Source organism: Hakea prostrata, chromosome 8 (assembly GCF_041222555.1).
Source record: "Hakea prostrata isolate BN-2017 chromosome 8, UWA_Hpros_2, whole genome shotgun sequence".
In the NCBI taxonomy this organism is placed as follows: Eukaryota; Viridiplantae; Streptophyta; class Magnoliopsida; order Proteales; family Proteaceae; genus Hakea; species Hakea prostrata.
The window spans coordinates 42,098,541-42,168,734 of record NC_142607.1 but is presented as its reverse complement, the minus strand read 5'-3'; the positions used below and the strand labels follow the sequence as shown (position 1 = coordinate 42,168,734).

Genomic DNA, 70,194 nt, shown 5'->3' with positions numbered 1-70,194 from the left:
ATACAACGTTCCCAAATATACGGCAACCCAACTTTCCCATCCCAAGTTTTTTCAAAACCCTATAAAATGTGTGAGACTTTATGGAAAAGTAAAATGTGGGACCCACAATTAATACTTTTTCCACACTTTTATTTTCTTTCCTTTTCCCTCACCCCACTAAACATGGGGCCCACATTCTTTTTCTTTCCCACCCCCTATTTGCAAAAGCAATTCAAAAATCCAAATATCGAATGAAGGTGGGCTACCCAAGCCCTGTAGAGCCAAAGCTGACAGTGATTAAAATGTAACATAAAATACCCCAAAAAAAAAAGAAGACAAAATCATATAAACACTAATAAAGATAGCTATTAAATCATAGAAGAGGAAACTTAATTGGATTACATGTAACCAAATCTTTGATAAAAGGAAAATAACAATCTCAACTATTATACAGAGAGTTAGGTGGATACAATGCAAATCAAAAATTTAGATTCACCTCAAATGTTTAGATATAATACCCAAGAAACTAATAAAGCGGAATTATATAAGCATCTCAGCACACTTTACATTTTAAAAGAAAATCAAAGACTAAATTAAGAAGATAACAACCATTAATTAGGGATTGGAATCTCTCAGATGGATGAATTCTAACGGGAGGAGAGTACAGTAATTTCAGGTAGGAGGTATCTAATTGAAACATGTACGATGGAATACCTATCTAGAGGAGAACGAAACCAGATTTCAGTGATGGAAAAATGAACAAAAATGGCATACCCCTCACTGCGAACCATGGCTGGGGCCGAGCGAGTGGGGTCATCGCAGTAATCAAGGTTGGTTTTTTTTTTTTTTGGGGCGTTTTTTAAAGATTTTTTCCTTTTGAGAAGGGGGGGGGGGAGTCGCCTCGAATCGACATTAATGAACAATCAATAGATAGCAAAGAATTCTCTGCGGAGAAGAACAATAGGATAATTCAGTTCGAGAGAGCTCACAAGTTTTAGCGTAATAAACCAGGAAATCAAAGGAAGCTATCCGTTATGTTAATTATCAAAACATCCAAAGTCAAACCGACCATGGTTTGGTCCGACCAGAGCATAATTCGATGAATTGGACAAGTATAATTGTCTAGCGGTCCAACCATAACGGTTGTATACGAAGGCTAATTTATCAAGGGCGACCAGAGTTCTGTCCGTAATCAATTACCGAACAAGATAAGATGAAAGATTCTCTGAATAAGAATCTGGAACGAACTCATCAGCAAGAGTCCGAATTGGACTCACTCATCAATAAAAATCCGAGCAAGACTCAATCAATAAAGGATAGGTAAAACTCCTAGAATTTATATAAACGGATGAAAGGATTGGAGAAAGGTAAGCAAATAGTGAATACTTCATTCCTTTTCGTTCTTTTGGTTAGCTCCCTTGCTAACTTGTTCGTTGGAGACATACCTTGACCCACTTGGTCGAGCACTCTTTTTTGCAGGTGATTCGCTTGTGCAGTCGGACAGGATTTTGCAATGACACTTCACATTCTCAATTTACATTTTAGAGGTTCTCTTTGCACAGTTTCTTTGATTGAGAAGGAAAATCTAAATATAAGTGAAAGCCCTTAATTTGAAATTTCATTAAGAAAACCCAATAAAAATGCCAAAGAATTGGAAGAATGGGCGCAGAAAAATCTAGATATACACGAAAGCCCTTAATTTGAGATTACATTAAGAAAATCCAATAGAAATGCCTAAGAATTGGAACAATGGGCAAAGAGAAGAACCTCTGTCAGCAAAAGCTAGAGGCACCCCCGCCTACAATGTTTCATGATCAAAGAGAAAAGACTACCACCATAATCCGAAGAATTAGTCATTTAAGATATGTAAAGGAAATACATTCATAAGGTTTTCATAAAGTGTCGTGCGGAAAAAGGGGGGGGGAAAAAGGGGGGGGGAAATCTTGAAAGTGAAATTTACTCCTAAACCAAGGAGGGTGGGCGGGGGGGAAGGGGTCCTTGAACAGCTGCTCCTCCCGTTACCCCCTGAGGGATTGGGGGGAAAGTAGGGCCCACTCTTTTCCTTCTCTGTGTTTTTCCCCCCCTTGCCCGCAGTGTTTTCTTGAAACGAAAAGGAAATTGTAAAGAAGGCGAGTTCTTCATAGCAGCAGATTTGAGGTTGGGTTCAGGCTGTTTGTAATGTGTAATGGCACAATGCTTTAGGAGGGTTTTTTTTTGAGGTTGTTGGGGGTGTGTTCTATCGTTCTGTCCAAAATCCCTTTCCCTAGAGCACTTGGGGTGTGTGTTGTTTTGAACGGATGCACTCTATGTGGAGGGATAGATTTCTTTGGAGGAAGGCTATGTTGGTCTAGCAAAAGATTTGCAATTACTGAATTAGATTTTGATTTTGATAGTATAAAATAGTATGATTGGGTTTTGTGAATGACTACATGTCTATTCAAGGGGTATTAGTATGATTAGATTATGTGAATCGGTACATGTCTATTCAATGGTATTAGTATGATTGAGTTTTGTGAATGGTACATGTCTATTCAGGGGGGGGTTATTTTGGCTAGCCAAAATATATACCACGACTAATTCAAGTTTTCTTTTTGTATAGTAGTATGATTTAAATATGATTAGTTGGGGCATGTTAAAGCATTTTTTGGTTTCTCTTAAAGTAGTACAACTCAAACGCAATGTGAGGGAATTCGTTATTTGAGATTATCTTTGATTCTAAATATGAGATTTGACTTGTACTATTACATGCTACTGTTTGGAGTCGTTTACATTCTCGTAATGCTATGAGATTATAGTTTATGACTATTTATATATAGCTTACAGGTGTCTTGGTGGAGTTAGAATGAATGTTGTCTTGGTGGAGTTAAAATAAATGTGGGATTTGATCTAGGATTGTGGTTTAATTAACCATTACCTTATGAACCTTAGAATGAACATATAGAATATGAAACATCTCTAGGTGGTCTAGATGAAACATGGTTAAGCATCCCGTCACGTCATTACCCTAGCGATGCGGGTATTGAAGCCGAGTGATTAGTGACAGCAGTGTGGGGTTAGTGGGCTTGCAAAACCAGTAACCAACCCGTGAGAGGACACAAACACATTACGGGGCCATTCATTGGTAGGGTTGCATATAATAGACTTGGGCTTATGAGCACCCAAGATTGCGAGAGACATGAGGGGACACGAGAAACGAGAGCTCAGGTCCATTATATGTGGAGGACCAATAGGGTTAAGAGGAGGCGTAGTTTGAGTTGATTAGGGCCATATGATACACTGACTCTAGATAGAGAATGATACTAAATCGAGTTGGTTGGTACCATAAGGGAGGTATCTGAACCTAAAATGATGTGACTGAATAACTAAATAGATAACTTGCATTGGATTAAGGTTATCCCTGACAATGGTCAATACTTAGACCAATGGTGTGTTGATAGAATAGTGACCTAAATCCCATCCAAGGTGTGAAATGCTTTTACTCCCTTACTTGGGATCTTAAGACTAGCAACCAAGCCTTGAGAGATCAAAGTACGAAACCTACCTAGAAGAAGCTGGTGTTATATTTTAATGCATGTCTACCTAGAGGGAGACCTACATCAGTTAACGTATAGGAGCATTATTACATTGCATTACATAATCATGACAATACATACCATGTTAGCATGAGACTATTATTATTCATGTTTGAATGAAAGATGTATATCTATATGAATTATTTGTTGAGTTCTTCAAAGCTCATCCATTTGTGGCTTGTTATTTTTAGATGTCATTACAGGTGAAGAAGAGATCCCAAGCTCAAGTTTGGAGATATTTTCCATTGACTATACAATTGAGGAAATAATGGGAACTGATTGTGGCTCGTGGTACGATCCAAGTACCGGCGTGGAGTACTATTATGGCCCCCCTGATCAACAATGATAGGAGCCTAACATGCCGTTGGGACTACGAGCTAGATATGACCCAAAGATACAAGTGTACAAGCGCTTAGAGAAAAATGCAAAACATTAAAAAAAAAAGTAGATTTTTGTCCTAGTTTATGCCTTTTAGTTCATTTTCCTTTTTGAGAATTATTTTTATTAGATAGACTTCACTTTCGCTTATGAATTTTGAGATCCTTGTATTATTTTAATATTTATTCTTTTAATATTAAACATTTGATTTTTTTTTCTTGTTCATAATTATGTTATCATGTGGTTGGTGTGTGATGTGATTAAAACTTGATCTTATGATTGTGGATCACTCATTCAACTATTCAAGTGAATGGATACCTGCTAAGTGGATGTGAGTGACTTCTGTATCTTTGACCAAATAAACAAAAACATTTAATTTTCTTTGGTACAAAGGGTGAAGTCTCCCATATATAAAATGGTAACCCTTTTGTTATACAGAGCCACCAATCCACCCACCAAAAAAAAAAAAAAAAAAAAAAAAAAAAAAAAAAAAGAAAGAAAGAAGAGAGGGACAACGAAAGAGAAAAGGCTAAAAATTTATGATTGATATAGCCATGAATAATTCAACAAATGAATGATTTGAAACTTACAAAGTTGTTGCATTAATCGTCTATCCAACTCAATCTCATTGAAATGACTTGTATTATTCAAGATCTTTAAAAAAAAAAAAAAACTTGTATTATTCAAGATATTTTCCACCTATTTTTTTTTGTTAGATATTTTGCACAAAGTTTAAGTTTCACTGGGACAAAGGGCAAAGTGCCGCTAACGCAGAGTTATTCTAGTGGTTTAAACCAACACCTCTTAGTGAAGAGGTTGTGAGTTCGATTCTCGCTAAGGCATATTAATATGTCCATCCCTAGCTTAATAAAGTCCCTTTGTACCAAAAAACAAAGAAGAAGAAAAAAAAGGCAAAATGCCCCATATATAAGATGGTAACCATTTCGTTATACAAGACACTAATTCCATAATTGAAAACAAATTAAAAAAAGTTTAAAAATTTTATTAGTATAGCAAGAAAATGATAGACATCCCAAAAGACTCACAAAGAATCGTTCCAAAAGAAAAGAAGAGGGAGATACTATCACTACAATCACTCTACCTCGAAGTGTAACACGTGGAATTTGGGACGGTGATTTTTGTGAATATTTCAAAAAAAAAAAAAAACATATCAATGTCAAATTATGAGACAATTATATGCAGGAGAATGGTTACATGTATAAAATACATTGCTCTTACAATTTCATACATTTACATTGTTGTCATATCCCATGAGAGCATGTACAAATATTACAGAATTTGGATACATGTTCTTTTATTATATTATATATTTCCTGCTAGCCCATGATTCAAAGTTCATGATCCATGCCTGTATCCATTCTCCTCTGTGAACTTCACATTGAAGTCTAGTACAGAACGATAATAATACATAAACAAAATAACAAAAAAGTCCAAATTAAGAAAGAAAGAGAGATGTAAAGCTCAAAACACCCTTGGCTTGGCAACAATGGTGGAATGCTTCAATATGTGTAAGCTAAATTGGCCTCCCTTCTCCGTGGTATCAAGCTTGGACTGACCCGGTGGGGGCAAGAGCTCAAAGTTTTGAACCAACCGGCCTAAGGTGATTCCAAGGATGGGTAAGGCCAGAATGATTCCGGGGCAGCTCCTTCGCCCGACTCCGAATGGGAGGTACCGGAAATCATTGCCGCTGGCCTCAACCTTGGCTTCCTCCTCCAAGAACCTCTCGGGTCTGAATTCTTCTGGGTTCTTCCATTTAGCCGGGTTGTTAGCAAGCCACCATGCGTTGACAAGGATCTTGCTCTCGGCAGGAATTTCATAGCTACCAAGCTTGGCATCATGGAGGTTCATGTGTGGGACCAGCAATGGAATCGCCATTCGCAGTCGAAGAGTTTCCTTGATCACGGCCTGAAGGTAGGGAAGCTTTTGGGTATCGGGTTCGGTTATCTGTACACCGGGTCCAAGCTCTGTGTCAAGCTCGTTTCGGAGTTTTTCCTGGATCTCCGGGTGGTTCACTAGCTCGGCTATTCCCCACTCGATGGACCACAATGTGGTCTCAATTGCTGCATAGTGTAACGAAAATTTACGAATTTAAAATTAAAATTAAAAAAAAATATACATATACAAAAATCGAACACTAGACAAGCGGTCCAATGCAAGGCTATGAATAAGCATTGCCTGCACGTGAGCACCTAATGGTAACGCAATTAAGCAACTTTAGAAGAAAAAAATAAAATAAAGGGGCCCCACCAAATCAATTCAAGCCACTAATTTTTTTCTATCCAGGCTGTCAACGGAGGCAGACTTAAAAGCTGCGCATTAAATGCACAATACCTGCTGCCAACGGTTCATTATTTTGAGATTTTGATAATGAATGTTGAGGGTATACTGTAGCATTGAAATTGAACCGATGATTATCAAACAAAAAATCTATTTAATGGATAGTGATAAATGGTGGACATGATGTACACGTGTCAACAAAATGATGGAGGTGACTTGTTGTCGATTGCCAACTACCATAAGGAGTTACACCAACCACAACAAGGCACGCGGACTTAAGAATGGAGTGAAGGGACAACCAAACAAATTGGCTTCTACATAAATGAATATATAATAGTTTTTTTTACGTCTTAATCTTCTTAGTGTACTACCTTAATGACTAATTATATAGATTTAAAACTATATATTAATACAATGTATTATATGATCTGAGGAACACTTTGATCCATTCAAAGTTTGAAATTTTGATATATTCACCTATATTCACCTTTATATAATAAGAATTGATCAAATAAAAAGTTTAAAATAAAAGTCCATTTGATAATCAAAAATATTTTATTAAGAAAATAATTACAAACATTTTTTTTAGTTGTTCCTTAAAATTTATTCTTAAAAATAAAAACATTATTAGCAAGAATTATTGTATTTTAGAATGTCAAATTCGTTAATACTTCTCTCTCACCCTTTTGCTTAAATCTATTCTATCGAACTTTTGCTTGAAATATAAGGTGCAATAGCCAATAACAACTGTTCTAGTGATTGGAAAACGGGCATTAAATTTCCCTTTCATATTTTGTTTTTTTTTTTTAATGGTGAAAATTTATCTTATAAAATTTTTTTTGGGGACAATGACATATGTTTTTTTTCCCTAAGAAGACAAGGCATATGTTTAGTATTAAATGAATTGAGGTACGGCCTCAATTCATTTAACACTAAATTATCCATTTCACAGGGCTAAAATGGTCAAAACCAGTTCAGGTTCACACCAAGTCACTAACTAAATCTTTCGGCTAAACCTAATAAATCTGCCAGAATAATATTAACGATGTTTCGTGAGCTTACCTGCAACATTGATGTTCTCAACGATGTAAAGAACGTTATCTTCGTTAATTTCTCCCTTCTTCTGCGCATCAAGGATATGATCAATGGCGCATTTTAGCCCTTCGTTATCAGTTGATTTTGTGCTTGCAAGTTTCCTGTAAATTCACAGATTAAAAAAAAATCAAATTAGCAAATAATCTAAAGAAAAAATGGAGAGAAAGACGGAGCAGATTACGCAAATAAATAAAAAACTTACTTCCTTTCGTCAAGAAAATGATCCTTAAAAAGCTGCAACCTCCGTTCTTTGACCTCTTTGCAAATCTTCAGATAACCTCTCAAGAAAGGCCTTAAAATAGGGATAAAATCACCGTAATTATACTCAAAGCTCTGAGCTAATCTACTTCTCTCACCGTTTAAAGTCTTGAGACGAACAAATAACGGATCATCTTCACTCTCAAATCTCCGATCAAACATGATACGATACATATTGTTGTACATCATAAGTTGCAGACGCTTCCTCAGAACAATCCCAGTGGTTGATGCTTCCGGCATCTTCTTCACATCTTCCACAACTCTAGCAGCTTCTTCTTCCCATCCGAACCGGTACTGTTGAACCACTTTGTTTGTAAAGAAGGGAACGGTCATGATTCTTCGCATCTTCCTCCAGTGTTCGCCATAGACGGTGAAGACCATGTCTTGGCCTTTACCGGTGAAGATATCGAAAACGACGTTTCGGGTTCGTGAACCGAATTCGACACCCTGTGTGTGAAGAACTTCTTTGGCGTGATCAGGAGAGGAGACGACGACGAGGTTGCGTTGGCCCATGCGGAGGAGGAAGATGTCGCCGAACCGGCGGGTTAAGTCGGTTAGGTTACGGTGGTTCAAGTCATCGCCAACTTGAAGCCAGTTGCCGAAGATCGGAACTGGAAGTGGACCGGGTGGGAGTTTGAACCGTTTGCCACGGAATTTGGAAATGGTGATGGCGAGAACGACAGCACAGAAGAGGGCTAAGAGAGTTTTCTCAAGGAGTTGGAGATCCATGGCTGCGGAGGTGAGGAGTGAAGAAGAGGGTGGTTTGGTTTTATAGGGGAGAGAAGGAAGTGAAATGGGTGTTAGATTTGACAGATTCGTTAGGTGCGTTATGTGGCTGTGGGTGGGAGAGAGATGTGAGATGGGGGATGACGTTAACGGAGTTTAAGAGAGAGAGATCTAGAGGCCGTGCAGGTGGGTGGAGACTTTGAGAAACGGAGGTAGGTGAGGAGGTGCGATATGGTGGTGGTTGATAAAGAAGGCATGTGAAAATCAGTTTTAAATAGAGATTACTATTCGAAGCCAAGCAGTGGTGAGATCCTTTCCTGGGCATTCATTTTGATGCCAATCATGTGGGCTCGCATGTTTTCTCGAAAATCTAAAATCGTAAAAGAGAAATATATGGTAAAATAATCTTGCACATCTTCTTCCTAAATATGTGGTGGGAGAAAATATATGGCAGAACACGATTAGAGAAGTAAAATTTTTACCACATTTTATGTCCATAAAAGGATAAAAATGAGACAGGGAAATACGATTAGAGAAGTAAAATTTTTACCACATTTTATGTCCATAAAAGGATAAAAATGAGACATGGATTTTCCCTGGTTCACTTGTGTCCAGCATTAGGTTTTTTACTATATTCAATGTTCTTGTTAAATTGTATTGGGTCGGGTCAAAACCTGTACTCAGGTAGAGAGGGTAAGGCGGTAGAAATAAGCCTATAAATTGTGGATCATTGTAAAACCCTTAAACAATCGCCTTGAGTACTCTTTAGTACTTGGGTGTTTTGCTCTCCGGTTGATCTCCAACTCTTGCAACCTTAATCAACATGTAGAGGGTTCTTACCTCGCTCATGGACATCTTCCAACTCGACCTTTCTCGAACTAGATATTCATCTGCTGAAACCATCCGGGTTCCGACTGGATCTTATTTATGTTCTAGTTAAAGTAGGTTCTTCACCAACTTCATCTAGATCCATGAATTATGCGGCCGAAACATGGGCTTCAATTTGGATGGCCCACAGCTTCTTCCGACTAGAACTTCGAGTAATTGGACTTGAAATTTGGGTTTCGATTTTTTGAATTATAGGGGTTATTACACCCTTCGCCTCCTCAATCACTTACATTGTGCTAACCACCCTCGTAAGGGTGAATTCCCCTTATACGACGACGCCCTAAGGGGGGGGGGCGCTAAGGCTTCCCCTACATTACTTTTTATGTTTTGTCCTCGAACTATGAGATCAATCCTTGGATGATCCTTCCTAATAGTTGGAGAATCCTAGCAGCTTTTATAGCCCATTGCCACTGTTTGAGGTATGTGGCTGACACAAGCCTCTTCTGTGGTACCCATACCCTTATCGACTAAAGCGGTTGGTACTACTTCTGCAAGAAAGTGATCCAATGCCACTTTGCTCTGGTTCTCATCAAGGACTTTCTTCCCACAAATGATACCAAATGTTGTGCCCAAAGTATCCTGGTTGATCCCCTTGGTTGGCTTAATGACTTAAGCACATAGAGAAAAGTGAGTGTGGCCAACTTGAGGGTCAGTCAACTAACTTAATGGTCAAACTATTTTTTTTAATTGTTAAATATATAATTTAAATATAAGACGGGGCTATGCCCTAGTCTCTAGGGGATTTGAACTCTTTACCCCATACTTGGAGGTATCGGTTTTTTGCCAACTGAGCAACCCCTCAAGTTTTCAATTGTAGTTCAAGTATTCTTTCTTCTCCAATAAAAGAAAAATCTTTCCGTCAATGCTGCCATGATGCCAAGATTAAAATCCTTTTTTTTTGGTAAAGTGTGGATTTTTTTTGATAGGAGGTAGAGCATGGATTGGACTCTAGTTTTATTACTATTGGGGAGCTCCACATGGGTAGACTTGTAAACGGATCGGATTCGGCTCGGATACACCAGTATCCAAATCCGAATCCGAATAGCAAATCTGCTATCTGAATCCGAATCCGAATCCGAATCCGAATCTGGAAAAAATTTTAAGAAGGCATCCGAATTCGAATCCGAAACTTTATCGGATATCTGATAATAATCCGATCCAATAAACTATCCGATTATTGATTGATAATTGTCACTTTTTTATATTTTATATTATAAATTTCTACTTTCCGATTACCGAATACCCGCTATCCGAATTCGATTACCGGTGTCTGAATCCGATTATCATCTATTTTTTTTTTTTAAATGTTAAATACTTTATTCTATCCGGATAATCTTTTTATCCGGATATTATCCGATCCGATAAACAATTATCCGAATCCGAATCCGGTTGTTTAGCCGACGGATGCGGATATTTTCTAGTAAGAAAAATTCTGGATACGAATACCCTTAATGCATACGAATGCGAATACGGAAGCAAATTTCGACTATCCATTTATAGGTCTACACATGGTTTCTTGCCTATAAATGAATACGTATAAAACTCAAAATTGTTTATTATCAAAATTTGTTTGAAAGTGACTATGAATCTCAGAATTTTCCTAACTAAATTTTAGAGGAAGGTAAAGATCTAGATTACAGTTTTCCACAGCTCGCATCTAACACTAGTTTGATAGTTATCTAAACCTACCAAAAAATATCAAAGTACTTGTAAAACTATTATAATATGTCGCCTTAAGAAAGGAAAGATATTAGTCTACAAAATGTCATCAATTTTGAACCATTCGTGCGTGGTTGGTGAACTTGAGTCCTCTATCCCCACTTAATCTCATTGCATTTGTCATTCTTTTTATTTGATTATTCCAAGTTGATTCACCAAACAAAATCTAAAAGCAATGTTATCATTGTAAGTTTTTATATGGCACCCACAGGTCAATCATAGCTAACTGTGGGCAAAACCCACAAACTCCAAAGTGAAGGATGTCCACTAAAACATACCTAACCCCCCTCCCCCTCAGAGTTCGGATCAACTCCCCCGAGGGGGAGCACAGAGTGCTCCCTGACGGGTTCCCGACCACACATAACAGTGGGGCCTACGGTGAAAAACACTTTTTGGAAAAAATAAAATAAAAGTTTAAAATTTAATCTGTGGACCCCACTGTTTTGTGTGGTTGAGAACCCGTCGGAGAGCACTCTGTGCTACCCCGATGGGGTGAGGATCCGGATTCTCCCCCTCACCTTAAAAAAAAGAAAAAACCCAAACTAACTGATAAGGAAGCTTTACCCATAACCCATTGGTAAGGCTTTGTGTTAAGGGACCCTTGCTTTAGGTTTTTCTGCTGTGTTCATGGAGATTGAATTCATCAGAGGTATGACATTTTGTTCTTTGCATCAACCTTTGTGATTGTATAGTTTTCTTCTTTGTTGGGTTATAGATTCTTTTAACAATGTTCCAGTATCTTTGGACTGGGCATCTCTCAATGACATTAAGGATATTCAAAGTATTTGATTTGTCATTCTATCAGTTCTGTTGCTTTTAGATGGATAGGTAGATCCTCTAATGTTTCTGTATATTTCTTAATAACTAAAGGATACCTGAAACTCAAGTTCAGAAAAACCTGATGAGTTGTGAAATTACATATGCTTTTGCTTAATAAACTCACATTTCCTGACAAAGAAAAAAACCTCCTTGTTTGTTTACTAGTTTTATAATTAAGTTGGATATGCAGGGAATGATCCATACATAAAAAGAAATAAATTTTATATATAAAAAAAGAAAAAGATTGTTAGTTGGTCGCGTGGTCCTTGTAAATATAGGAGAGAACATTAAAGTTATTATCATTTGCTTGTAAAACCAAAAGTTGGATCATGTTGATGTCTTGAATGAGCTTATCAATCCTTGTACTAGGTCCCTTTTTATTCATTGATGATGATGTTAACGTGTTGTTTTTTTCCTCTTACAAGTAATTGATAATGTGTTATCAAGTAAATATAATCTTGGTTTTTCAAGAGAGTTCGAATCTCCTTAGGATTATGAACAAAGCCTCATCATATATTTAAATAATTATAAAATAATCTCGTAAAGATGTAATCGATGATTCAAAGAGTGCCTAAGCTGAATTGGATGAATCTCAACTCACCAAAAAAAAAAAAAATATTGACAAAATAATGATTATAAGAAAAATATACATAAATTAAAGAATGACATAGACCCTGCTGAGACTGACTCGTGAAGTTAGAAAACGTACAATCTTTTGGGAAGAAGCAATGGACATGACCTCTTGAGACATAGGTGGAGTATACAATTTGAATTCTACCAAAACAAAAAAGAGAGTATACAATTTGAATTCTACCAAAACAAAAAAGAGAGTATACAATTTGAATTCTAAAAAAAAAAAAATATACAATTTGAATCCTACCCAAAAAAAAAAAGAGTATACAATTTGAATGCTAGCAAATAAATTATAGGTCGCAGGAGATGACTCAGAAGTTTAAACATTTTCTTTCTCTATGGTAAGAAAATCTCAAATATAATTTAATAATAAATTTGGTTGGAGAAAAGGTTGAATTGGTAGTACCTTATAAATACCATTAGGTTATCACATATGGTGGCTTTAAAGTGGTTACAATTTTCATTGTTGGAGGTGAAAGTAAAGAAAATAATAACATTAGGTTATCACATACGTCATTTACCAAAAAAAAAAAAGTTATCACATACGTCATACGGTGACTTTAAAGTGATTTTATGAAGTGAGGATAAAAATAACATTTCAGATTGACAAGTTAATAAATAAGAAAGTTGAAGTGCCTAGGTATTTATAAGATTTTAATTTTGCTATTTCGAATAAAGGGGGTTCATCCAAACAAAATAATAAATAAATAAATAATAAAATAAATATATGTACTTTTCATATGGACTCCCTGAGGTTTGGTCTATGTCATTTTTAATCCAAAAAAATTGAGATTTTCCATATGCCTTCTTTGTACTATAGAAAAAATTAATTTAAGGACAAATTATCGTTTCTATGACCAATTTGTCCTTATTCTTTTTTTTAGGCAAATTTCATTTGGACCCCTGAGGTTTAGTTTTTGTCATTTTTAGTCCAAAAAATCATAGACTTTGCATTTGCCTCCTCTATACTATAGAAAATGTCAATTTAAGGATAAATTATTACTTTTATGACCAATTTGCCCTTTTTTTTAAAATTTAAATTTTTTACATGCATTAAACCTAACATGAAACTTGTGACTCCCTTTTTAGTCCAAAAATAAGGTTTAAGCTAAGGGGTACTTGAGTGATTTTAACATATAAATGTATTTTGGTCATATTTTAAAATTTATTTGAATTTTATGACATTTCTATAATTTTTGAACTAAAAGGGGAGTCACGAGTTTCATAGCAGAGTATGATGTATATGTAAAAAATTTAAATTAAAAAAAGATTAAGTGCAAATTGGTTATAAAAGTAATAATTTGCCTTTAAATTGACATTTTCTATAATATATGGTAAGGGTGTCAATCAGTACAAGTTTGGTAATTCAATACGGTACTAACTTTGAATATCGAAAAACCGGGATCCGATCGTACTAAATTTAAACGATCTTTGGTATTTACAAAAACGGTTCGGTACGGTTTCGGTATTTACAAAAACGGTTCGGTATGATTTCGGTATTAAATCAATACGGAAAAATGGTTTAAATACGGTATCTAGTGCGATACAATTTTGGTACGAATGAACTTATGCCGCTTTTGTAATTAATTCATTAAAATCCTAATGAAATTGTGATCAACCAATCGATATAATTTGAAATTAACATACATAAAACAAATAAATATAATTAATAGAGACAAAACAAGTAAATCTAAGAAAAGGAGTGAATGATGAAACGAAAAATTGAAATAGCGAATTAGGGATAGGGAAAAGGTTAAGTATTTTAAGTGTAAAATTACAATTTATATATCTTAATTTGATACGGTACCAATTCGGTATGGTTTCGGTACGTACCGATGGTATGAATACCTAAAATAAATTCGGTTTCGATATGGTACGTACCGAATTTTGAACGGTACGGTACGGTGCGGTTTTAGATGACACGGTTCGGTACGGTTAAACAGTTTTGGTACGCAATTGACATCCTTAACATAGGGGAGTCAAATACAAAGTCTCAGTATTTTTGGACTAAAAATGACATAAACCAAATCTCAGGGGGTCCAAATCAAATTTACCTTTAAAAAAAAAAAAAAGTGCAAATTGGTCATAGAAACGATAATTTGTCCTTAAATTGATTTTTTCTATAGTACAAGGGAGGCATATGTAAAGTCTTAGTTTTTTTGGACTAAAAATGACATTGACCAAACCTCAGGGGTCCATATGAAAATTACCCAATAAAATAAAGCAAAACAATAATGAGCACTTATCTCTAACTTTAAAGGTTCAAATCGCACTTCTTACAAAATAATTGAGGTTTTTTTTTCTTTTTTTTTTTAAAAAGAGAACAATAACGACCACTTAACTATGTGGACCAGTAGGAATTTATTGATAGAAATCTTCTAACCAAACAACTACCACATAAGAGTGAAGGGAAAACCTATGAACCTTGTTTCAAACCTCCAGGTTACGCCAAGAGTGAATCTAGTTTCCCGCGGCTCCCCGGGGGCCCCGGTGCCCCCCCCCCCCCCGCCCGCCGCCTTTGTTCCGGCCCCCTCCGGTGTCCCCGGTCTCCCTTCCTCCCTCTTTGTTTTTCCGTTTCCCCGTGCCCTCCCCCTTTCCCCGCCCTCCCTCCTTGGGCTTCCCGTCCTCCTCTAGTTAACCACTTTTGGTTCTTCCTCTTTTGGGGGGGTGGAATGTTAAAGGTGAACCAAACCAGGCCACTCTCGCATAAGAGCATGACAAAAGTATACGGTCAATCGTCTCCTTCTCCGCTCCACATCTGAGACATCTCCACATCCAGGATCTACCTGGATCTTCCTTTTTATCAAAGCTTCGACTATAGCAACACCATTAGAGACACGCCACTAGAAGGTAATCCTATAAATTTTGTTCTCCAGAGCTAATAGGAATTTATTGAAGCTTGTTATCTTTTCTCAAGATATGTTTTTTATTTGATGAATTTTTTTTCTTCTTTTTCCTTAGGTTGAGTTTGTTTGCAAAAGGTGGGGTGGAAAAAAAAAACAAAACATGTGGGTCCCATGTGTAGTGGGGTGAGGGAGAAGGAAAGGAAAAGAAAGGATTTTGTGAAAAAATGATAGGGGTGGATCCCACTTTTTACTTTTTCCAACTTTTCCACAAAGTCCCACCAAATATGTGGGGTTTTAAAATGGCATGGGGTAGAAAAGTTGGGCTGCCATATTAGCAGACAAGGAAATTCCCACCCCAAACAATCAAACAATCTACCATTTTGGGATTTAAGGGAAAAGTAATAAATCTACACTCTTTTCAAGAATTTTCCCACCCTTTTTTTCCCACCCCCCTTTATTCCAGCAAACAAACGCAGCCTTATCCTTTTGGATTGAAGATGATAATAGTATTGCTTATATTTTAATTTTTTGGATATGAGGGTAGTGTTATTTATAAATAGGAGATGGAGATATTATATAGGGTAAATATCGCTTACCGCCCCTCTTAGTTGAACAAATAGCACTTACACTCTCTCTTAGTTGGATAATATCACTTATCTTACCTAGTAAATATATCAAACTCCTCCCTTCTGTTAACTTTTTCGGTTAAATTTGACTTTTACCGTTAAATATTTTTCTAAAATTTCAAACTACCCTTGGCTAAAAATTTTTTTTTTTGAAAACCTAAATTACCGTAATCACCCTAGCAATTAAAATACTAAATTATCCTCAATTAAAATAATTGTTAAAAACCAAAACTCCATACTTAATACCCAAATTATCTTTAATTATTAAAAATCCAACATACCCTTTAAAAAAAAATTATCAAACAATTATAAAAACCCAAAATAGTAGTACGTGTTTAATTCTATCAACTTACTTTTTTTTTTTAATTGCATTTGTAATTTCACTTGATAGTAGTATGTGTTTTTTTAGTTGTTTTATAATTTTTTTTTTAAAAAAAAGTATGTTGGGCTTTTAATATTTTAAGATAATTTAGATTTTAACTATGGTGTTTTGTTTTTAATAATTATTTTAATGGAGAGTAATTTAGTAGTTTAACTGTTAGGGTGATTACGGTAATTTAGGTTTTAAAATAAAAAATATTTTTAGCTAATGGTAGTTTAGGGTTTTATAAAATACTTAAGGGATAATTACTGTTGTCCCCTTGTATTTTGATTTTATTATTATTTTATCCCCTGTACTTTTAAAATTACTATTCCAACCTTTAACTTTGTCAACAATTACTAATGCCCCCCTACTGTTAAGTTCCATCAGTTTACTGATGATGTGGCATCTATATATTTTTCAAAATTTCAAAAATAACCCTGCAATTATCTTTTTACTTATTTGCTCTTTTTTTCAAGTTATAATACTACCCTTAATAGGAAAATATTAATTTTAATTTCACTTTTCTTTTTTAAAAAGAAACCACCAAATAAAGGAAATATGTGATTTTTTTTTCTCTAAAAATAAATCACCAAATAAAGAAAAGATGTAATTAAATAGAAACTAAAATATTAAGAAATATCAAATTTAATTCAAAGCTGAAAATTGAAAATCACCTAATATATGCTGACCATTATGTATGTTACCAAATTTTCTATCAATTAGATCTTATATGCTAATTTGTTTGTAAAACTTCCATCATTGTGATTATGAAAAATTTAAGTGGAATGTGAAAGTTTCAACAATCATAAGTATGTGGTCCTACTAAATCCAAAACTAATTCTAGAATATAAAATTTTAAGGATATAATTGACATGCAATATACTTTCTATAAAAGAGGGTAATGCCATATTTTTTACTTTTAAATTTTAAGGGCAAAATAGATATTTCATATTTGATGTTAACAGTCACTTAACACATTTATAAGTGAGGGGTGCAATAGTAATTTCACAAAGAAGGGGGCTTGATTAGTAATAAAACCAAAGTATAAAGGAGCAATAGTAATTATCCCAATATTTAACGGTAAAAGTTAAATTTAACCAATAAAGTTAATAGAGGGGAGGTGTTTGATATATTTGCTAGGTAAGAAAGGAGGTAAGTGATATTATCTAACTAAGAGGGGGTGTAAGTGTTATTTGTCCAACTAAAAAGGGTGATAAGTGATATTTACCCTATTATATATGCTATTAGTAAGAGTCAAACCCACGATCTTTTTACTATGAGATATATATATTTTTTTTGAGAACTGAAGTTTGCTCGGATTAGTTTATGTGCACATTAACTACATCCTTAGGAGGGATAACTGTTACGTATAATTTCAATATAAGGTGGAGCTTTGTCCTTGATCTCGAAGGAATTCGATCTCTTAACCTCCTGCTTGAAGGTGTTGGTACTTTATAGTATTTTTCGTATTTACTTTATAAATTGATAGAATCATATCTTGACAACCTCATGGTCTATTTTTGTCTCTCTCAACCATAAAACTTGTTTGAATTTATGGTTTCAACTTTTAGCTAAAAGGTCCACAACACCAAAGTTATCAACCAACATTGGGTCTTAGTTGGACCATCATCATCAACCTCTTGATTTTGCCTCATAAAAAATAATAAAATAAATATATATGATCTCACCTTTATATATGACCCTTGCGCTCCCAAAATTTGACTTAACTTGGTATTGTATATGCTATCAGCAAGAGTCAAACCCACAACCTTTTTACTAAGATATATATATATTTTCTTGAGAACTGAAGTTTGCTCGGATTAGTTTATGTGCATATTGACTACATCCTTAAGAGGGATAATTGTCATATATAATTTAAATATAAGGTAGAGCTTCGCCCTTGATCTCAAAGGCATTCGAACTCTTAACATCCTGCTTGAAGGTGTTGGTACTTGATAGTATTATTCGTATTTACTCATAAATTGATAGAATTTTTTTTTTTTTTAGAAGAAATTGATAGAATCATATCTTACAACCTCATGGTCTTTTTTTCCTCTCCCAACCACAAAAAGTTTGAATTTTTAGTTAAGAGGTCCACAGCTCGAAAGTTATCTACCAACGCTAGACTATCATCATCAACCTCTTGATTTTGCCTCGTAAATAATAATAAAAAAAGGGATAATTACTGTTACCCCCTTATACTTTGATTTTATTACTATTTTATCCCATGTACTTTTTAAAATTAGTATTCAAACCTTTAACTTTGTCAATAATTACTAATGCCCCCTACCGTTAAGCTCCGTCAGTTTACTAATGATGTGGCATCTATATAGTTTTTCAAAATCCCAAAAATAACCCTGCAATTATCTTTTTACTTATTTGCTCTTTTTTCAAGTTATAATACTACCCTTAATAGGAAAAAAATTAACTTTAATTTCACTTTTCTTCTTTAAAAAGAAACCACCAAATAAAGGAAAGATGTGATTTTTTTTTCTCTAAAAATAAATCACCAAATATAGAAAAGATATAATTAAATAGAAAATAAAATATTAAAAAATATCAAAGCTGAAAATTGAAAATCACCTAATATATGCTGACCATTATGTATGTTACCAATTTTTTTATCAATTAGATATTATATGCTAATTTGTTAGTAAAACTTCCATCATGGTGATTATGAAAAATTTAAGTGGAATGTGAAAGTTTCAACAATCATAAGTATGTGGTCCCACCAAATTCAAAACTAATTCTAAAATATAAGATTTAAAGACATTTCATATTTGATATTAACAGCCACTTAATACATTTAGAAGTAAGGGGGCAATAGTAATTTCACAAAGAAGGGGGTTTGATTAGTAATAAAACCAAAGTATAAGGGGGCAATAGTAATTATCCCTAAAAAAAATATATATGATCTCACTACTATATATGACCCTTGCTCCCGAAAGTTCACTTAACTTGATTAATCAAAGATTTCTTTTGACGCATTATTCTAAAACCAACCTTGGGCATATGATCACGTCTTTTACATAAAGATAGTAAAACTAAGCAGAAATACTTTAGATTTGGTTGATTTTGAATCATTTTTAAAATGTAAGATTGATTATCAATTTTTTTTAAAAATAACAAACACATTTTACATTCCTATGATAACATTTGAGGGAAGTTTAAGAATATGAACTCAAGTCGATAAAAAATTAAAAACCCAATAAAGATGACATTTTGTTTTTAAATTTATATTCCATTAATATATTTTTCCATAATCACCACAACCAAATAGTAATCTGGTTTTATATGGAACTGAAAAAACAAAACCATAAATCTTACTATAAATTTCACAATTAACGTCAGCGCTTATGTTGAATTTAGGCAAATTGATAAGAGATGTGGCTGGGCATGAAAGAAAAAAAAAATGCACCAAATCCTTATATATAATTGAGATTTTAAGTTCATTTGAGCCTATTTATGAGTATTTTGACTACATTATCAGGATAGTTTTTATATGTAATTTAAATATACATGAAAATTTTGCTTAGTCTTAAAAGAATTCGAATTCTTAACTTTATATGAAACGCTATTCTTTTAACAAGTGAACTCATTCTTTTTATTTTTTTTTCGTAGAATTCAACTCATCTAATTAATCCTTGGGGGGGGGGGGGGGGGGGGGGGGGGGGGGGGGGGGAAGGGGGGGGGGGGGGGGGGGTGGGGGGGCCCCTTTTTTTACCCCCTTCCCCCAATTTTCCTTGAGGGTAGACGTGTTTTAATGAAGTTGCTAAACAAATCGTTTCCTCACCTACCTCTCAAGGAAACTTGAGGTGAGACGAAATAGCAAACCAACCAGTTTGACTTGTCCACCAAATCTCACCAATCAAGCGAGAAAAGAAAGTATGGAATCTACTACCTCTTGAACCCTCGTGAAGACAGACCCACCACCACCTCCACCTTTGGTTCCCACACCATTTTGTAACTCTCTTTTTTGGGGTTAAAATGCAGTGTAAGAGGAAGTTCATGGGTAACTCTTTACTTCCATATACCAAATTGTAACTCTGCCATCAACATTTTTTTTGTACAAAATGCAGAGAGTCAAAGGGGAGGGGGGATCAACTGCCTTGGAGAGGTGAGAGATCAATTTCAGTCGAGCATGGGGTGTAGGCTTGAGTCCTGATCCTCTCCGCCTAGGTAGGCCGTTCTCTCATCCTCTCACGCTCATATGGGGATTGTCCATGGTACTCGGGTAAGTCTTGTGTTTAGCCTTATGTGAGTGTGGAAGAATGGGAAGACATCCTGCATGAGTGAAGAGGATCTCCACTCCACATTTGGATGAGAGCCTCGACGGTGTTTGCCCATCTTGGTAGTTGGTACAATAGTTAACTTGTGTGTTAGGGTGTTTTTGTTTCGTATGTGTATGTATGGTAGTGTTATACTAATTTGCTCTAGGTATCTATCAGGTAGAGATATGTACTCCCATGCTTCTTCATCACACAATAAATATGAAATACGTTTTTGAGTATTGACAAAATTAATTAGATGAGAGGCTTGTAGTGGGTCCCATGTAGGCCCCCATCCCAATTGGTGATTCGAACATGTACTTGGGCTCAGACCCAAACCAATGGCTAGACTGAGTTGGCCCCATACAATCATATGTCTCAAGAGTAAGCTGAGAGGCTTGACCCTAGGTCCATAGACATGCTTGGGAGGTTTTCTTGCCATGATGATGACACTTGAGTTTGGGGGCCTCGACCTTGAACCTCAAGAAGCGGTTCTGGGAGTGCAAAAGACTGGTGTTCTGGAACGTGCTCTGATGACCAAAACTTCACAAAGACCCTTACAATGGATCCATACACAAGAAGAGGGCTTATGAGGACAACTATCATCTTGGAGGTTCCCTTAGCTGAGCCTAGATCCTCAGCCCGTTGGGGGAGCACAGACTGCTCCCCGACAGCTTCCCAACCACACAAATACGTGGGGCCAACAGGTGAAAAAAAAAATTAAAAAAAATTCAAAATTTCACCTATGGGCCCCACATATTTGTGTGGTTGAAAAGCCGTCGGGGAGCAGTCTGTGCTCCCCTGACGGGGTGAGGATCCAAACGGGGTGAGGATCCAGACTCGCCTTAGCTTGCACAAGACATAAGGTACATTGACATGATAGCATATTCTTCTTAAGCGAGGCACCTGTCGACTTGTAGGCTGCACATGGCAAAGCCTATAATGTCAAGTTGTCACTGACGGCTATAGGGAGTTGAGATGTCAGGTAAAGCATCTCATCATCCAAATATGTCAACTTCAAAATTTATCAACTTCAAAGGAGATTCGAGACAATTGGATAATCCAATAAACCTAATCGATCTAGTTGCACCATAAATACCTCACACCTATCTCATTTACTCTCCCACCACTCTTTAGCTATTTTGCTTAGAGCACTAAAATCCCATCCTCATGTAATTTATAGTTGAATCTGATTTGATCATAGGAGGTGGTTACTTGACTAGCCTGGTTGGACCGCTCTTACTCTTCGAAGTGTTAATCAGAATTTATCCAACTAGTTAAGGTTCAACTGATGTTCATTTGGAAGGTCAAATTTGATCGCAACAGGTAGCATGTGTTGATTTAGGTCGAATACAATTCAATGGTATGGTTTTATATGGAATATTATTCTTGAATTATTATTAAATATTTCGTCACCTAATTCTATGGACTAAACATACTTGATAAACGAGTCTCTTACACTAAGTTTGTTCTTTGGATTCATATGGATTCCAACTTAACGCTGCAGGCATTTTATTTGTCTCTCTCCCGTGCAATCGTGATCTGGATGGTGAAAGAATTTTATAACCACAAACGGTGCGGGGGGGGGGGGGGGGGCCCCGGTGGTGGTCTAGTGGTCTCAAGCTCACTCCCAAGTGGTTTGGTAAACCTCATGTCCTAGGTTCGAATTCCCTCTGCTCCTCTATTTCTTGCATTTGACAGTTGTGTGCTCTTTGGCCTGGGCATGAGTCCTACCGACTTCTGTGGACTATATTAGGCCTCCGGTGGGGTTCCACCGTGCGGTGGGGCTTTCTTTGGTGGCCGGTAGTGCATAGGGCTAATGCTTGCATAGGTTGCACTCGATAAAAAGTCTGAACATTGCGTAGCGGGGGGCGCTAGGTTGTCGCTACTGCATCCCCTCTTTTGTTTACCAGAAAAAAAGAAGAAAGAATGTTAAACGGGTATTAGTGATGTATCATGTAACACTTGGGTCCAGATTAAAACATTACATGGGCCTTATCGGTGATGAGTGTTAGGCCTGTAGTCTAGGCCTGTAATATAGCATAGAAGTCTTACCCAATATGCTAGGCCCAACCAATTTCTACCTTATAAGAAAATTATTGTACACCAAGCGTCTGTGACAATGTTTCATCCCATGAGCCTAACTACGAGTCTGGATCTCCTCTCCGTCAGGGGAGAACAATGAGCTTCCCTAATACATCCCCCACCATGCAACATTGGTGGGGCCTACGTGTCAATATTAATATCCTAAATCATAGATGGAAACCTTGGGTGTGGATCATCTCCCCCGATCTGTGCTCTCGACGGCATTGCAACCTTAAATTATGTGGGACCCACAAGTGAAAAATAATAAAATATTTTAAAAAATAACCCCATCACCCTAATCCTGCCCCCTTGTAATTCATGATCAACATGCATTAAGAGGGAGACGATCTGAACTCGAAAATCCTAATGGATCCCATGTGGGTCCCACTACTTGTGGTGGTGAGGAAACGTCATGGGAGCACATTGATTTCTCGTGACGGGACGTGATCTGGACTCCCTCCCTATCTACTACTCCTCCATTTTGAGATCCCATACCATGAAGTCCCGTGACCAATCAATCCTTATGGGCCTATCGAAAATGCCGTTAATGGGCTCAAACAAATTTGGGCCCCAATCAAACTATGCGAGATTGGTCTCCGTATCCGGTAATGAGATGGTTCCTACTCTAGCCAAACAGACTTCAACGCGTGACAACGTCTTTAACGTTGACAAAGTACAGTTTTGCCCTTCCTCAAGCTTCTTATAATAAAATCGAAATTGTGAATAATTGAAGAGATAAGAAAATAAAAGAATTTTTTGTTTTTGTTTTTTCGATTTTTCGTTTTCACTGTCCCACACTTACTCGCTCGCCTCCATGCTCTCCTCAGGCTAAACTGCCTAAACCGTGTCTCATCCCTGAGAGAGTTTATCTCCTTACGAAGAATAAGAAGCCTGGAAAGACGCTGAGAGTGAGACGAAGAGAAGAAAATGTCTTATGTTCCACCTCACCTGAGGGCAACCTCTGCAACTCGTAGCTCCATAGCTTCAAAAACTGCATCTGAAACCCTAGGTTATGATCAGAAACATTCTTCTTCAAGTCCTCATTACTCTCTCCTTCAGTCCAAAAACTCTTCTTCTTCTATCTCCGGCTCATCAAATGCGACTCGTCGGACCTCCAGTTGTCTCCCACCTTCCAGAGCTCTTCCCGTGCCTGAACCTGTTTTTCAGCAGTGGAAGCCTTCAGAGCGCGTTTTTCGTCTCAAGGCTGAACAGGTAGATCACTTCATTTGTTTCTACTTTTCTTTTTAATGTCCTTTGGAATATGCCTAGGAATAATAGCTGTAGATTTAGGCCAACCACCGTTGTCTGGCGTTTTTTTTACTGTGTTACAGCTTTCAGCATCTATTGTTGGTTTTTGGTTGCATTTGGTGGTTGATGCTGTAAACATTTTCGACATTTTTCATGACAGAATTGAATTCTTGGCTTGTTTCTGAGTATTTTTCATCTGGTTCTTTTGCTTCTCCTTTGAAAAATTACTCCTCCAGCTGATGCATACTTCCATTGAGTTTCATTCGTGTTACGTGTTTTTCTTAATTTTGCTTCTCGCAGACTCGCAGTGTAGATTATAATTCGAACCTAAATATTCTTATCTTGGATGTGCTTACTATATAAGTGCTCTAAAATTTTGTCCTGTATCCATCACGCACGTGTTATTTTGGACAGTGTCCCTGCAAATGTTCCCTTCTTGAAGATAATTAGATGGAGATAACCAATTTGGTTTCTTACTGACAGTGGTTCTGGTTGTCTACGGGGCAATATTTGGTATATATTTTAAACTGATCTTCACATGTAATGATTGAGAAAATCTCACCGTAATGTGTTTAAATGTAGCTGCAATGAGTGGAAGTTTGTCCATCCTTAGAAAGTTGGGAGGATTTATTGAGTGGTGTGGCATTTGACAAATCCGCACCCTAACTCTGCAGGGCAAGTATTTTAATTTGGCCTATTTCTGACATGGAGGAGGGTCTGCTAGTTGTTGATCCACATGATGGATTATAGATAATAGTGTTTATGTTATTATATATATAAAAATATTATTTTCTTTCATTGTTCTGAGTGGAAGTTAAACTCCTATGAAACTAGCGTAGGAAAGGCATCTTCATAGTAATGGTAGATCTCAGCAATCTCATTGCGGTAATGGTAAATCTCAGCAATTTCATAGAGGATGAAGACACTGGTGCAAGGAATGTGGCTTATACTTTGAAATATCATGTTGTAAAATCCAATAGTTTCTGTTGCTCTCTTTCCTATTTAGGTGATCTAACTGCATCAGAAAGTTGTGAAGTAAAGAAGTACGATGGGAGATAGTAACGAACTTAGAAATAGAATAACCAATTGTAGATTTCTGAATACAACTGTGAATAACTTTGTGAAGAGAACTGGCAAGTCATTGTAGGAAGTATTCCTATAGAGGGGGGCTGATGGAGTCCTGGGTGGTATCAAATTATTAGTGGTACTGTTGAAACCAACTTGGGATGTGCTTGTACACCTGCAGCGACATTTATTGAGAAGTAGTAGCAGATTCGGCAAGAGGAACTGTTGTAGGAATGGGCGAAGAAGCAAAAGGATCATGACACCAGCACTAACAAACTGCTTTTATGACTAAATCATAACGCCGATAACTATTTTGGGTGCTAGCATAATGAAGAAACACATTTGGTAGCATGCAATAGATTATTAAAATGAAAAACCACAGATTGTCAAACGCAGCAGATGGCATATGATCTATCAAATAACAAGCAGTTTAATATCACTCTAGTAAAAGTTTTTCATTTTTTGGTAAAACAACTATGCTAAAACTTGGAACATGCATATAAATCATTCAAGAGCATACAGCTTTTGGTTAATGTTGTTTCTACCACTTAATGTATACAACTAGTTTGATGCATAATGCCATCTTCAGAACAATTCAGATTTAACATGGGGTATACCAAAGCATTACCATAACCAATTTTTTTACTTGATGCATCAAATAAAGATCTTATTTCATGATTTAAGTGATTAAAATCATCTAATATGAGCCTCCTGCCCAGATTAACCATACAACAACAACAACAACAACAACAACAACAACAACAACAACAACAACAACAACAACATGGATTCTTACCTTCCTATCAGCTTTGTTTGAGGCCATACTAGATACAAGGCCTAAGCTATGCATATCCTTTCTCACCACTTCTCTTAAGGTTAACTTAGGTCTGCCCAAGCTCTTCTAGTTCCTTCAATCTGGATTATATCGCTTCTCTATATAGGGGCATTTACAGGCCTATGTTTGAACATAGCTGTGCCGCCTCAAACGGTTTTCTCATGGCTTATCATTTATCGGAGCTACTCCTAGACCAGCCCTTTTATAACCATTCCTTATTTTGTCCTTCGTAGTTTTTTTGCTCATCCATCTCAACGTCCTCATTTCTGCATCCTAGATCACCCCTATTACTAGATCTATATTTATTTAAGATTAGTCTCTTTTATGTTAGATGTTTTTATTTAAACCAAATGCATAGCTACTTATCGTGGCCTTTGACCTCTCTAAGCAATAGCGTCAACACTTAGGACTCACATTAGCATTAAGTCAGCCTTATTTCACTCCTTGACGGATAGGAAAGAGAACTTGTGAAAGAATGCAAGAGGCTTCATCGGAATGAACTTGTATTACACTAAAGCTTCCTTATAATGCTTGAATGTTCACTTGCTTGATGTCTTGGCCACATGAGGTCATCTCTATTTATGGGCAACTCAACCGATGATGGGATTAGGATTTTGCCTACTGTCTTCCTTTCTAGCAATGGGAGTAGAACTTCCCTACCTCTTTTTGGGAGGTTTCATGCTGCATGGAGAACTCTATAAGTCTTGTCCTTAGCTGTTTACATTTTACAAGTTTCTTTAGAAGCATTAAGCTTTTCTAGAACTTCCTTGCTTATAGAGGTTCTAGGATATGTTTGAATTTTCTTTTAAGTGTAGAGAGTTCTAGTTCATGGACTTGGTCTTAAACATTGGTTTAAGTCTGGGGGAGGCTACACTCCTAGACCTTTGTTGTGCTGGCTGTGACATATTGCTCTATTGCCGTTTCAGTTGGGACACTTCGATTCCATGTTGGCGCTATCGGATGCTCTATCTTTTGAGCTTGACTTTCACATTAGCACGTACGGATGTGCAGAGCATTAAGTTGAATTGTTTACTCTCTATTTAATCAATATGCTATGGAATGCTATTTAATATTTGCTATTTACTTGTTCACCCCAAAAAAGTTGCTATTTAGTTGGCATGAAAACGAAACATGTAATTTCTCATGGTATAATTAGTGAATTTGACATGTTACCCACCCAAAACCAGATTGAAGAGGTTCGCTTGCGATTGAATGTTGATGTTACTGTTCCTTCGGATTCTCATCCTGCACCAGCTCCAATTGAGTCATTTACAGATATGGTATGAGTTTCTATGGATTTGAAATTGAGATTAATTTGAGATTTTGTTTGTCGTTTAGGTAAAATTTGTATACTAAGTACTAACAGATATTTTCTAGTGCTTGCATCCAAGTATCATGAAAGATATTGCTTTTCACGAGTATACAAGGCCAACTTCCATTCAGGCTCAAGCAATGCCTGTTGCTCTTAGTGGAAGGGATCTCCTGGGTTGTGCTGAGACTGGTAGTGGCAAGACTGCTGCTTTCACTATTCCCATGATTCAGGTTGTTTTAGTTATTAATTTGTTCCATGCCATATGAATTTATTATGCTACATGAATTGTTTTTGGTTGTTTCATATTGAAACCATGAATTGAGTGTCTACTGCATGACTAGTGGTTTTTTTTAATATTCACTTATCAACATGCAGCATTGTTTGGCTCAACCCCCTATTCGTCATGGTGATGGTCCTCTGGCCTTAGTCTTGGCACCAACAAGAGAGCTAGCTCAGCAGATAGCGAAAGAGGTGAGGGAGCTTAACTTTAGGGCTTGTTTGGTTACTTGACTCTGGAGATTTCAAAAATCAAGAGATTTCAAATCTATAGATTTCAAATTTATGGAGTCATGATTCATAAAATTAACTGTTTGGTTAGCCTAAATCTTTGGAATGAAATATGTAGATTCATTCTGAAAAAACATCTATGGAGTCATGGTTCAGATGTTTAGCGCTTTTATAATTGGGATGAAATCTCTGAATTTCACCTCATACCCATAAATCTACAGATTCACATTTTTAGTGTAAAAAGGTGAATCCCTAGATTTCATGAATCTAGGGATTCACACAACCAAACGGGTATAAATCTCCCATTTGTGAATCTAGAGATTTCAAATCTCTGGATTCATGTAACCAAACATGCCCTTAATTAGTCTAGAGTACTGATGATATGACTGTTTAGTTGCGCCTGGATGATGGTGTTGAAATACATTGCTAGATGATGTCATTTGGTTCAGAAACCTGTTCTAATAGTGTTACACTTCCAGATTGTGCCACTTGGATTTCCATGATGATGATCATGACAAGTCTGGCTTGGAGCCTTGAATTTTCTCTGACAGAATTTTTCCATGGTCTAAATTATTACCCGATTTGGGGAGCCACCTTCAAAGACTCAAGATATATTATGTTTTCCTGTCTTATTGTTGAAGAATAATTTTTGGTTCTTTTCAGGTTAAGGCTTTTAGTAGATCTCTTGAATCATTCAGAACTGCTATTGTCGTGGGTGGAACAAACATAGCAGAGCAGGTACCTAATGGTAGCTAAGGCAGTCCTTTCTTTTATGGCTATGACAATTGTTTGTAATTTAAGAATGCAAGAAAATAGGCGCAGGGCACAGTATGATCTGTAGTTACATGCAGTCTTAGGGAGGTGAGTGATTAAGTTGTCACTCTCAAAAAAGCAAAGTGCAGTTATAAGGGAAGTGTCTCTAAAATACTCTAAACTAGCAAAAGTTGTAAAATAAATTCTAAAATCTATCAGTATGATGCAACGAATTAGGAATACTAAAATTGACTAAGATAAATTTCAATTAAAGGAATCAATTGCAATTAAGACCCACCATCAAGTTAGATGAAATGCATGATTAGCATATGAAAATTTGCATGTATTATGTCCTAGGTCTATCAGAGATGCTGCAAAAGAGCTAAAATATCCTGTGAGTAGTGCATTTTCAGGGATACAAATTATAAAGTATAAACTATAAAAATTATAGTCATAATGGTCTAACAATGACTAAAGCAGCAATTATGCATATTGTCCAATGGGATGACATGCATAATATGGTGGCCAACCATTTTGAGTCCTTTAAACTTATGTCAATTAAAACATAGACATGTTAATTCTTCTTTTTATTCTTCCCCCATGGTTTCATGCATTTCCAAGAGAATGTATTTAGTTAGCCATGGTGGCAAGGGGATAATAAAAAAGAAAAAAGAAAATAATCATGAAATAAACTAAAATCAAAGAGTAGGAAGGATGCAATGTGATAAGATCCTTATAATATCTTGGAAAATTAATACAAAGTTGCAAGAATTAACAAGATAGACTCTGGTTTCTATGGTGCCAGTCACCCCCACACCTCACAGCGGTGTCCCTCAGCCTAAGGCTGCCTAAGAAAGCTCTCATAAAATATCCCTCCTTTTCCTCCTAACATCTTACCCCTATTTATAACCCCTAATCAACCCTAATTATCTTTCTCTCTCCTCAATGTAGCCTATCTATGATCCCGGGGCTCTATCATTCCGGCCCCTCGAAATCACCTTGTCCTCAGGTGATGGATTATAACTTGGTCGTTACATGTTTGCCACGCACTTGCTGTTCCACATTCTGCACACCACCTCCTTGGAATCCAATAGATGCAATAACCACATAACTCCAAACAACCCAATGAAGAACCTTGGAACTGCAGCTGATTTAAAGAATACACCAAGATAGCTATTGGAACCGAATCAGCTGAACAGCAATAACATATGGACCCATACAGCCCGCCTGCCGTGGGCGTACGTTTCTCTCGACACACTGTCCAACCAATGGAGTCTTTCGCAAATAGAGTGCCTACACACTCCTCAAGGTCGCCGTCGATCCTAGGGTAGCCTCGCTACCGCATGAGCCACTGCAACTTTCCTCTTGACTGTGAGCAACCGTTGGCGGTGTTGGATCGCTAAATCAGGTGCAGGTTTTAAAGAATAAGAAGGTTGAACAGAGTAGTTCCTAAAATACCCCTGTTTATGATGTTTGGCAAATGGGCCATTTGGTTTTTGGACCCTTATTTGCTTGGGCATTAAAGCAACTAATGGACTGGGCCTCAAAATATAACACATGATCAGCTGTTGTCTAGCATCTTGACCCTTGAGTCCATAAAATAAGTGAGTGGGCCATTGGTCTTTTGAATTAATTTGGCTCCTTGAGGCCCACACTTCTGACTTTGAATCTTGGGCACGTTGCTCAATTTGACCCAGCTTAATAGGCCCTAGTACTTCTTTTTTAACCTTTGGGCCACATCCTATGGATTTGGGCCTTTGGGTAGTCAGGTCTAAGTGGGTTCTCAAGGCCCATTCCATGGGTTTATTACACAGAAATAAATAGCCCAAACGGCCCAGGGGTCTAATACACTTGAACCACACTTTGACTTGAACCGCTGGTTCAAACCCTTTCTTCCTCTTTACTTCACCTACGATCCTTACCCTCACCATCGCCCAGATTGTCACTGCTGAATCTGGAAAAATCGATTTCAGCTCTTCCTCAACGAGATTTCCAGCGATCAATTTCCCAATTTCCTTACTTTCTGTTGTCAATTGTAATATTTCCTTCCTCTTCAAAATTGTAAACAATCCAATCAATTCCTCAATTTCCTTATTTGTTGTTGTCGAGTGTAATATCTCCTTCCTCTTCAGAATTTTAAACAATCCAATCAATTCCTCAATTTCCTTATTTGCTGTTGTCGAGTGTAATATCTCCTTCCTCTTCAGAATTGTAAACAATCCAAAAAAATCTGCAAACGATTTCACCATCAAATCTAATTTGGTAACCAAATCTTGGAGATCTATCTCAATGGGAAACTGAATTACTATTGTGCTATAAGGTTTCCACCATTGTCGGAACTGAAACCAATCCACGACTGCTACCGCTTCCTCCAGCATAATCCAAGGAGGCTTCGCTGGAGCTCTCGCTTCCCCGTCGTCCATCACATCGGGCCGATGTGGCTTCCACATCTCTCCATCTGTGAGGGCTTCATCTTCTTTTTCTTCTGCTGCAAACAACCCCATCGGAACTTTTCTGCAAAAATACAACTTGCCCGACACTCGAGAGACTTGCTACTATCCACCATGCCATTTGTCGTGCATGCTAAGACTTCAATTTTCTCATTGGACTCCAAGGTCCAGCAGCAAGCATCGTTAAATCTACGTGCACGTGAATCTCTTTTGATTTCATAAGTTCAGTAACCCTTCCAATCTTCTTGCCTTCACCGAAATCCACTTTCAGAGCTTCTTTGATGCAAGACCAATTGAATTCAGACCAATTCTTTTGGTACACCCAATCTAAAGCGTCCCCTTTAAGGTGTTGGAGAGCCACATTCAACTTTCTCTCCTCCTCAATTTGGTGTTCCTAGCAGAATAACAACACTTCAAAAAGCCACTCTTCCACATTGCCTTCGCCGGAAAACATGGGCAATCCGGTGTCCATCTATTCCCGCAGATCGTCACTGCTCTGATACCAATTGATAAGATCCTTATAATATCTTGGAAAATTAATACAAAGTTGCAAGAATTAACAAGATAGACTCTGGTTTCTATGGTGCCAGTCACCCCCACACCTCACAGCGGTGTCCCTCAGCCTAAGGCTGCCTAAGAAAGCTCTCATAAAATATCCCTCCTTTTCCTCCTAACATCTTACCCCTATTTATAACCCCTAATCAACCCTAATTATCTTTCTCTCTCCTCAATGTAGCCTAATACTATGATCCCAGGGCTCTATCACAATGATACTTGATGATGAATGCAATTTCATAATAAAAAGCTTCAAACTTTTGCATCCAAACTTCAATGCAAGCTGCTTCAAGTGCAGCCCCAATTTCAATGCTTAATTACAGTCGCAGCCAAAAAGGAAAAAAAATTCCTATACTAAATTAATAACTATGTTAAAAAGAGATATGAAAGAGAAGAGGGAACAAAGTATGAGAGAGGAATGTGAGAGAAAGAGGCTAATTAGAGAGTGTCAGAAGGTTAAAACCAAAAAGGAGCCAAAACTTTGGCTTTATATAAAAAATTAAGGGAGGTTGTACATCGATATAAGGAGTGAAATAAAGAAATTCATAGGGATTTGAAGTTAGTTATGTTGAGGGAGAGAAGAGGTAGAATTGGAGAAGGAATAGAAAACAAAAAAGAAAAAGAAAAAAGAAAAGAAAAGAAAGGGAGATCTGTTAAATGTGGAAAACGTAATGGTGAGAGAGGAGTGAGAAAAGAAAAGGATTTAAAGAAAATACAAAAATTATCTTCTATCCTAATTTAACCAAAAGGGTTTTCCAATTGGATCTCTCCATCTTGACTTGCCCCAAGAATCAAAGTCGTGTTTTTTTAAATTGCAAATGATACGAGACCGATATCCAATATGTTTTGACAAACTCTCCATTTGTCAAAATTATGATCATGCCCCCATACTCTTCTTTTAATGGTCCAGCTGACTACTATGCATAGAAACTTATGTTCTTCCCCGACTAGATGTTGACTTCTCTCTTAATGCTTTCATACCCTTGAGTGTTAGTCATTTGGTTCAAGTTATCTATGTGTGGCTTGATCCCAAAATGTCTTCATCTCTGTCCATTTAGCGTTGTTTCCGCCGATCATCCTCTAACTTGTGGATTTGTAAAAACCAATATTATGTTGCAGCATTTATCTAAAATAATGAACAGAAATCAATAAATAAATCACTGATAAATGTATAACTTGGTATAACATCATCGTCTAGCATTTCAAATAATTGTGAAAAGGGAAATATATGGAAAAAAATCCCGGGTTTTTTCTTTTATGTTCTCTGCTCTAATTTCTTTGTTCTCTTCATTATCTTTTAAGATACTTCACCAACTGATTTCTCTCTCAACATTTGTTTGCTTTCTATTCTGATAGAGGTCCGAGCTACGAGCTGGTGTCAGTATTGTGGTTGCCACACCTGGAAGATTTATTGATCATTTGCAACAGGGAAACACCTCCCTTTCTAGAATTTCATTTGTTGTTTTAGATGAGGCTGACAGAATGCTGGACATGGGTTTTGAACCACAGATAAGAGAGGTATGTAAAATCTTGAACCAGTGACAAGAAATGGACCCAGTTATTCCTTCAGGCTTCTAGATTTCTATTATGTTACACATGCACTTTGATAAGCTCCCTTTGCGGAGCAGTGAAGAACTGAAATAAAGAAAATACAGCAAGAATGAAATCAGGATTACCTAGAGTGAAGCTGTAGCCTGCAACTAACACACAACTTAGTTCTTCCTTCTCTCCTCTGAGTTCTCCCCTTCCCCCCATATCTGAGTTGCATAAATGAATTGATTAGTCTGTCCAACCAGTGCTGTCCACGTGTGCCTCTCTTATTCTCTCATTATTATTGGATAACTGCTCCTTAATGAAGATAACTTCTGGGTAGTTAGCTAGCAGCAAGCTTGATTCCATGAGTGTAAACTCTTGAAATCAGTGGCCTGTTACACTTTAATTATCGCACTGTTATCTGTCTTGCACTGCCTCCCTGTTGTTGGAGGGTGGAGTGTAGCAATATTTTGAATTCCACCATTTAAGTTAGTTTAATTAATGTTACTTTTCTTTAAATCAAACAGCTATGTCCTTAGGAGATGAGTATTGTAGTGTGTAATGGATTTCAATGTTCTCTCTCTTCCTTCATTTGTTTGACTCCCTTAGCCTTAAAAGGGTGGAAGTGAAAGAGAGAGATAGACCTAGCATATGATCATCTACTGCTATGCATACTCAAGTCTTTTCCCTTTTAAAAATAGTATCTATATGATTATAGTTGCGGCAAGAAAATGTTATTTTTTCCTTTCTGTTTCTTTCCCCCTAACTAAGTGCTGAATATGTTGTATTAAGGAAGGTAATACCTTCCCTTTAGTGCCTTTGTTTTTGTTTCCTTCCTCCTGGCAGTATTTGTTTTGTATCCAGAACTTATCATATACATTATTGATTTTGCATTAGGTGATGCGGAACCTTCCAAAAGCACATCAAACATTGTTGTTTAGTGCAACCATGCCTGTGGAGATTGAAACGCTTGCACAGGTGATGCTACTATGCTAAATCCTAGTCTTTCTTTTGCTAATTTGAGGCAACTTTTGGAATCTAGTAATTGAAGAATGAAGTGGATATGAGTTGGGAAGAGAAACAGTGAGTAGGAAGTTTGTGGTGGGTGAGCTTTGGCCCCACATGTAAGTTGTTGCGGCTGCAACTAGTTGGTTACAGGTTCAAACATGGAAACAGCCTTTCCTGCGAAGCAAGGGGTAAGGCTGCATGCATTTGCCCCTGTGGTAGCAGGAGCCTTGTGCACTAAACCACTTTCTTATTTAGAGAAATGGTTTTATATTCTGAGAAGTTTGATTGGTCAATAATTTTATTTTTTACATGGAATTTTCTGCGTTTGGTAGAACACAAGACCAACTTTCTAACAAATCCAAGACTGCTTAAGTTGGTATATACTGCTTAAAATTGCTATATGGATTAAGGGAGTTATGTTCTAGGCCAACCATATTTGATGTGCATGAATGCTTATCAAAATTGCCTGGGATGAAGATATTTAGTTATAAAAATGAATGAATGGTTTACCACCCTTATGTTTTTTAGCAATGTTTTACCAATAAAATTTATGGAATTTTATGACTTCGGAAAAACTTCAGCCTTAGATTGTGGGGTTCAATTTTTATCTTTTTCGAATTTGATCATTTTAATATTTTTATTGGATTCAAATAGGGTAGTATTTGGTTGTTTATGAACAGTAAACATTTAAGTTATTTGATATTTGGCATAAATAACAAGCTGTTCACTACCACAAAGGTGACAGTCACCTAGGAACACCTGGATGCCTAGGCCACGCTTAGTCAATGCCTTGACAACTATTTTCTAGGGTAATGACTGTATTATTCTGGATGGTCGGCTTGGTCAAATTACCATCAGCTTCACATATGAGATATGCCTTTCCAGGACCTGTTTAAAATATCGTGCGTCCTTCAAAATAAGCTCCCACATGCATTAGTTGTAAAACTACTGTCTGGATGAACCCACTACTGTCTCTCTTCCACTTCAACCCAAGATCGAAAACACCCTTGGAAATCCATGATTTTCTCACGGATGGGTCCTAGCCAAAGACGACTGTGAATCAAATATGCCTTTTCTAACTTGTCTCCTTGCCTTTCATCAAGGGTATAACTCCTTTTGTGGCTTAATTTGGGTAACCTGTCACTTGCTTTTAGTGTGTGACTTGAACTTTTTAATGTGTACGTCTATTTGGTAGTATTTGAAGTTGAATCTAATAGCTGTGCACTTGACTTTCCTACATCATATGGTGTTTATCAAGTTTGCTATCTTTGATGTCTTCTTGCTCTATAGGCCTTGGTCTGTCTAAAGTTATCCTACGTCATTTCCTTAGACCTGAAGTACCTTAAATTTCATTATTCCTCCCTTCTTGTATTCTACAAGAGCAAGTAGTTCGTGTCAAATGGTCTCCCACACAAACACACGGGGAAAAAAAGGAAAACCCACCCTGGATCATAAGAAGATCTTAAGTATTATGCTCATATATATATTGCTTCCCTGCCTGATCCTGCCAATTCAGTGGAGGTTGTCTGAAAGTATGCAGCATATAAATAATCTTAGTGTCGAAACTTTTGAAATTCTGAGTAACCTTTCATGGCAATTGAAACTGTTTTGAGTACTTTTTTGCTTATTTTCTCTTTAATGACAAGCCCTTGTTTTTTGGTGTAACTGTAGGAGTATCTAACTGATCCTGTCCAAGTAAAAGTGGGCAAAGTAAGTAGCCCTACAGCAAATGTAACTCAAATATTGGAGAAAGTCTCTGAAAGTGAAAAGGTTAGCTTACCTTGACGCATCTGAAAGTATTACAAAGTTTCAACTTTTCTGCTTTCTATACTACCTTGGTATGTTCTAAGGATATTCATTGCTATGATTAATTGACTTCTTGTACCTTTTCAATCCCAAGTCTGTTGCCAAAATATACCTTGTTGGAAATGTCGTCTAGTTTTGCTAAACTTTTAAGGATTAAATTGAGATGAAGCATGTTAGATACCTTTAATGGTGAATTTCCCCCCTCCTTTTTGTTGATCTTTTGCCTTCTTGTTATAGTGATCTTGTCTGATATGTGAAAACCTATTTATTTTCCTTTTAAAATAATAATAAATAAAGTAAAAACTGAAGCTCTTATCTTGTCTTTTATGTTCTTTAATAGCGATGTAGTATCATTTTCCCCAATTTATTGTAATTTCTATCCATATGTTAGTGATCTTGTTTGGAGCAGGTATTGAGCTACTAAGCTTATTTATTTATTTATTATTTTTTATCGTGTGAAGGATTGGTAAAATATTTCATTGATTATCTTTGAATGCTTGTGGATATGAAATGAGATAGTTAATATGTAGTTTACTCAACCAAAAATCTGATGAATCAATCATGATGGTGGTACATAAAAGCATTTATTGAACTATTTTTGTCTTAGAAGACTTGCATGAGGGGTTAGATTATGTCATTCACAGTGTTAAGATGAGTAAATTATTATATTGGAAATGAAACCTTGTTTTTCAGAAAAAAACTGGTGTAGGGGTACAAGTTTGGCCCTGGTGGCCCTGACCCGTCCTGTCCACCCTAAGCATGAACAGGGTTTGGGCTTAAGATTTTGGCATTGAGGGTGGGTTTGGGCCAAGTGTAGGCTTGGGATTACTGTTTGTCCCATTTTGGCCCTGATCATCTTGTCTTGATTCTGATCCTGATTTTGGCCCTAATCTTGACCCTGATTTTGTCTTTAATCCTGATCCTTACATTGATTTGATCTTGACCCTAGCTTTCATCCTAATATTGAGCTTCATAATGACCTTAATCTAAGCCCAAATTTTGATCATTTAGATCCAATAAGTCCCCTTAGTTTTATATTATTATTTATATTTCTTTTTTTGTTGTCATTGAGTAAAAATAAATGATTTTATTTTTTTATTTTTATTATGTTATGCTAGAAATAGATTAAGTCATTTGTTACATCCTACATTCTTATTAAATATATTTATGTAAATAATTGTTGACTTACGTAGAATCAAAACTCTAATCCGATTTATTTTGGGTGCTTTAGAGTAAAAAATTCTAATTCAACTAGGGTACATTTTAAAGGCCAAAAAAATTTAAGGTCACAAATCATTACTCTTAACCTTGGGGATTCTACGGTCAAAATTCCCATTAAACTATTCTAGGTGCTTTTTAATGATCGTTGCACAAAAAGTTTAACTGAGTATAAATATGTGTACTGGCCTCATACTATAAATAACAACCAAAAACAAATTCAAGTCATTCTTGCACTCGAGCATAATTTTTATAAATCGACAATCCTAATTTGAAAAATCTAAGTTAAATTTCAAAAGAGAAGGTTATTAAGAGAAATTTAAATGACATGAACTATAGATTAATTTTTTTTATATGACAATGTATTACAAAAGTATTTTTAATCATATTAATTGTTGATGAAAAATAACCCCCTCGGCCAACAATGATGTGAAGTATCTAATATTTGCTGTGCATCTTTTTTTATTTTTATTTTTATTAATGAATCAATCAAGTGAACATGAAATCAACTTGCAAAGAAATTGACAAATAAATCATTGCTAGAATGTAAATTTTTTTTAAAGTAGGAGTCTTATTTTTCTATCCAGAATTGGACAAAATTATTGGTATTATCCCCCCCCCCCAAAAAAAAAAAAAAAATTGATTTGGAAAAATAAACCTATACTAACCTTTGTTCTAAGGTAAATGTTATTTACATTTTTACTTTCTTATAGGTAGAAACAATTGGGTTTGTGTACCCAAAAAAAAAAAAAACAATTGACTTTGAATTTACAAAGTATAATAGATACTTTATGTCATTGTACTGGTTTTTGTCTTTTAAAATGTATTTTGTTGGTAGGGACTACTAAGGGTGCAATTGACATTTTGATTTGTTTTATGTTAACATTAATATTAGAAGTCAAATCATGAAGTGCCACTGATATGTCTATATATATATATTATATGTGTGTGTGTGTGTATAGAAAACTCCCATTTGCACTCCTTTAAATTGTTGTTGTTGTTGATATAAAATTCTAGACATTAACATCAAGTTGTATTTGTTAGTCACTTAACTATATAATATGTTTGTAATAGACCAATATTTTTATATATTGGATGGTTTAAATTGAACAAGAAGTTAGATTCAAAATTAACAAGTTAGATTATGCATATCAATTATATATATGATTCAAATTTGATCAAGGACAATGATGTGTTTAGGGCCAATCAGGGTCAAGGATAGGGTCAGGACCAGTCAAGGACAAGGATAGAATAAGGGCCATCAGAGATTGGGCTAAGGCCAATCAGGTACAAGGACAGGGACAGGGATAAAATAAGGGCCATCAAGGACAAAGACAGGGTCAGGGCCAATCAAGGTTAATCTGGGTCAAACTGTCTCGACTTGGGCCAATTAGGGTGGGAATGGGCTTGTCTTGACCCTATAGAGCTTAGGGTCAAGGACAAGAATTCTAGGCTCTAAATTAGGGCCAAGGCGGGAATGAGTTTAGTTAAAAACATAAAGGGCTGGGATTGGGATTGGAAAGCTCGGTCCAGCGGCCCAGCCCGTCCCTGTTGCAGCCTGCCTTGACATTATTTTGAACTCAAATCATGGCAGATGATTTAGATTACCAGAAATTTAGAAAGAGAAAGTAGGCGGTAGTTGGCTCAATATGCTTGTTGGATGTTTTGCCATGTAATCTGGAGGATAATATTATATGGATATGTGATGAATTCGTTGATCATTATGTTATATGAATAATCATTATCAAAGTGCTCTCTGGACTCTACACAGACTCATTAAACAGTATATGAAATGTAAATCTAATTGAAACTTGAAAGTTAATATTTTTAACCTAAATATTCTTGTTTTTTGATGACATTGACATGGTTGTCAACTTTGTCATTGACACAATGTAATGTTTTCTTTGCTATGCGGCTTTCATGGCTGGATGTTGGGTCCATGTGATGGAGGACCTCACACCATCTTACTAGTCAAATTTCTTAAACAAAAAAACTAGTGCCTGAAGTAGCTATAACAGAAGTTAAATGTTTCATAAAACTATAGTTATATGATGCCTGATTTATGAAATCTTGGTCCATTTTTATTATTCTGTGTCAAATTTCGGGTTCGCATTAAAGCATAGTCAAATTGTTTCCTGCTGAAACTTTACCACTAAGATGCGGTGTCAAGAACCATTAGTTGCCACTTTGCAAGTTGTGACTGACATCCCAGGTTTTCTGATCTATGATTGAAAACGTTAGATTTTATATGTTGAAAGAGACATCCATTAATTTATCCAACCTCTATCTTTCTGTTACATTAGGTTTCAATTCTCAATGCTTGTCTTCTACAATTATAGGTGGTTCAACACATGTGTTGCCTGCTAGTTTGTTACTGTCTGGTGTGTGCTACTTAAAGTTAGAATCCAACCATTTCATTATGCTTGGCATGATCTTTGTAGTCTTTGATAACATTTTTAAATGCATGCAGGTTTTTGCCTGCTGCTTTTATTGATGCTAATCTGATCTTACTTGTTTACTCCATTGTTATGTTTTTAGCTTTTTGTATGGTAATAAAAATCATTGCTTTGCTTGGATATGCAACTTATTTGGTACTCTAGGTGTGTCCATTCTTTCACCCCTTTTTATTTCTTTGAGTGAGTGTGTGCATGTGTGTCGGTGTGTATTCCCTTGCCATTCTAGATTGTCAGGTTGGCAAACCAACACTAAAATGTATCCTGCCAATCACCTTTTCATGGATCCTTATTTGTTCTGATTTCTTTCCTCTATTCTCATGCCTTTTTCACGATGTCCCTGTAAGTGATGTTGTGATCATGGAAGAAAATTCGATCGAAATGGTCGAAATTTCGACCAAAATGCCTGCAAAAATCCAAATCGAAACGAAATGTAGTAGTAGGCACGAAATGTATCCATATCGTTTCGTATCGACCGAAATTTCGACCATTTCGACCAAAATTTCGACATATCAGCATTCTAACTTGTTTTTCCTTAGCTTTTGTTGATTTCTATCCCATTTTCACCTAATTTTCACTACTCCTTTGCCTTCAAACACCACTTTTGCTCATTTTTTGCCTCCAAACACCTCCTAAGCCACAACAGCTACAAAGGAAACTCCAGCAACAATAGAATATGAAGCATGAGCCACACCCAACAGTTCTAAACTTCCCCTTTTTTTATTTTTGTTTTGTTCATGCCTTAAATGATCTTGTATTGCCTTGAAATTAATATATGTTTAGCCTAGGACTATGATCTATAATTGTGTTTTGTTAAACTTATCTTTTTATTATTTGCTACCATTTTTTCATTTTTTATTTTCTAAAGTTATGTATTTTTATTTTATGTATATATGATATATAGGCTTTAGCTTAATATATTTGAGACACCATCACTTGATCTAGTCGGTCATTTTATTTTGTTGACTTGTTGTATATGTAACCGTTCTACTAAACAATTCATGTATGTTGTTGATTCTATGCATGTATGCAATACAGTTTGCACTTGTCGGAACCAGTCATTTGTTAGTATACTTGAATGATAAATTTTCAATAGTTTTGTTTTTTACAAAATACTAGTTCCATTGTGTTTATTATGCTTGAAATAGGTAGTATACAAGAATCCAAATCATTTTGAGTCCATATGAGGCCCGAAATTGAAGTTCCAATTTTCAGAAAAAGTGTCCAGTTTTGATCGAAGTTTCGGTCGAAGTTTTGACCGAAACGTCGAAGTTTCGACCGAAACGTCGAAATTTCGGCCTTTTGCAAGGTCGAAATTCCTGTTTCGGTCGAATTTTCTTCCTTGGTTGTGATCAAAGCTCTGATTTGGCAATAAGCAGTCAAGAGCATGAGGAACTTTCTTGAAGCCTAAAAGTGTAGGATTAGTTAGCTTTGTGAAACATTGGAGCATTAGCAAGTAAGAGCTTAGAGATTTAGATGTTATGAGGCAAAGGATAAATATTGCTTGTATCCAAGAGACAAGATGGAAATATAACAAAGCTAAGGTGCTGGATGACTTCAAATTTTGGTATGCAAAAGATCTAAGTGTAGTGAGCATAATTGTGGACAAAGATCTAAAGATGATGTAGTTGAGGTAAAAAAAACTGGGGGACATGGTTATATCCATCAATCAGGTATTGGAGAAAGAGGTTGTCAATACTATTTGCATCTACGAACCTCGAGTAAAATTTGATGAAAGTAGTAAGCTTCAATTTTGGGAATATCTGGGTGATTTAATGTAGTACCAAGATGAATCATTTATTTTTGGAGGTAGAATGAATGGTCATGTCGGGAGGGACCATCGGCTTATGAAGGAGTCCATGGCAATTACTAAATTGGGAGATGAACTACAAGGGGACCTCAATCCTATTGTAGTTGCTTATGATATTTCCATTGTGAACAGTTCTCTTCCCATAATAGAGGAGATAAAAGTAGTGGTGCTAATCATACTAGTCAAAGAGTTCTTCCTGACAAATAGGTAGACAGAATCTTATGTGAGGCTTGTAAGGTTTTCGTTGGTAAGAGCTTAGCCACCCAACAGACTGCTGGTTCTGGTCCTTCTGGATACGTGCCTCAATGCAGAAAATTGGTTTTCTTTCTTTTGTGATTTCCAGCGAGGGCTTGAGGGGGGGGGGTCCTGTTTAGCCTAAGATAAGTTGGCAGAGACTAAAAGGAGAGTCACTAGGATATTTACTGATAATGTGGGACTTTGAGGAAGACATTAATATGATTTGGAACAAGATGATGACTTGTACTAGGAGGGCTGCCAAATATGTTCTAGGGGGGCATGGTTGGTTACATATTTATGGATTTAGAATTTTTGAACCTCATATACTCTAAATAAAAGTAATTAAATTCAGATGATTACTCTTATTGACCTGATATGTAACATTAGCACTCCTGGACAAACAAGACTCATTTCCTATATTGATAGAGGATCCACAATTAATATGGCCATAAGAAGCCTTATCCCAACTGAATGAGTTTGGTACATGGATCCTTGCCTTGTAATCAGTCTCTCTTTGAGGCCATACTAGATTCATGGCCGAAGCCATACATATCCTTTCTCACTTTCATAAGGTTATTATAGGTGTGCCCCTATCTCTTCTAGTTCCTTCGATCTGGATTAAATCTCTCCTCTGTGTAGGGGCATTTAAGTGCCTCCACTCAACGTGACCGTGCCATCTCATAGCTTATCATTCATCGATGCTGTTCCTAGACCAGCTGTAATGTGATCCTTCCTTACTTTATCCTCCTTAATTTTTTTGCTCATCCATCTTTGCTGCCTCATTTCTACTACACTGAGTTTGTCTATATGATGCTTTTTAACAGCCCAACACTTTACACCATACATCAAAGCTGGTTGTATAACAATCCTATAGAATTTCCTTTAAGCTTGAGAAGAATATGTTGATTACACAGAATCCCAGACACACCTCTCTATTTCATCCACTCTATTTGGGTTCTTTTGGAAACATCATTCTCGATTTCTCTATTTATGACTGAGCCAAAGTACCTAAAATAATTACCTTGCGGAATCTCTTTCTCATTAAGTTCCACCGCCTCATTGTCTATCTGATCATGATCAAAGTCACACACTAGATTTTCCATCTTCATTCTATTTTGTTTTAAACACTTTGATTCCAAGATTGCTCTTCATAGCTCTAACTTGGTAATAATCCCTACTTGAGTCTTATCTACTAAAGCATTAGAAAAACCATACACCAAAGAACCTCATCTTGAATGTCTTTGGTTAAATAATCCATTATAAGTGCAAATAGTTATGAGCTTGAAGCTGTGCCTTGATGTAATCCAATCGTAATCGGAAATTCACCACCCTGACCCCTCACCGTTGTTACACTGGTCATTGAACCATCATACATGTCGTTAACTGTGTGTATCCATAACTAACAACCTAATAAAATACTAATTCTCGTGCATGTTATTTTGATTTATGCTTTGGGTCCAACTTTCATTCTAGAGGAAGTTTGTGGTTGGTGTTAAAGGTGGTATTCGTTCGTTTGTCTTGAAATGGATGAAATCTACTCCTATATTGCATTCAAAGTTCTTTCACACAATCTGTCTTCAAACAGATGAACACATCAAAATATTTAACATAGAAAGAGAAAATAAAATAGAAGAAAAAAAGGCTGCAAGCAGTCCCGTCTTTTGTTCCTGTTGTCAGTTGCTATCTGTTGCTTTAACTGTTCTTTTCCTTGTTACTGTTCCTCTATTGATGAACCTTTTTTTAGTTGTCTCCTTAAATGGGTGTACCCAGTGCACGAGGTTTCCACCACTCTGGGGTCTGGGTACACAGACTTAACTAACACTGCTTTTGCTGCAGTCATCTCCTTCTCTATTTAATTGTTTTGTGTTTATGGCTAATTGATTGATCTGCGTCTTTTAAAACAGCCTTGCTTATTCTGCATAAAGTGAAATCTATTTATGCTTCAGGAGTATGTAGAACTTCTGTTGATCGTGGGAATTGTTTATTTGCTTTAGTAGGCTGAGCTATAATATTAATATTTTGCTCAGGTTGACCGCCTTCTGGCTTTGCTCGTAGATGAGGCTTCTCAGGCAGAAAAATCGGGCCATCCTCGGCCCCTGACCATTGTTTTTGTTGAGAGAAAGGTACTGTTTATGAATATTCTACTTAACATTATTTAATGACATAAAAACCATGATTATGATTGTATTTGCCCTTCCAGACTAGGTGTGATGAAGTCACAGAAGCTTTAGTAGCGCAAGGTCTGCATGCTGTTGCTCTTCATGGTGGCCGCAGCCAGAGTGAAAGGGAGGCAGCTCTGCGTGATTTTAGGTCTGGTGCTACCAATATTTTGGTATGTTCCCTTGTGCAGCAGAGATTTGGTCTGGAACTTTTAATTGGTGACCAACTGTATCCTTATTTGTAGCAGATTTGGTCAATAACTCTTAATTGGTGACATGCTCCATCCTTATTGTAGCTTGTCTTGTGAGCCCTGTGCAGGTTGCTACTGACGTTGCTTCTCGTGGTTTGGATGTAACAGGAGTTGCTCATGTTATTAATCTAGATCTTCCAAAGGTATATTTGCTGCAAGCAAAAAGCTTTAGTTGTCACAAGTTTAAATCTAAATTCTGATAGTAGGACTCTTGCAGGTTAGCAGAGAAACACTCGAAGTTCTTCACAATCTTGGTTTTCTTTCCTGGAACCTGTGGTTTCATCTGCATCTTAGGAAACTCTTTTTTCCTATTCGTCATACATCTCCTTGGAATTCTGAGTTGAAACCTGTGGAAATAATTGAATCCTAGATGATAAATGTGACCCCTAAGCTTTTTATTTATAATAATGTAAAATATACAAAGTTACATAATTATCCTCACTAAACAACTGAATAATAATAACTTGAACCACAACTTATAATTAAACCAAACCAACCAACACTCCTCAAGTTGAGGCGTAGATGTTAATCATGCCCAACTTGCTCAAAATAGAGTAGAAGTCCCCTTCCTTCAATCCTTAAGTAAAGATGTCAGCTACATGATCTCCAGATCTCACAAAAGGCATGCATATCAACCCTTGTTTCAACTTTCCTTTGATAAAAAAATCTATCTATCTTAATGTGTTTTGTACGATTATGTTGCATTGGATTATTGGCTATACTGCTGGTAGCCTTGTTACAATACAACATCACGAGACTTGTAACAGGAAACCCAATATCTTCTAATAGACCCGTCAGCCATAAAAGTTCACATACTCCTCGAACCATGGATCTATACTCGGCCTCTGTACTAGACAATGACACCACATTTTGCTTTTTACTTCTCCAGGTTACTAGATTGCCCCCAACAAATGTATATTATTTTGATATTGATTTTCTGTTGGGTGAACTAACCCAATCAACATCTGTATAAGCTTCCACTTTCAAATTATTTGAGGGTGACAAAAGTATTCCCTTTCCTGGTGTGGACTTCAAATACTAAAGTATTCTAGTAACAACTTCATATGAGTTGAGTATGGATCATACATAAATTGGCTCACTAGGCTTACTGAAAAAGCAATATCAGGTTTGGTGTGAGACAAATAAATCAGTTTTCCAACCAATCTCTGATATCTCCCTTTATCTACTGGTACTCCCTCTTTGTCTTTAAGCTTAATACCTGCTTTAATTGGGGTATCCATGGCTTTACATCTTAACATTCCCACTTCTGAAAGTAAGTCTAGGATATACTTGCGTTGGGACAAATAGATGCCTTTTTCAGACTTAGTGACCTCAATTCCTAGGAAATACTTGAGTTTCCCTAGATCTTTAACCTAAAATTCCTTGCGAGGAAGCTCTTCAGCTTTTGTATTTCTGCCCAATCATTCCTAGTGATGACAATGTCATCTAGATAGACTATAAGAAGTGTGATGTGAGTTCCTGACCTTTTCACAAAGAGAGTATGGTCAACATTACTTTTTTTTTTTAACCTGTCTATGTCACGGCCTTTTGGAGGCATCCAAACCAACACTGGGGAGATTTCTTCAACCCATAAATTGACCTCTTCAACCAATAACCTTCCCTTTTGTTTTGCTATCAGATAATCCATGTGGGATTTCCATGTAGACCTCTTCTTTCAATTCTCAATGCAAAAATGCATTCTTTACATCTAATTGATGTAAATCCCAATCTTGATTTACAGCCACTTATAACAAGACCCTTACTGTATTCAATTTTGCAATAGGAGCAAATGTCTCTTGATAATCAATTCCATAAGTCTAAGTGAACCCTTTTGAAACCAATCTAGCTTTCAATCTGTTGATTGAACCATCCATGTTCTGTTTTACCATGAAAACCCACTTACAACCTACTGGTTGTTCCCTGGAGGAGGAGTAACCAACTCTCAAGTCCATTATTCTTCACAACTTGCATTTCCTCTACCATTGTTGCCTTCCAATTTTTATCAGCATTGGCTTCTAGCCAAGTCTTTGGAACAGATGCAGTAGATATAGGAAGATATGAAGGCTTGGTAGGAGTCGGACAAAGAATCATAGGAAACATATTTAGCTATAGGATGCTGAATACACCATCTGATTCCTTTTCTAACAGCAATAGGGAGGTTAGAAGAAGATACCTCAGGATACTTATAGGACCTAAATTTGGATTAGGAGATTGGAGTGGTGACATGTCAACCTTCTCTACCTACTGTTGTTGACTGGTTTTCTTCCTCTAATAGGTCTACACATCCTTGCTTTGGTAAATTTGCCTTTGAAAGACCTCAATTAGTGTGCCTTACCAAAGTGGTCTCCCCCTGAATAGGATCCTCACAAGGTTCAGAGGGGGAAAGGGAAGACTGGGTGTTTCCTTGTATGCTAGCCAAATGCTCCCCCTATTTAGGAATCTCTTCCTGAACCTCTAACTGGGGCTGAATTGGGTTTGGTTGGTCTCTGTGACAGGAACATCCAAAGTGGGAAAGAACACCTCTGCTCTTGAAGTCTTCCCCTAGAGAGGTGTATAATAAGGAATATACTCGTTAAAGATGAAATCTATGGATACTATTGTCCTCCTCAAAGGAGGATGGTAACATTTGTAACCCTTTTAAGTAGCAGAATACCCCAAAAAAATGCAGCGGAGGCCACGAGGTTCCAACTTACTCTTGTGGATTGAAGTTCTGGCATAACACAACCAAATATCCTTAGAGGAATTATATAGGAAGATGTCCCTTGAAGGACCTCACTAGGGCAGTTGAAGTCAAGTATTCTACTAGGCATCCTATTCATGAGGTATGATGCAGTGAAAATTGGGTCACTCCAATATTGGTCGGGGATATTCATGGCAATTAGAAGAGAACGAGCAATCTCTAAGAGATGTCTGTTCTTCCATTTGGCCACTCCATTTTGGGCCGCATTATCAATACAAGTAGTCTGGGTGTATTATGCCGAATTAGAGAGGTATCTCTGAAATTCTTTTTCACTATACTCAGTTCCATTGTCACTTTGAAGGACCTTCATAGTAGCATTGAATTGAGTTTTAACCATGTTATGAAAATCTTGAAAACATCGAAAAACTTTACTTTTTTTTTGTTTTAAAAGATAAATCCATGTGAAGCGAGAATGACAATCAATAGAAGTAACAAAAAAACAATGGTCAGTAATAGATATGCGTCAACAAGGCCCCCACAATCACTATGAATTAACATAAAAGGAATGAAATTTCTATTATTATGAGAAGACAAATAACTTGAATGAGTTTGTTTAGCAAAAAACATAAGCTTCACAAAAAAATTCCTTATGACAAGATGAGACTAAATTGGGAATTTTTTTTCTTAGAGTTCCTATAGGGGGATGGCCTAGCCTACGATGCCACTGGTGGAGGGCTGGCAAGTTGACCTGATGAGGAGTAACAAGCATAGTAGAAGAAGAGGCTCCATTCGATTTCAACAAGTAGAGTCCGTTGTCTAGTTTACCATGTTCAATCTCCTTTCTTGTTACCAAATTTTGAAAGACACAGTAGGAAGGAAAAAATGTTACCTTACAATTCAAGTCATTGGTAAGACTATTAATGGAAAAAAGTTTAGTAGAAAAAGATGGAACATGTAGAACTGAGGACAAAGAAATGGACAGTGAATGCTGTATGGTTCACTTTCCAGCAATGGAAAAGTAAGAGCCATCAGCTATACGGACCTTATCTTTCCTTGAGGTAGGTAAATAATTCAAGAAAAGACAAGCAGAACCTGTTATATGGTTTCTCGCTCCAGTATCAATAATCCAGCAAAAACTAAAGAAGCATGGAGCCTTTAAATACGGTACCTGAAGTAGCAAGGTAGGAATTCAAATGTGCGGTTGACGAGGCATTGGAAGAGGCAGCATCAGTGGCAGCGGTAGAAGATTGTAGAATGTGCATCAGAGCAAGCAACTCTTCCTGGGGAAAACTGATATTTGGAGTAGGTGCTGTAGAACTGAATGATGAGCTTTGGGTTTACCCTTCTTTTGAGCCATTTTTTGTTCAAAATTAGCAGGTTTCCCATGTAATTTCCAGCATGTGGCTTTGGTATGATAGGGCTTGTGGCAGTGCTCACACTTAACTATATCTTTGATTGATTCTGTTTTGGACACCATACTCACACTTTGAAGAGCAGATTTTTCCACTTTTGGGTTATGTAGTGTAGCCAGACGACTCTCCTCACATTGAACAAGTGCATAGGATTGTTCCAGTGTAGGAAAGGGAGAGCGACTTCAAACTTGTACTCGAATCTGATCATATGCCACATTTTATCCAGCCAAAAAATCATACACTCGAATTTTGTCAACATATTTCCTGTAGGCAACAAGATCATCAGGATTAGTAGGTTGGTAGTCACCATTATGGTCTTACTCTTTCTAGAGAGACTGTAATTCAGCATAGTTCTGGGCAACTGTCAACCTTTTTGTGTGGTTTCATGAAGTTTCTTTCATAGCTTATAGATTTGCGCATCATTCCCCAACTGTCCATGAGTCTCTTTAGTGGCTTTCCAAATCTGGGCTGCTGATCCAACAATGAATATCCCTTGGCGAGATTCGGATGCATGGAATTCAAAAGGAACAACATGATAAGAGATGTGTTTGAAATCCACTTATCCTGAAGAATGCTAGTAGTCAAAGGTTTGGTTGTAGTGCCCATAATATGGCTGACTAGACCTCTCCAGTAATTGTCAAATAGGTAGAATGAGACCAGATCAAGTAATTTGTTCCATTGAACTTAATAGAGAGTGATGGAAGGTTGGGATAATTTTCATGACTTGTTGGAACTGCAGAAACATCCGGTGTAGTCATATCTGCAGTTCATCCAAAAACACCACAAAAAAAAAAATATTGAGGAAGTAAAAAATCGAAGTCGGATTGATCGAAACAAATTCTGATCAAACAAAACCTACTGAAAATTCTGATCAAACCTGCTGAAAAAATCTGATCAAACCTGCTGTTCTTCAGGCTTCAAACTCTTTTAGAAGAATCTAAAATATTGCAGGAGGATGTAAGATTTCAGAAAATATTTCTCTGATCAGCTGTAATTTTCTGATTCAATTTTGCTGTAATTTTCTGATCAATCCTGCATAAAACCTGCCGTTCTTCAGTCTTCAAACTATTTTAGAAGAATCTAAAACATCACAGGAGGTGGAAAACTTCAAAAAATGGTTCTTCATTGCAGTAGAGAAGATAACAGCATCAAGGAGGGGCCAATAGTAAGAAAGAACCCCAAAGGAAGAAGATGCAAAGGAGAAAGGAGAGGAGGAAGATGCTGTCAATGGCGGAAACACAGAGAGCCGAGGTGGAAGGAAGAAAAAAGAAAAAAGAAATCAAGAAAGAGAGGCGGAAAAAAGGGAGAGAGAAAAAAGAAGAAAAATTTTTCTTGGTTTTTAGAACCCCCAGAGGAAGAAGAAACAAAGGAGAAAGGAGAGGAGAAGATGTTGTCGATGGCAGAAACAAAGAGAGAGAGAAAGCTGAGGCGGAAAAAAAAAGGAATGAAAGAAAGAGAAGGAAAAAAGAAAAAAAAATTCCGTGGTTTTCGGATTCTAATTTTCACTTGGCTTTGATGCCATGTGGAAATAATTGAATCCTTAGATGATCAATGTGTCCCCTAAGCTTTTTATTTATAATAATGTGAAATATACTAAATTACATAATTACCCTCACGAAACAACTGAATACTAACTTGAACCACAACTTATAATTAAACAAACCCACAAATAAACCAAACCAACCAACAAAACCCTTTTTGTCTGCTGTCACATTTTTATGGTGTAGAGTTTTTTAAATCTAGTGTTTCTCCTTTAGACAAAATTCAAGCATTGCCTTTCACAGTCATGAGTTTACACTTTCTTCTTAAAAAATAGCCTCATAACATGCAATTTTGTTACTTGATAGGCAATGGAAGATTATGTTCATCGAATTGGAAGGACGGGTCGTGCTGGATCTACAGGACAGGCTACTTCATTCTATACCGATCGTGACATGGTGAATTTTCTGTCGTTTGCTTCTATTTTTCCATTCCATGATGATTCCATTTATTCATGCACTTGGGAATAGTGATTTCCTTATGGTGTTCGAATCTTGCAGTTCCTTGTGGCGCATATAAGGAAAGCAATTGCAGATGTGGAATCTGGAAATGTAGTGGCATTTGCAACTGGGAAGGTATGTCTTTCGTTGCAAGGCTTTTTTTTATTTCCCCTTCTTCACTCTTATGTACCTTTATACCACACACTACCATTTCCTTTTGCCTCCCTAACAATTTGCTTTCCTGAAGTAGTGCATCTCTTTTTTGGGTGAATACTTTAGTGCATTTCTCAAGTTAGATTTTAATTCCTTCTTTTTAATTTTCTATTTATTCTGTATCTCTTGTCCTGAAAGAACAAACTCACTTTTATCTGCATACTTCTGTTCCCGACCAATGGTATGTTCACCTTTACTGTTGTCATTTTAGGTTGCGAGAAGGAAAGAGAGGGAAGCTGCAGCTGCACATAGAGAAGCAAGGCTTTCAATATCGAAGCTCTCTGTGCTGGGTCCAACATCAATAAACGTTGAGGACAAGTACAAGTATATGCTAACCCCGACAATCATGAAGAAAGAAGGCGCTGCTGATGATGCCTGGGATGACTGAGATAAAATCTGTGGACTTGATCTTTCCTCAAAGATGTCTCATGTACTTCATGCTTGAGGCTCCAACCATCATTTTCAATGGTTAAGGTTCATCTCTCCTCTTGTCTTTTAGATGTTCCTGCTGTTTCTACGTGGTTTTGGGGTTTCTCCTTTCCATGTCCAGGTTACTAGTCATAGATCCAATGAACTTTCACGAAAGCTTTTTTTTCTTTTCTTCTTTCCTTTTCAATCGTAGCTCCTGACCTGGTTAATGTGTGCTCTTGCATGCTTCTGGCTATGTATTAAAAACTCTGGTTGGTGAGAATAAATTTGTTTTTTACAGGTGTAAACTTGTGGCTTGGGGGGACTTGCAGAGTATTTTGATTAGAAAGCAGATGTTATGTAAGTTCATCTGCGTTGATATTTTAGTCTGAATTTTCAACTAATTTTTGTTACCATGTAATCAAGGATTAATCTTTAGATATTATGGAGGTGGTTAGTAATAGTGGGATTATTATGTTCAGTGCATGTTGTGGTTGGATCTTTAATTGGTGAAGAAACTTGTCAGATTGGTAGCGTAGAAATTTGATCCCTTAATATTCAAAGATGCATAGAAACACAAAAAGTTGTTTCTTTACTTTGAACAGGAATGTTATTATAATGTCAAACGGTGACCGTTTGACCCATTGCGAGAGGTGCACGCGCACCGCTGGGAACGTTTTTTTTTTTTTTTGTCTGATGTGCAGAAACATAACAACAGAAAGATTTCATCATATGTGTATTAAGTAGATGACTAAGCGTCCTAGTAGCCCTATCATATACCTTAAAACTCTTAACTTGAGCTGCTGTCTTTCTGGAGTTTGTACAATGTGAAGCAAAGAAGGTATGAGCGCGGGATCTCAATCGTCCGTTTTTAAAAAAAATGTGAAAACATACTTTTTGGAAATGGATGGTTGAGATCTCAATTTCGACCATTTGGTGCAGGTGTTGTGCATTAATTGTGCAGTACCCTAGCAATTTCAGAGAAGTTAATGTGTACATAGGCCAACATCCACTATTCCTATAGAGTATACCAAAAAATACACACGTAACTTTAAAGTTGATGGAAGCTAGACTTGTAAATGAATCAAATTTGGCTCGGATGCACTAGTATCCGAATCCAAATCCGATAAGCAAAATCGCGAATCCGAATACGGTATAAATATAGAGAAGGCATCGGAATTCGAATCTGAAACCGAAACTTTATCGGCTATCTGATAATAATCTAATAATATAAACTATCCAATTATTGATTAGTGATTGACAATTTTTTTAATTTTTGATTTTCGATTTCCAATTTCCAATTACTAATTATCGGTTTTGGAATCCGATTATTAGCCCTTTTTAGAGTAATAAACACTTTACTTCAACCAAATGATTTTTGATTTCCGATTATCCAGTTACCGATTACTAATTACTGGTATCTGAATCCGATTATCATCCATTTTCGGAGAAAAAAAATTATTGAATATTATATCCAGATAAAAGTTTATACGGATATTATCTGATCCAATAAGCAATTATCCAAATCCGAATCTAAATCTAGTTGCTTAGCGGACAGATATAAATATTTTTTCGTAAGAAAAAATCCGAATACGGATACCCTTAAATGAAAATGAATATGAATGTGGATTTGGAGGCGGATTTAGGTTATTTTCATCAGTAGCTATTGGAAGTCCAAGTAAAAACAATGTTTTAGGTTGTTCATAATGGGGGTAGGGAGGGTTCTGCGTGCTCAACAATCATTGAATAGGATTGATGGAACTCGGGGCTGTAACGGTGTTTTAATGTAAAACACACTTTGAGCGAGCTTGTTTTAAGAGGGGTTAGATTTACGGTGGTGTGTGTGTTATGGTATCCTTTTTAATTTCGTGGTCTGAAAGCGTTCTCGTTCTTGAGCACAAACATGAATGAGGTCGCTAGCACAGACTCGTTGTTCTCTTGTGCATGAAACCGTTAAGAGAGTCTCTTTATCACTCGTTTAAGGAGTCCGGATCAGCTACCCGTCGGGGAGCACTTTCGACGACTTTTACCACCATAAATATAAGGGGACCCAGGGACATTCGTTGTGTACAATAATAATTCTTGTCTAGACTTTGGATACAACTTTCCAACTCGTGGGACGACGGTACTGCTTGGTTTGAAGTTTGAACTCGCCGTTATAACACTAAAAGACAACTGTGAGAATAAGAGATTAATTGTGTTTGCATCTATATATTTCCATCTTTCGGATTATGACCAGAATGAATCCCTTTTTCAACACTATTTATTACCTGTGAACTTAGCTAACCACCAATTCTTCATTCTTATGTTATCAGAATCTGTATCTAAAATGTGGAACTCACACATGTATCATACTTGTGTTCTGTCAGACTAGATCACCAGACTTCAAACTTTATTACGCCGCCATTCACGATTTTTTTATTTTTTGTTGTTGAAAAGAAACTAATATTGTAACCTCTATAGTGGGAACACAGTACTGGAATTCAAAAAAAAATCTGCTGCACATCTCTTTGCCTAAGGTGTTTATATAATAAATAGAAGCTTAATATTAAAGCTTTGATTTTAGATTAAAAAAATCTCATTAGCCTTATTTTTGCTGTTTATTTGGTATATAGATGTATTGCTGTATAGAAAGATGTAGGTTTTTTTATCTCCATTAAAATTTTGATGCATGATTAATTCAATACGAATCATTTCATCCCATGATTGATTTGACCCAAAGAAACCTACCCTTAGTGGCATTAGTATTGGAACGACCTGGATTTTATCACCATTGATATAGGTTGATATCATTACTAGATTGATGTTAGAACGGCTATTGTATCTTTGTAATTTTTTTTGGGTAGAAAATTATGAATTCGGATCATCACCCCCTGACGGGTTTACCACCACAAATCCTGTGGGGTTCAGTGGTAAAAAATAATAAAATAAATAAATAAAAAAAAAACCCATCACCCAGCCCTTGGATTCCCCTATATTTATGGTGGTAAAGCCGTCGAGAGCACAGAGTGCTCCCCTGACGGGTAGCTTATCCGAACTCGAAGACTACTTTGTGATAAAAAGTGTTAAAAGCTTTGGTTTTTTGATAAAATTATTATTGGTGAATTTTTGAAGCTTATATCAACTTACGCTTTCATATTGTTGGGATTAGGGTGTCTATAATATGTGCAAGATGCTATGTATAAGTATGTACTTTAGTAATTTTCAGGCCACCATCCGGTCCAAAGTCAATATCAATGTTGTATTCAACACTTAGTCTTTTGGGTACAAGGAAGCCTTTTATATATAGGAAATAGAGATATTACATGTGCTCTCAGCAAGGGTCAAACTCACAATGTCTTTGTGAAGAAATTTAGTCCTACCGACCGAGCACTCCTGCGTACTATACCCTATCACAACTTTACTTGAGACTAGCATACTATAACCTATCTCCCCATTTTCATGACTTGATCTCTAAACTAAATATTATAGAAGAAAGATTAAAAATATTAGTTTCAATATGATAGAGGTATTTGATACGATATTAGCATGCTATTAAACACAATCATCTCATATTATTACCATAGCAAATGTCAAATGTCAAATGGTATGAGTATGCATATCATTAACCTACCAAAGCATTAGCAACGGTATGGATACATTATATCACACCGTATCATATTTATTCTATAATGAAATGATATGGGCATGATATGAGTATAAGTGGAGTGGTTTTGCTTTATAAATGCTATACAAAACAATGTATGAATTAACACCCTTAATAAGGTTAAGTATGCTGTATATCAAATGTGTCTATCTCATATGATAAACTACTGTAGCATATACATAAGATTAGGATGTAAATACTAGACTAACGAGTTATCCATACAACAAGTAAACTGTAGCAAAAATTACATGATTAACTACTTTTAGGTTTCTCTCTATAAAATAGCCAGTCAATGTTTCAATTAATATAGCTAGTTAAAACGAACTTTGAGTTTACATAACTAATCAAAACAATTACATTTTAACCCTAAAATTAATCATATTGTCACATTAGACAACCATGAAATCAATGAAGAGACACCCTTCACTTGCAAAAAAACAAAAAACAAAAAACCAAAAAGAGGAACAGATGGGGTTTCTTTGGATTAGGGTTGTAGGAAGAAGACAATGGTTGCCTAATGTGGTGGCATGATAAATTTTAGGGTTAAAAATGTCCAAAAGAGAGAAAAACTCATTTGTAAATCTAAAGTTGATTTTAGTTAGTTTTATCAATTGGAACATTAAGTGACTATTTTTATTAAGAAAATAAAATAATATACAAAATAATATACAAAATAAAAAATAATTTAATTTTTCATAAACTATTTGTATCTGATTCCTAACTCGTCCATTGGGTTTTTTTTTTCTTTCTCCTTTTCGTCCTAATTGTTATACTTAGAATTGCTCGCCACCATAGGGGAAAGATTTATAAATAAAATAAAAAAGGTTTAAGTATCTTGAGGTGGGGGAAAGATTTATAAAATAAAACAAAAAAGGTTCAAGTATCTTGAGGTGGGTCTTTATCAAAACAATGTAGATACACTCTTTGAAGATTCTTTTTTAAAAGAAACAAATAAAATTTAAATATTATTATATTCATATATAGATACGAGAATGTTCTATAAAACAAGTATATATATATATATGTCAAAATTATTTTCAGTTGAATTAAATAAAATATTTATCAGACATCAAATTGAAAAGTCATGGCAGCAGACATGTTGGTATCTGATTTACTTTGCAGGTGGGAACAAAGTTTCTAATGTGAAACCTATTAAAAAAACTTTTATGTATAGTTTCATCAATACTGAATCAAATTATTAAAAAAAGATAATGAATGAACCATAGATTGATGGTAGGTGTAAAATTCAAACTTTTCTTATATATGTTGTTTGGAATGGACATCAGTCTAAGACTCTGATGGTTAAGATTTCGACTTTAGTGAAAATTCATGAGAAACCCAAAATTATGAATAAACTTTACAAGCAAATCTCATGAAATAAGATAAACATATAGTGGGGCCCCTCAAAAAAAAAAGGAAAAAGAATAAAATTAATGAAGTCTTGTACAACCTTCAACAGCTTCAAAATTTTCAAAATTTAATGAGAACAAGAATATCTCTCGTTTCTTTATTAGAAACATTCAAAGACTTGAAAAATTTTCCTAGTTATGAAAGTGACCTTGTGGATTCAAAAGAAAAGAAAAGAAATAGAATCTTCAAAAAATTAGTAGTTTTGGTAAAAGGAATTAAAGAAATACCCTGGTAAGTGCTCTAGTGTGACCAGGTGACCATGACCAAGTCTTGATCTCTTTCGCAGGTTCTTCTAAAATCCTTCTTCTTCCCTCTTCTTCACGCCGTGTCAAAACAACACAAATACTTTGAATCAATGTCTTCTCATGTTTCCTTGTATATATAAAACACCGAATCCAACATTAATATATAAGACCAAATTTCCCTTTTTCGAATGTAAGGTTTAAGCGAAACAACCCAATTATAACTCCAGCAAAACTATGGATGAGATTTTGTCTTTGATCTACCATGGCTGCAACTTAACCAGAGAGCTGGAATCAAGATTTCCAAGCTTGGTGAACGATCCCAATTCACTTGCTAGTTCTTGTGAAGATATTGTAAGGGTTTTTCGTAGAGTTTCTGATCTATTGAAATGTCAAGTAGTACCTCCACCTCCACAAGAAGTTGAAGCAGGAGTTCAGGAATGGCTGACATCTGGTCATACGCAGGCCATGACCGTCGCCATGTTAGGGTTGGAACCTTTTCAGGCTCAGCTATTCTCAGAGAACAACCCTTTTGATGTGAGGTTCTTGAGTCCAAGGGTTGCAGAGGGTGGTTCTTCTTCTGCAAGGTCCAGAGATGGAGGAGATTTGCTCCAGGCAGGAGAGGGGTTCGATGCAGGGAAGAGCCCAGTGACCCAACAACGTTCACGGAAGAGGTAGGGCATTATATTACCCTATCTATATACCCTATATATGCATGGAATCAATAAGTACATCAACTTACAGACCAATTAGATTGTTTTCATGACTGTTCAAGGTCCGTATTCTATTCACACTTTTCTTACATTAGGAATTCTAGTCTAGATCACCTTCCCATTGAGGGAGTACATGCTGCTCGGCTCCCTAATGCATTTTCACCACACATTATGTATGGAGGCCAAGTCAGAATATTGATAAAATAATTTAGAAGTGGAACTGTAGTGAGTCTCATATGGACCCCACTGGTGAAGTGCCAGATAACAATATGTGCTCTTACAGATGGGGATGATCCGGACTCACATTAGGAGGAATCCATTGGAGGACTTGCCTTTGATTTGTTTTGTTAGAATCTAGAGATGGGTATCCATCCCAATATGTGGTGGAAAGATAGAGTAAAACACTCTAGGATAGAGGGTCCCAACTTGTTAATTACCAGTTAGATTCATTTGGGTTGTAGGGGCTACCTAATATTACTTTTTTAGGTTTTTGCATATAATTGTTCTTAAAAGCTAGCCATTAGCGAGTAAGAAGCATTATAGGAGAATCTTGTGTTGACTCCCTGCATCGATTGAGAGAATCCAAAGTAGGAAATGTGGTCTTTGAGGCCTAGTTTCCTGGAATTATAGAAAAAGAAGAACGAAGATGAGTTAATTATTAGGGTTGCGATTTTAATAATTGGAAATTTGAATGCTGATGTTTCAGGAAAGATGGTTTAGAGAAGCATACAACTTATGCAGCAGCTCCTCGCACAGGGAATACAGAGATTCCACCAGACGATGGGTTTACTTGGAGAAAATATGGTCAGAAGGAGATCCTCCGAGCAAGGTTCCCCAGGTATATATCATCTTTTATCTTCTATAAAGCTCCAAATCTCCATTTTGAGATATCTTGTCTCTCTCTTCTGGAAATTAAGCTCCATGTGACACTGCAAGGTCAATAAACTCACCTTAGAAACAAAATGGGAGGTCTTGTGCCCTAAATTTGTGTAATTGCTTGGGCACCGTGCTGCATAGGGTGGAGATCAAAAGTAGGGTTGAGATTTAGATCTTGACTACTCCTTTCCCAAAAGTTGCTTTGAGCCATTTATGCAAAACAAGCTGTCGAAATTTGGGGGCAGTGATGTTGTCTTTTCTTTACTAGTCACAATGGCTGGGGCATATAGGCCTAAGGGATAACACGGGGAGGTGTGGAGGGAATTTGGAGTCTCTTATCTCTCAGGATAGATGTCTGTGCTCGGTTCAACTTTAGTGCATCACATTAAATGCACAGTTCTGTGCTACACTGCCACCTACGGTCAAGATTCAAATCTACCTTTATTGTGTGGTAGAAGAGTTTGAAGAGAACACAAACCTCAACCCTAAGATATGAAAATCCAAACTTGTATGAAGGGATAAATAAGATTAGAAATGAATACCTTGACTTATTACATCTGCATGAGAAACTGCTACCATCACCACTCTGTTAGAAGTTAGAACTTACAAGCACATTCGAAAACAGTGATTGAGCTTGTCATTCTCTCATGGTATTCACCCTCGAGCGAGACACTGTTCATCTTGACATGGGTTGCTTGTGTCGGTTCATTTAAAGACTCTTGGGGCTATTGTCCCTTATAATAAAGACACTTGCCTTGAAGTGTTTTAAGCGGTCAAAAGTCAAAACAAGATCAAACCAACTCCGGTCTTTGACTAAGCCATCGCCTGTTGTGGGCATGACTTGGTCCATGCTATGAACCGGGGTTTGACTCACTCAACGGTCAACCCATCCGGTCCAAACTTTTAATATATCTCTGTTTAAAGGGGTGTAAAATTAATTTGTTAGCTCTAGGTTACATGTTTCTGCTACTTAAAATTTTTATTGGCCTTCATTATTCTCCACAGAAGCTACTATAGATGCACTCACAAGAGCTTCTATGGCTGCAATGCAAAGAAGCGAGTTCAGAGACTTGACGATGACCCAAACACCTTTGAAGTCATTTACTGTGGTCACCATACCTGTTTCATGTCCTCCACCACTACAGCTATGCCACCACCACCGGCTGCTACGTCCGCATTGGAGCCACCACCAGAAGTCGAAGCAACAGAGAATCCACTTCCCCCTTGCGATACCCTAAGAAGATGGCATTCGGTAGAGAGAGAAACAAACACCCCAACTGATCTGGGTTTGGGAATTTCCAGCAGCAGCTTCAACACTACTGAAGCAACAACAACTCAAGCTCATCTAGGCCCTTCAGGGTCACAGGGTCGTGATGGTAAAGAAGTTGATTGGCAAGTGGCAGATCTGGCTGATGCCATGTTTAATTCTGGGAGTAGTAGCAGCGACATGGATGTCTTGTTTGGCTCCATGTGAGACAAGTAAATTAAACCATGTCGACATGGAAGGTATAAAGGAAAGATGCATGAAGCAGTTGTTCAGTTAGATAGGATATCATTCATTCTTCAGTGCTAGTGATCGATTAAGCCATCCATTAATGGTGGTAACAGCTACCATTCAACAAAAATTGAATAAGATCACCTACTTCCAACTCAGGAGAGAGGTTCTTTAGTTAATTCTCAATTTAGTTTTGATTGCTTAAGGAGTTTTTAGTTGAGGCTATTGCATTTTTCCCTTTTTTTTTTGGGTAGAGAAATGAATTTAGACAATAATAGTTTTGAATTATTTTGAACCTGGTTTTATTTGTATTGAAGTTAGTACATTATAGTTTAATCATACCAAATGTAATATAAATTTTAATTTTGAGGGTTTTATTTTTTAAGTAGTTGTAAGGCTAAGGTTTGGGCTGGTCACCATTTTCATATTGTCATTGTATCATCAAACCTAGCCAAGATGATGGTGATAGGACATGAATGCAAGAACACATAATATTTGTGTTTATTGGCTTTTCCTAGCTCTCTATGATTTTGCAGGCACATTTTCGTCTTTTTCTTTTCTCTTGTTTTGACAAGTTGGGTTTTGTGAAACAATAGATTTTTTAAAAGAATTGAACTAGATTGAAGCTAAGTTTAGGTTCAAAAAATTTAAATAAATTGCTAAAAAGAGAGATTCAAGTTACTCTTTCTCAGTATGTTATTTGGAAGAAAAGCCGTTGTCTAATAGAGGAGTAACACTAGCAAAGTCTTTTTTGAAATAGAAGATTTTTATATACTGGGGATAGATGTATTACACAATATACCATCAAACATGATCAAACACTTGCAAATTCTTTTGTTATTAGTTATTTCTTCATATTGATAATTTCCTGGTATGATAATTGTTGAAAACATGGACTGAAGTTTCTTAATTAGAATAGAATTATATTTCCTAATAAGTCTAGAGTTATATTTCTATTTATTTTATATTTCATTTTCCTACTTAGTATAGGGCTTAACTAGGTTGTAACTATAATTATCCTATTGGGTGAATAATATACTTTAGAGGAACAATTCTTCACATTACAATATGGTATCAGAGCAAGGTTTTGTTATCATTCTATAGAGGTGTTGTAGAAATTTTCTTTTGAGGTCGTTATTCACGTGTTTGTTTTTTTTTCCGGGTATTTTAGAAATGTATATTGGGTGATTAAATGCATGTCTAGGAAAATTTTGTCTAAGGAGTCTGGTATTTAAGCGGACCAGTTGTGTCCCTCCAGTCTTTCCTGGAAACTTTCCTGGTGTACTTTGATTTAACAATATATCAATTGGAGGTAACCTGGGGAGATACTTTTCAAGTGAATTAGTGGGAGTAATTTGAAAATATTTCAGAGACTTTTTCGTAATTCTGAAAAAGTTTAGGGATTTTCTTGCAATTTACAATAATTACAGGGACTTTTTTCGTAAATTTTGAAAAAGTTCAGGGACTTTTTGAATAATTTTTCCTTGCGATGATGGCTGATCCCATATCTCTTTTATCTGGTACATCTGAAGAGTCTCCCATGTTTTCCATTGATAAGGATCGTGAGTTTTCTCCGCTTTAGATAACCACTGTGAAACTTAATGAGACAAATTATCTTAGATGGTTTTGTTCAATTTCCCTCGTTGTTGGTGCTCGTGGTCTTAGTGGCCATCTTGATGGGACTTCTACAAAACCTTTCACATCTGGTCTGCAACTTTCCAAGTGGCATACAGATGAATGCTTGGTCATGGGTTTTCTCATCAACTCCATTGAATCTAGCATAGCAGGGAGTTATCTCCTCTTTCCCTACATTTTCATTTTTTCATTTATGGCTTGTACGAAGCCTATGTGTACCAACCCAAATTCATGTCTATTTATGGAAGACCTACTTATACATTTTCTTAACCATTTGCCATATCTCCAACACACTTTATTCCCGTTGTTTGTTCCTCTGCGAACACTACTGTCCATTGGTCCTTTCTACTACTTTCCTCTTCAAGATGGTGATAATTTCACCTTCTTTCAGATCTTTCATCCTTCCCACTAACAACCTCCAGCAATGTCAGGCTCCTCACATTCCTCACAACATCCACATGAAAAGAAAAAAGGAAAAGCTAAATCTTGGAAAGAAGTTTGCCCTTTGAGCACCTAGGTTATGAATTGTGATATTCCCACCCCCCTGTGATTGAGGAAGGAAAACTTCTATATGGTTATGCGATTGGATTTCCTGCTGGAAATCCATCTTAGCAATCGGGAAGAAACTCACAACACTTTGGGCTCCTCTGGGAGCTATACAGGTCTTCTATGCTGGTATGAATACTTTTGAAGCTACTTTTCTCTCATAGGAAAGAAGAAATAGGTCTTCTCTCTGTCACCTTGGTGGTTGGGCTCCTCACTGCTTCACCTATCCCTCAAACCTTTACTTGAATTCAAAACTGATGTATTATTACCACCCATTGCTGTTTGGATCCAATTAAGAGGAATGACTAATGAACTTCTCAATGTGGATCAAGTGCTTGCTACTGAACTGGGAAGGGTGATTGAAGTGCACATTAATCTAGTTGAGCTTAGCTTGACTGAAAACTCAGCTAGAGTAAAGATCATGCTAGATATCAACAAAAGTGTCGACTCAAACATCCTTTCGTAATAGAGAGGGACTTTGGTTCCATTAAACCTTCTATATGAGGTAAGAATACTCTATTATAAATGTGGAAAAATCACACATCTTACCAAATTTTGCTCAGAGGTGTTGGTTCTAAACTCAGCCACAGGTTCTCACTTGGGAAACCATGTTTTCTTTAAAGGGCTTAATATTGAACCTATCCAAGGAGGCTTATCTAGAGTTCTCTCTACAAAATCTCTAGAAAAATGCTTTCTCTCCCTATAGTTGATCTCTTTGCAAAATAGATGAGACTTCCCTATCCTCAAACAAGTCTGTGAATGATTCTACTATGGTTGATACTGTTGATAAAAGTGCTATTGTTGGAGGTGAAGGTATTGACATGTTAAATTTAAATTTCAATACCCCACCTCCCTTGGATCTTGATGATGTGTTTATTCTATCTGGCACTGACCTTGGAAAACCTACCAGGAGTCACTCTCATTTGATATTGGAGGTTGATGCATCAAGTACCATCCCCAATCAAACTTCTCAGGGAATGGATGCTTCTTTCAAATTTGATGTAGACCAAACCAAGGGGCTTTAAGGCCTGTCCCCCCATTGGATATTTCGGGAATACTTTTGAGGCCCAATATGATCTACCTTAGACTGTTGCAACCCCTTCTTTTCTCCCTGCTCTAGAACACTTGTAGGGTTTAGTATTTCAAAGATGGGTTAGGGAAAGGAAGATCTTCCAAAAAAAGAAAGAAAGTGAAGATTGCTTCCTGAAACAACAAGGCTTGGAAAAAATTAATCAAGAAAATGATGTTGAGAGAACAAATCAATACGAGTAAATCGATTTTGATGAAGAAGAAGAAGAAAGAGCAGCAGGCACCCATGAAGCAGAGAAAAGAGAGAAGGAATTAAACATGAAGCTAAAAATGAGAAAGAGAAACAGAGAGAAACACAAGGAGAAAAACAAAAGGAAAAAGATAAAGGAAATTGGGAGGGAACAGATCTAAGATTCAAATCACATATGGAAAAATCTTGTGAATAGAGGGAGTACAAATCATGTAGAAATTGAGAATATATCAAATGAAGCCACTTTCAAGAAATTCATGGAGAATTTTGAGAAAAAGGAGGGATCTTTAACAATTCGGTTAATGTTCAAACAATTAATTTCTTTTGTTCTTGTACTCATGGACCTTCTGAAGCCAAAAAGATCTTGAATCCCAATGCAAAATCAATTCCATAGACTACCTAGATAAGAGAGGATTCAACTCACCACCATGAAAATCTAGCAAATAGAAAAAGAAGAAGATTTTGTGAAGCCACACTTGATTCAGATCCGGTTGAAACCCTAAATCTCAACCTGGACTCGGTCCTTGCTTCTTGCCCTCAACCTTTGGAAACCTTTCAATGCTATAGGATTGGCATTGAGGCACACTTCAACAACTTCATCTTGCAAAACAATCTGATGTAGTCAATGATGAATGCCAATCAACCTGTGCCGGCACCTCAACCTCAGAATGAAGACTAGGAACAATAGATCGAAGCCCCCCAGGTCTTTCCTTATCATCTATAAAGTGATATCTTTGATAGTTGTATTGTTCATTTTATCTGTGTTTTCTGTATTCTATTTTGTTGGTTCAACAACATCTAATTTATTTGTTGGAACCAATATCATGCTTGATCTACTGTGACAATGATGCTATATTTTTAATAGTTATTGTGTTAATTTAAACTGTTGTTTTCTTTAGACACCCACTCTCTAATTTTGTTATAGTATCGTACTCATTGTCTTGTTAATTTTTCTTCTATTTATTATTATTGTGGCTACCAAATCTGTTCCTCTCTTGAGATAATTTGTATTCTCTGTTGATTTTTGAAGAAGATCCATCTTGTGTTGTTAGTATTACTTGTGCAATTTTATTGGTACATAATGCTGGAACCTTATCTTGCCCTCCACATGAGATTTCTTTCTTGGAATGTTAGAGCAATCAATGGAAATTCACCACATAATGCTTATCAAAGATTATTAAAAAAAATATTAATCTGGATCTGATTTTCTTGTGTGAAACAAAATGTCAAAATCATGAATATTTTCTCTTAAAAAATAAGAAAAACTTCCAAAACTTTGTTCCTATAGTTTCCTCCAATAGCTATGGGAAAAAAAGGACTTAGGGGGGGGGGGACTATGTTTATTGAAAAGCACTGATTTACCAACTTCACCCATTCACACCCACAAATCATTTACTGCTATTCTTCTCTCTATCAAGGACACTCAGTGGGCAATCATCTTCATTTACGCACCCCCTACTTATGCTAAAAGAAAAGTGTTTTGGGAATACCTACTCTTCATCTTCATTGAAACCCTCTAACACACTTTCATTTAAATCCTCTAACACCCCTTCATCATAGCAGGTGACTTTAATGAAGTGCTAAAACACAAAGACAAATTGGGAGGATCTTTTAAACCATTTCCATCCCTCCTTTGACTCTATAAAATCAAAATTGGATTTTCTCCTCAACAACTCTTGGGATTAGGATACCCCTTTACATGGTTAAACACGCAACACCCACCCCACCTAGTCAAAGAAAAATTAGACCGTGTTTTTACCTGCCCAACTTGAATATCCCTCTACCCAATGCATCACTGAATATCCTACCAATGATGGATCTAATCACAATCCTTTGCTCATTAGCTCGAAGCCTCTCCCCTTTCTTGCTAGAAAACTATTTCATTTCCAAAATGCATGGTATTAGCATCCCGATTTCTTAGAATCCTTAAAACAAGCTTGGGTTAAGGATGTTGACTCTAACCTACACATTAAGTTGGCAAATCTCTTCAGATTTTTTCAAAATTGGAATAGGTTGGTTTTTGGGAACATTGATAAAAAAATAAAATTGACATCCTGCATGCTTCCAATCACCCAAATTTGGATCTAATTTTGGAAAAAATCCACACATTCCAATGGGCCTTGCGGGCTGAGGAGCAGTTTTGGTTTAAAAATCCTGAGAAAGATGTCTTGGATGGGGACAAAATACTATGTATTATCACCTTACTTCTAAAATTCACTGCCATCATAGTTGAATCATGATCCTCATACATGAGGGACAAACTTTAAGGAGTAATGTGGATATTGCTAATTTCATGAAAAACCTCTTTACTTCTTCAAACCCTCTAGACCTCGATTTTGTTGAAGGTCGGTTCCCTTCTCTAGACCTTAATCTAATTCCTCAAAACATCTCTAACCCATCATCTCTTGAAGAAATTAAAGAAGCCATGTTCTCCATGGGCCCCCACAAAGCACCGGGTTTTAATGGTTTCAATGCTTATTTTTATCAAAAAAATTGGGGCTTACTCTACAATGAACTTTAAACCTTTGTAAATAATTTCTTTACCCATCTCACCATTCCTTTTGGAACAAATCACACTCTACTATGTTTTATTTTAAAACTGGAAAAGCCAAAGGAGGTCTCGGACTTCAGACTTATTAGCCTATGCAATGTCACTTACAAGATTCTCGCAAAAATAATAGCTAGAAGACTCAAACCTTGCCTCCTAAACCTCGTTTCACCATCTCAAGCAGCCTTTGTCTTAAATAGACAAATCATTGATAATATCATGATTGCCCACGAAAATTTTCATTTAATGGGCAAAACTAAGGCAAAAATTGGGTTTGTGGCTTCAAAGTTGGATATGTTCAAGGTTTATGATAGAGTTGAATGGGGTATAATCACTAACCTATTCCATCTATGGGGGTTTGACAACCATTGGTGTGCCCTAGTCAAAACCCTCATATCCTCAGCCTCTTTCTTGGTCAAACTTAATGGAAGCCCTTATTCTTTGTTCTCTAGGTCTAGAGGGCTCAGAAAAGGTTGCCCCCTCAATTCATATATTTTTCTGATCATAATAAAAATACTATCAAAACTAGTGATAGAGTACAGGGACCTCAATCTTTTCCAAGGTATCAAATTTGCTTAAAATGCATTGGAAATCTCACATCTCTTCTTTGTAGATGATACATTTCTCTTTTGCAGAGCAAAAAAAGATGATGTGCTGACTTTACAGGTCACAATTGATCTATTTTTTGACATCATAGGTCAGACTATCAACTTTGAGAAAAGTGACGCCTTTTTCTCTAAAAATGTGGACCCTACAAAGAGAGAAGCAATTCTATCGATTTTAGGGATTAAGGAAATGAAGAAAAACGTTGTATACTTGGGAACTCAACTTTTCCATTGAAGAGCCAAATCAAAACACCTTGATTCTCTTCTAACAAAAATGGGAAATAAAATGGCAACTTGGAGAGCATCTTCCCTATCCTACTCAGGACGAGAAGTCCTGATGAAATATGTCCTCCAATCTTAATCCATATATCTAATGCAATGTTTTCGTTTTCCTAAAACGTGTGCCAGAAAATTAGATACGGTATGCCAAAGATTTTGGCTTGGGAAATCAAACAAGACGAAACAATTAACATTCATCTCTTGGGACAGATGTTGCAGACCTAAACAACAGGGAGGGCCAGGCTTGAAGAAAATGGAACACATCAATTGTGCTTTATTTTTTAAACAAGGCCGGTGACTTCTTAACAACCCAACTTCTTTGTGGGTACAAACTCTCAAAGCCAAATGCTATGCAAACTCCTCAATATTCGATCCAAAGGTTAAAAAAAGAAGAGGATCATGGATTTGGAAGAGTATAACCAGTAATCTCCCCTAGCTCCAAACTATGGTTTTGAGAAAAATCAGAAATGGAAGGAATACCTACTTCTAGTTTGATCCATGGAATCACACAGCAACGGATCATATAATATGTGATTACAACTTTGATATTTGGAAAATGCAATCCACAGTGCAAGAAGTATATACTTCTCATCAACAGAGCATCAGGGAGTCATAAAATCTGAACCTTGCTATTCCAACATCTTTATCCCACTCAATTTTGTCACTCAATCTATCACAAACACCGGATTCATGGTTATCTATTTTATCGACAACAAGCAAATTCACTGCTAAATTAGCCGGGAAATCCTTGTCAAAATTAAATACCATGAATCAATAACACCTCACTCTAGATGGTGGAAATTCTTTTGGAAATTACCAATTCACCCAAAGTTTAAAACTTTTTTTTGGTGTCTTTTGAATGGAGGATTGCCGACCAAAACCATACTCTCTAAATGGGCAGGAACATATCCAACCTGCGAATTAATGATGAATTTCTTTGGCACATTTTCCTTTCGTGCAACTGGACGAAGAGAATTTGAGCAGCAGAACCATTGGGACTGAAAACGAAAATGATAAACAATAACTCTCTCATTAACTTGTGCAATTCCTTTCTAGTTTGTTATAACTTACACAGATAGACTAAAATATGATTTTTTTTCTCTTCTATATTCATAATAACTTGCTATCATATCTGGATGGAAAGAAATTCTAAGGTTTATAATAATAAAGACCCAAACCCACTAAAACTACTTGCTAATATCAATAGGTGGGTTGGAGAATTCTAGCTTTTCCTTAAAAATAGAATGGGAATAAACAATGTTGAAAGAACACAATTCTCATCCCCTTTAAATGCTTAAACACATCCAATGATTTTAGGCACTCAACAATTCTTATGTGTGCAGGTTTACCTAATGAACTAGAAGGAGACAAATGGAGCATGGGATTGCTGTGGGAAGGGAACATCCAAGACGTTAACAAAGGGATAGCACCCAAAGGACAACTTCTGGAGACCATACTACAAGCTATTTGGAGAGCAATTAAAATAGCACACCTAAAACAAATACAACTCCAACAAATCTAGTGTGATGAAATCATGACAACATATATGATCCAAGGAAAAGAGATACAAAATTTATTTCCTTTTCTATTTCCTATTTTGGCAAATATTCTACCTATAACTACCAAACTCAAGGTCAGTATTCTAAAAAAATGATATGACAAAACTCTGGTTATCCTTTTTTTTTTTTGGTTACATTAAACGTGGTCAATGACCCAAGAAGAGCACTAAAAACGACAAGAAATATGATCCACCATGAGAATCTCCTCCAAAGTTGAGGGAGCATTCTGAATGAAGATCGAAGAAAACTCAGGACTAAGTGTCATTTTTGACATCCAATCGGCAACCTTATTTGCGTCACGTCCCACGTGACAACACCTAATGCAATCCACACCATCAACCACCAAGCCAATCTCATCTATTTGCCCGTCAAATCCACCCCGATCCACGCATCCAGAGTCCAAAAGATTCACAGCCTTCAAGGAGTCTGACTCCAAATGAAGAGGCATGAAACTCATTTCCTTATCCACACATAGGCCAACCCAAATAGCTCTCAACTCCAACTCAAGAACACTCTCAGAGGGTACCCATCTAGCAAACCCTCCCATTAATTGACCTTGTGAATTACGGAAAATACCTCTTTAAAGACTATAATTCATGATGGATGTAACTGCAAAACGTTTACGTAATTGAAGTTATTTTTGTCTTAATATATATTGTTTACTGTGTGATCGAACCGTGGGAACCAAAGAAAATGGTTGGCGACCCATTGTTTACTGTGTGTTCGAGGAAATGCCAAAGAGAAAACAATGACCGAGTAGAAGAGGATGCGGCAGCCATGTTTGTCACTGACCCAGTCTTTCAGTGCTCCATTGTTGCGTGTTCGGGGGGCACTGACCAACAAGTTCTATATTTTCTCCAACATAATTACACTTTCTCAGTTTGCTTTGCTGGGTGAGAAAGTTATTCAACTTGTTCGCACCAAGAAAAAGAAGGTTATTCAACCTGAGATGATCACAAGTGAAAGCCATCTATTTGTCTTTTTAAAGGCGAAATATCCAAGCAACCCACCTAGCATCATTACTCAGAAGCTGCCCTGTTCACATACCCATTTGATGATTTTCAAAGATTTCTTATAATAAAGTTGCAGGTAAGAGAAGGGTAGCTTCTTCGTTCAGATTTTCAATGATTTCATCGTATGTTCACATTTAAAATTTTCTCTCCAGATTTGATGGGCGATTGTCTGAATGTTGGAGGAAAGCAAACCATGCATTAAATTTCCATGTTAGAAGCAAATGATGATTTGCAAGAGAAAATAGGGATCGTAAAAAAGACGCTCTGCAACTCCTCCATCAGCCGCTCTGCAACTCCATCAGATCGAGACGTTTGAGGCGGAGAGACTCGCCTGAGTAGTCTCTCCGCCTCCCCTGTTCCCCTTCCGTTTCCCGTTCTCTCTCTTTCCCTTCTGTTTCTCTCTCCCGTTTTCTCTCTCCCGCCCTCTCTGTTTCTCCTTCCCATTTCTCTCTCCCGTTTTCTCTCTCCAGCTCTCTCTGTTTTTCTCTCCCGTTTTCTCTCTCCTGCCCTCTCTGTTTCTCTCCCGCCCTCTCTGTTTCTCTCTCCCGTTTTCTCTCTCCCGCCCTCTCTGTTTCTCTCTCTCCCGTTTTCCCTCTCTGTTTCTCTCTCCCGTTTTATCTCTCCCGATCTCTCTGTTTTCTCTCTCCTGTTTTCTGTTTCTCTCTGTTTTCTCTCCCGCCCTCTCTGTTTCTCTCTCCCGGCATCTCCTGCTCCTCTTTCCCGTCTCCGCCTCCCTCTTTCCCGCCTCCGTTTCGCTTTCTCCGTTAATACCGGATCTAGGGTTTCCCCTTGGATCCGTGGTTGCGCGCTTTGTTTTTGTTTCTTGTTTTTATTTTTTTTTTTTTCTTTTTTTTCATCACGGCTCCTTTGGTTACGGGCTTGCGGGCGTTTCTGGTGCGGCAGGAGCGTTTTATTTTGGTGCACACGCGGAACAACTCCAACTTTGGGTACAAGTTGTTCGTCGAGCTTGACTGGTACGCCTATGGCGAGTCGGATGGCGGTCTACCCTTCTCCGCACTTTCGTTGCTACCATCGCCCCGTGAGGAGTTTTGTGTCCGCCCTTGCGGCGTTTTGTGGGTTCCCCTCGTGGGTGTTTGTATCTCCCCTAGTGGGTGTTTGTATCTCCCCTATGTGGGTGTTTGTTCTAAGGGTATTATGGCGCGATCCATTTTGGGCTTGACCCAACCCTTATCCTGGCTGGCCCTGTCCATTGCATGTGCGACAGTTTGGTCATATGCCGCTCCTTGGTTCGTTTCGAACTTTGTGTACTCATGCAGTTTGTATTTTTTTTAATTATTTAAAGGAAGTGCTGTTTACCAAAAAAAAAAAAAAAAAGCAAATGATGATTTAAAGTAGGGTGACTTCTTATGTTTCTTACTTTCTTATACAACGTGAAATTAGCTTAAGACCACTAGTTATTCCTTTATTGACAAGCCATGATCAAGAGATAGAAAAAGGATAATAATAAATAAAATAAAAGTACACCTTTTTTGTTGCCATAATTAAGAGCTTGAACAGTTGTTTGGTCATTTTGATCACATAAATATATGAAACTAGCAAACTCCCACTCAACCAATCATACACTTTTTTATGTTAAAATTAAATGATGCTATAAAATGTACTTTTATTTTATGGAGGGGGAGGGGGGTAAAATAGTAAATAGAATTTACTTCACCCTAGTAAGGGTGATAATTTCTCATCTAAACAAGATTATGAATGTGAAATTACTCTTATCCCTTGCACCATAGCTTAAATTATTGACAAACTATGTTATAGTTTACTTACTACTTGATCCCTTGTACTTTTCGAAATTACAGATTTAAACTTTGCGTGAATTATTGATGTTCTTCCCTACCATTAAACTCCGTTAGTTAAACGATGACGCAACATATTTTTTTCCCA

General features: G+C 36.7%; 3 protein-coding genes across 3 annotated transcripts; 2 read left to right on the top strand and 1 right to left on the bottom strand.

Annotated features, from left to right (window-relative positions):
• Nucleotides 1–5,147: 5,147 nt before the first annotated feature.
• LOC149007983 (trans-cinnamate 4-monooxygenase) lies at nucleotides 5,148–8,342 on the bottom strand. Its single transcript, XM_089165822.1, has 3 exons — nucleotides 7,525–8,342; nucleotides 7,290–7,423; nucleotides 5,148–6,010 (listed from the first exon to the last, which is right to left on the bottom strand). The coding sequence occupies exons 1-3, from the start codon at nucleotides 8,307–8,309 to the stop codon at nucleotides 5,412–5,414; spliced, it is 1,518 nt and encodes a 505-aa protein (XP_089021948.1). The 5' UTR covers nucleotides 8,310–8,342; the 3' UTR covers nucleotides 5,148–5,411.
• A 14,964-nt stretch (nucleotides 8,343–23,306) lies between these two features.
• Nucleotides 23,307–51,094, top strand: LOC149007982 (DEAD-box ATP-dependent RNA helicase 20-like). Its single transcript, XM_089167359.1, has 15 exons — nucleotides 23,307–23,766; nucleotides 26,890–26,982; nucleotides 27,080–27,244; nucleotides 27,390–27,485; nucleotides 28,185–28,259; nucleotides 32,636–32,797; nucleotides 33,710–33,790; nucleotides 35,492–35,590; nucleotides 43,372–43,467; nucleotides 43,545–43,676; nucleotides 43,823–43,897; nucleotides 49,694–49,783; nucleotides 49,886–49,960; nucleotides 50,250–50,512; nucleotides 50,748–51,094. The coding sequence occupies exons 1-14, from the start codon at nucleotides 23,482–23,484 to the stop codon at nucleotides 50,424–50,426; spliced, it is 1,701 nt and encodes a 566-aa protein (XP_089023485.1). The 5' UTR covers nucleotides 23,307–23,481; the 3' UTR covers nucleotides 50,427–50,512; nucleotides 50,748–51,094.
• Nucleotides 51,095–55,896: 4,802 nt separating this feature from the next.
• On the top strand, nucleotides 55,897–58,846 carry WRKY55 (WRKY DNA-binding protein 55). Its single transcript, XM_089167528.1, has 3 exons — nucleotides 55,897–56,418; nucleotides 57,164–57,295; nucleotides 58,339–58,846. Exons 1-3 carry the CDS (start codon nucleotides 55,982–55,984, stop codon nucleotides 58,805–58,807), a joined length of 1,038 nt encoding a protein of 345 aa, XP_089023654.1. The 5' UTR covers nucleotides 55,897–55,981; the 3' UTR covers nucleotides 58,808–58,846.
• Nucleotides 58,847–70,194: the final 11,348 nt, after the last annotated feature.

Bases quoted from the DNA above. Each gene is read 5' to 3' on its own strand.
- LOC149007982 (XM_089167359.1), top strand. From the start codon at position 23,482: ATGTCTTATGTTCCACCTCACCTGAGGGCAACCTCTGCAACTCGTAGC. The intron at 27,245-27,389 runs GTTGTTTTAGTT...ATCAACATGCAG, and splicing joins TCACTATTCCCATGATTCAG to CATTGTTTGGCTCAACCCCC. The intron at 28,260-32,635 runs GTACCTAATGGT...CTATTCTGATAG, and splicing joins GAACAAACATAGCAGAGCAG to AGGTCCGAGCTACGAGCTGG.
- WRKY55 (XM_089167528.1), top strand. From the start codon at position 55,982: ATGGATGAGATTTTGTCTTTGATCTACCATGGCTGCAACTTAACCAGA. The intron at 56,419-57,163 runs GTAGGGCATTAT...CTGATGTTTCAG, and splicing joins CAACAACGTTCACGGAAGAG to GAAAGATGGTTTAGAGAAGC. The intron at 57,296-58,338 runs GTATATATCATC...TATTCTCCACAG, and splicing joins CTCCGAGCAAGGTTCCCCAG to AAGCTACTATAGATGCACTC.
- LOC149007983 (XM_089165822.1), bottom strand. From the start codon at position 8,309: ATGGATCTCCAACTCCTTGAGAAAACTCTCTTAGCCCTCTTCTGTGCT. The intron at 7,424-7,524 runs GTAAGTTTTTTA...GTGAATTTACAG, and splicing joins CATTTTCTTGACGAAAGGAA to GAAACTTGCAAGCACAAAAT. The intron at 6,011-7,289 runs GTAAGCTCACGA...TACACTATGCAG, and splicing joins TGAGAACATCAATGTTGCAG to CAATTGAGACCACATTGTGG.